General features: G+C 41.4%; 1 protein-coding gene across 1 annotated transcript; it reads left to right on the top strand.

The window, feature by feature from the left end:
- The first annotated feature begins 13,585 nt into the window (after positions 1-13,585).
- LOC147430591 (caltractin-like) lies at positions 13,586-55,962 on the top strand. The gene is made up of 6 exons (XM_086493181.1): positions 13,586-13,751; positions 14,901-14,937; positions 33,779-33,806; positions 33,938-34,081; positions 55,467-55,569; positions 55,704-55,962. The coding sequence occupies exons 1-6, from the start codon at positions 13,601-13,603 to the stop codon at positions 55,763-55,765; spliced, it is 525 nt and encodes a 174-aa protein (XP_086349307.1). The 5' UTR covers positions 13,586-13,600; the 3' UTR covers positions 55,766-55,962.
- Positions 55,963-67,925: the final 11,963 nt, after the last annotated feature.

Below are 67,925 nucleotides of genomic sequence, written 5' to 3'. Positions count from 1 at the left end.
TGTGTGTGTGTGTGTGTGTGTGGCTTTCACGCATGTAGCATCCCCCCTCTTTTTGTGGCTTGAACATTGTCACGCTCTGCCACATGGTCGGTCTTGGCAGAACAGTTGGCGAGTCTTGGGAATCGGATGGAGTATCGAACCTGAACCTTGGCCTGCATCTGCTTGCACGTAAATACGCCATTGAAGCATTTCTAGTGAAGATGCCAAAAGGAGCATCTTTGAAGGCGTGAGAACCTCACCACGATTCTTGGCGCCCATACGAGCGAAGCCTCATGATGGCCTATAGTGGGTGAAACAGCTTCTTGCCACTGGGACTACATTAGCTGTGTCTTCTTTGCTATTGTGCCTGCTCATTCTAGGAATTTAATATGAGTCTTCACTTCATCGAGCTCATAGGAAGCATTCTCCCTTAAGACACTATGCCATACAGGCTTGGATGCCTTCTCTGCAAGGCCTTCACATTAAAAAACCGATTCACTGCTCTCCCCCGCCTGCACATCTACGTCTGTCTCGGCTCTAGCCTCTCATCTCGCATCTTGTTGCCACCTGTGGGTCCCGCGTTAGCTAGCAGGTCTTTACTTTGCCCTCCCCTACTCAGCACCAACCCAAGTTGGCTGTCATCGTTCAGCTCACCACCCTCAGCCTTTCAATTTTCCTCTTGAGTTGGTAATTCCCATTTTCCTTACGTATCTTCAATGGCCTGCATCGGCTTGAAGGAAAATACGCCAGTGAAGCTTTTCTGGCAGAGATGGCGGGTTGTGCGTCTCTACTAAGCGTCTTTGGACTGCATGAGATTCATCTTCTCTGCTGCTGTGCATGCTTCGGGTCTCCATGAACTATAGCTGCGCTTTGTCTCACTTCACACAAGCAATACAACCGCTCTCTCCCTCTCTCTCTCTCTCTCTCTCTCTCTCTCTCTCTCACATGTCTTTGTCTGTGAGCTGCCTGGAGCCAAGCCCTGGACACTGCTTTTGGAATTGTAACGGGTATCCATGGAATGCAGGAATTGGCATTGATGAGCTTACCAATGACTCCAATGTGATACTTCTTGTCGAAACATCGGAGCATGATGCGCAACGAATTCTTGGATTTGACAAATACGATGTGCATTCTTTGATGTGGGCCAAAAATGCAAAGCAACGAAGAGCCAAGGAGGCGTAGCATGTAGACCAAAAAGGGTTTGAAAGATGTTTCCATTGTCAAAGAAGATAAGTATAAACGCTACTTATGGCTGAAAATCAACCCACCAAATGGTCAAGTCATGTTTTGTGGGCCGCTGCTACATTCCTCACTAGACTCCAACTTTTATGCTCGCTTGAATATGGATAAGAATCAGCCCTTTGTTGAACTAGAGGAAGACATTGCTCATTACAAGGATCAAGGTCAAGTCATTGTTTTTGGAGACATGAATGCTCACACAAATATGTTACAACACGACACACAACAAGTCGACATGCCGCATGTCTCAAGAAGAGTGGATGACTCATACATGTATAATCGAAGTTCTAATGATGCAAAAGAAGTGGATCACTATGGAAAGTCACTTCTACATATGTGCAATAGTACCCCGAATGCTCATTGCAAATGGTGTACTCTATGGCAAGGCACCAATGACTTTACATGTAGAAAGCACAATGGTGCTAGCGTGATTGACTTATTGTTGTTCTCAGAAGCCACTCTAGAATGCATACAAAGCTTTACACTTGGTGAATGGAATCCGGAATCGGATCATAGGATGTTATGTATTGACCTCCAGTGTGGTAAACGGCCCGAGCATGTAGCCTCCAATCATGATGTGAATCATTTGTACCTACGTCTAGACTTCAAACGAGCACTTATAATATGCTGATATGGTGGACCAAATGTTAAGCATGATGGAGCATCAAGGAAGCCCAACATTAGAATGCAAGTGGAAAGTTTTCAAAGAAGTAATTTTCTCTTGTGCGAAGGAATGCTTTTCGGCGAAACACATGTCTTGCAAAAGGTCTAAGAAGGGTAGCACCAAGAAGAAATGGTTTGACATGGAATGTAGTCAAGCCCGAAAACACTTGCTAAGATTGGATGCAATCAAAGACAAGGAAGTTTACTTGGAATGTTCACACACATACAAAGCACTTGTTCAAAAGAAGAGGAGAAGGTGGGAAGTCGAAAAACAACTTCTTTAGCACAAGAGAAAGCACATGCATGTGGCAAGTTTTGGCAAAATCTAAAAGGCAAGCGCGTTGAAGCTTTGGTGACTTGACTCTTGAGGATATGTATATGCATTGTAAGAACCTCTATGAGCAACCCAATGTTGATAAGATGGAGGTTTGTAGCTCCCTTCCATTTATGTCTCCCTTCTTTACCATTGAAGATGTATGCCGCGCGCTTGAGAAACTTGCTACTCGCAAGGCAGGTGACCTTCAAGGTGTCAAGGCTGAAATGATTAAATGGACAAGCAAGAAACACGATATTGGATATGTGATATGTTTAACCTTGCACTTCAGTATGGCATGCCGCATGATTGGAGTGAAAATTGGATCAAACCTTTGCACAAAGGAGGAGATGTAAACAATGTGAACAACTATCGCACTATAATGGTTGATTCTTTGATGGCAAAGTTATTTGGATGTATCATAGAGATGAAATAAGTGAATGGGCTGAAAAGAATGGCAAACGTGCGCTTGGCCAAGCAGGTTTTCGAAAGCATCATAGCACTATTGATCACCTTGTCACTCTTCGAGTTCTTATGGAAGCGTCTCGATTGAAAGGAAAAAAGTTGTATTGTTGCTTTGTGGATTTCAAGAAAGCTTTTGACATGGTACCCGCGAGGAAATCTTTGGAGACGTATGCAAAGCCTTCAAGTGCCGAGAGAATTTATGCATGCAGTCTTTCGCATCTACCAAAAAGTGATATGTCGATTACGTATGGAAGATGGAATTTCAGAATTTTTGCAAGCACTATTGTGTCAAACAAGGATGCCCACTTTCCCCAACCCTCTTTGGGCTACTCATTGATGAATTGGAATACATGGTTCTTGATTTTATGCAGCAAGAAGGCATAGAAGAGGTTAAGATTGGAAATGCGGTGATCATGCTTTTGCTTTATGCCGATGATGTAGTGCTCTTGGCACATACCTTAGAAGATGCACAAAAGCTTATGAGTGTCTTGGAACGCTTTGCCTACATAGCGGGGATCGTGAATGGATCCAAAACCAAGTTATGCTTGTAAAGACCCTCAATGACGAAAATCCATGCATTGTATACAACAATGAGAAACTTGAAGTGGTAGATCACTTCAAGTACCTTGGCCTTGAGGTCCATCCAATCATAAATGGAAGGATGTGCAATGCGTCGCTTGAAAGCCGGAAAGAGGGCTTATTATGCATTTGAGAACATGTGCAATGCAGGAGAGATCAAGTGTTGGCTCTCAAAAAGTACCTCTTTGACACATTGGTGACACCGGTGCTTCTTTATGGAGTGGAGGTGTGGGGTGGAAGCATCGGGAAGTTTACTTGGAAAGAGTTTGAGAATGTCCAAAAGCGTTTTCTCACCGACTTTCTCCAAGTCAAGACACAAACACCCTACATGCTCTTACTTCTTGAGTCCGGATCGCTTCCCATTGAGGTCTTGGGCATGGAAAGGGTTGTGGAGTACATGCGTAAGACACAACGTAGCCCTTTGCATCGACTTCCTAGAATCGCATATGAAGCAAGTCAAAAGATTCAAAAGACATGCAAGAGCAAAATACTAAGTTCGGGGTGGATGCTTGATATCAAGAAATGGTTTGGAAGATGGGATGCATGTCACTTGGTCAAGGATGCGTCGATCGACTCCCAAGTTAATGAGCCTTCTTACAACGCCAATGTATCATGGCTTGGGAGAAATCCGGAGGTTCTCGCTTCACCATTACACCACACACATTGCCCAAACTACAAATCTCTCTTCTTCTCGGAACGAGGTAACCGAACCCATTCCTACATCCTTGAGCCCATCCCGTTGTGTGCGATCCGCACCATTGCCTCCATTCGTCTTAGCTCCCATTCTCTACGCTGCGAGACAGGACGTTGGGGCACCGGCGAGGAGTGTCATCAACTTTGCACCTTATGCCCTCGTCAAGTGCGAGAGAGTGAGTACCACACACTACTTGAGTGCTCAGCTTTTGACCACATTAGGTCCTCTTTTCCCATAATATTCAGCCATGAGCTCTCCCTACATACCTTCCTCTCCCAACCACGATGTGGACTCTCTATTGCGACGCTCATTTCCAGCCATTTTTGAGCATCGAGAGTCACTTAAGAACTCCACTCGCACCACGTGACATGTTCATTTGGTCCCATAGGTCATATTTGACCTCCAGGACGATAATAGAACTATCTATCTCTATCTCTCTCTCTCTCTCTCTCTCTCTCTCTCTCTCTCTCTCTCTCTCTCTCTCTCTCTCTCTCTCTCTCTTTTCTCTCTCTCTCGCTCATATCTCTTTGTATGTGAGCCGCCTGGAGCCCTGGACCCTACATGCATAATGGACGCACGGGCATGGTGCATGAAGATGCACACACTTCGCGCACCTGAATCGTACCCCCCCCCCCCCCTCTCTCTCTCTCTCTCTCCATCCTCTCTCTTCTCTCTCTCTCTCCTCTCTCTCTCTCTCTCCTCTCTCTCTCTCTCTCTCGTTTAGAGCAGAGTCGCTAGGCTGGGGCTCAGAGCATAGTCGTTACCTCCCTCTTGGTTGGGGTTATCGGGAATAGGTCTCACACAGTCCAGAGTCCATACGCCAAACTACACAGCTGATGGTCTCTCTCTCTCTGTCTCTCTCATTCTCTCTCTCTCTCTCTCTCTCTCTCTCTCTCTCTCTCTCTCTCTCTCTCTCTCTCTCTCTCTCTCTCTCTCTCTCTCTCTCTCTCTCTCTCTCTCTGCGTAGAATTCACTATCGGAACGGGCCGAATCAAGGAGAAACTGCCATGTGGGAAGGGGGGGGGGTCGGAATCCCCTCCCCCAATTTTTACATAGTCTCATGCTTATGAAAATGGAGATCTATGTTTTAGCATCTTAGCAAAATCGTTCACCGAGATGATTTTTGCCCTCTGCTTGGCAGGTAGCACATGATCGCAACACGTAGGTAGGCCCTCCCCACTTGTCTTACCTAGCACTCAGTTACCCTGCACCATCCACCTGCCTGCTACTCCCCCCCCCCCCCCCCCCCCCCGGGACCAACACCTACTTGTATGGCATGTTTTATGTAGGGCTTTTGCGGCTTGATCTTTCTCGGTGATAATCGAGTCTTGCACCTATGAAGGTGCTATCCCACCTTTAATTTTCTAACACCCATGGGCTTTGCCTTTGGCTTACTCCCAATTGCTCTATCCACTTGCCACTGCCTTTCAAACCTGCTCATTGCGCAAGCTTGGGCTAGTGGGTAGTGTGTTGCGGCCTTAATTTGGCCTAGTGGGCAACGTGAGAGGAGTAAGAAAGTGCACACCGTACTCCAAGGCCGTTGTGTGTGTGTGTGTGTGTGTGTATATATATATCTATATATATATATTATATATATATAATATATATATATATATATATATATATATATTATATATATATAGAGAGAGAGAGAGAGAGAGAGAGAGAGGGAGGCACTTACATGAGTCTGTAGCGAAGGACTTGGAAGGTGAAAGCTACAGAGTGGGGCTATCATGAGGAAATAGTGGGCACCCCAATGAGCTAATTTGGGTGTTGGATGCACAGTACTGAAGGGAGGCAAAAACGTACTCCGTAGCCAAACTCTCCTATCAAGCTAATTTGAGTGTAGGATGCACAATACTGAAGGAAGGAGAAACTACTACAATCTTTGTGTGTGTGTGTGTGGCTTTCACGCATGTAGCATCCCCCCTCTTTTTGTGGCTTGAACATTGTCACGCTCTGCCACATGGTCGGTCTTGGCAGAACAGTTGGCGAGTCTTGGGAATCGGAGATGGAGTATCGAACCTGAACCTTGGCGTGCATCTGCTTGCACGTAAATACGCCATTGAAGCATTTATAGCGAATATGCCAAAAGGAGCATCTTTGAAGGCGTGAGAACCACACCACGATTCTTGGCGCCCATACGCGTGAAGCCTCATGATGGCCTACACTGGGTGAAACAACTTCTTGCCACTGGGACTACATTAGCTGTGTCTTCTGTGCTATTGTGCCTGCTCATTCTAGGAATTTAATATGAGTCTTCACTTCATTGAGCTCATAGGAAGCATTCTCCCTTAAGACACTATGCCATACATGCTTGGATGCCTTCTCTGCAAGGCCTTCACATTAAAAAACCGATTCATTGCTCTCCCCCGCTTGCGCATCTACGTCTGTCTCGGCTCTAGCCTCTCATCTCGCATCTTGTTGCCACCTGTGGGTCCCGCGTTAGATAGCAGGTCTTTACTTTGCCCTCCCCTACTCAGCACCAACCCAAGTTGGCTGTCATCGTTCAGCTCACCACCCTCAGTCTTTGCATTTTCCTCTTGAGTTGGTCTTTCCCATTTTCCTTACGTATCTTCAATGGCCTGCATTGGCTTGAAGGAGAATACGCCAGTGAAGCATTTCTGGCAGAGATGCCGGGTTGTGCGTCTCTACTAAGCGTCTTTGGATTGCATGAGATTCATCTTCTCTGCTGCTGTGCGTGCTTCAGGTCTCCATGAACTATAGCTGTGCTTTGTCTCACTTCACACAAACAATACAACCTCTCTCTCTCTCTCTCTCTCTCTCTCTCTCTCTCTCTCTCTCTCTCTCTCTCTCTCTCTCTCTCTCTCTCATACTCGTATCTCTTTGTATATGAGCCGCCTGGAGCCCTGGACCCTACGTGCATAATGGACGCACGGGTACGGTGCATGAAGATGCACACACTTCGCGCACTTGAATCGTACCCCCCCCCCTCTCTCTCTCTCTCTCTCTCTCTCTCTCGTTTAGAGCAGAGTCGCTAGGCTGGGGCTCAGAGCATAGTCGTCGCCTCCCTCTCGGTTGGGATTATCAGGAACAGGTCTCGCACAGTCCAGAGTCCAGACTCCAAACTATACAGTTGATGCTCTCTCTCTCTCTCTCTCTCTCTCTCTCTCTCTCTCTCTCTCTCTCTCTCTCTCTCTTTGTGTGTGTGTGTGTGTGTGTGTGTGTGTGTGTGTTTGCGTAGAATTCGCTGTCGGAAAGGGCCGGAGCAAGAAGAAACTGCCATGTGGGAGGGGGGGGTCGGAATCCCCTCCCCCAATTTTGACTTAGTCTCATGCTTATGAAAATGGAGATCTATGTTTTAGCATCTTAACAAAATCATTCACCGAGATGATTTTTTGCCCTCTGCTTGGCAAGTAGCACATGATCGCAACACATAGGCAGGTGTGAAGGAGGTGGAAACGGAGCCGGGTGGTCACGTTGGAGGCAGGTGGTCGCAGCGATCGAATGGGAGGAGCAAATTTTTGTGGTTTTGTGGTTTGATTAAATGGTATCTAGGGTTGGATACCGTGATGCGAGGGCTTTGGAAAGTGGAGAAAAAGCCAACAACACAGGTGGTGGAGACAGAGGAAGAGAGAAAGAGGCGGGATGCTCCATGAGGACTGCTCCATGAGGGCTGCAGCATGGCCGAATCGACCATGCAGACCTCGCACTCCTCTGCAATGTGGATCTCTCTCTCTCTCTCTCTCTCTCCTCTCTCTCTCTCTCTCTCTCTCTCTCTCTCTCTCTCTCCTCTCCTCTCTCTCTCTCTCTCTCTCGCCACCAATTACCATCAACCATCAAGGACGGCACCCCGGCCGTAGCTATTGCACGACTCGCCCACACACTTGCAATAAACACTCTCTTCCTCTCATGTGCATACACACTTGCGTGCACCCGTGTGTGCGCACACACACACACACACACATCATGCATAGAAGCACGAGTGCGCACTAAGTAGCTGAAAGGTGGTAGTGGCACCGTATTGCTGGAGAAGGGCATCGACCGCCATCAGTGTCAATATAGGAAGAGCTACTGAGAGCAGATGGAGGGTGCACACACCTGTGCAAGCAACTCCCTCCCTCTCTCTCTCTCTCTCTCTCTCTCTCTCTCTCACACACACACACACACACACACACACACACACACACACACACACACACACACACATCATGCGTGGAAGCAAGAGCAGGTGAGGAGTCAGTGTTGCTAGAGGAGGCATCAACGGTGGTTAGTATCACGGGCAGCATTACTGAGAGCCTGAGAGGCGCTTATTTGGTGGCACTTGGCAGGGCCTCATTATGTGATTCTCTCTCAAGGCTCCAGTCAAAGTGGGACCTTTTCGATTGGGCTACACAGCAGGCAAGCGAGCAGCAGTGGAGGCTCAGTCCGAGCAGCAATATCGAGCCTCTATGGAGATTCAACGTCACCATGGCCTGGTTCGACTCTGGTCACCGTCGAGAGAGAGAGAGAGAGAGAGAGAGAGAGAGAGAGAGAGAGAGAGAGGCTTGGACACTGGAAAGCCCTTGGTCACTGCAGATGGGCAGGGCCGCAGGGGTTTTGAAAACTCTAAAGACTAATGGCAAAAGAGCCGTTGAGTAGAAAGGCCTGGGAAGATGAGCTGAGCAGTGCAAAGCGCACAGTGACATTTTTCCTGGGATGAAAAAAGATCGCGAAGGTTAAAAAAAAGTGGTGGTACAGTACTTACACATGAGTTCTCTCTCTCTCTCTCTCTCTCTCTCTCTCTCTCTCTCTCTCTCTCTCTCTCTCTCTTCCCTCCGTTTCCGGCCTGAGGCTCAGACTGCACTGGCCGGCCTCCTCAGAGGATGACATGTGGCAGGGGGGGGAGCCGAAATTCCCTCCCCCATTATCTATTAGTATAGATCATTATTTCACTTGCCCACCCTTACTCTTTGTTTTACTTTCTGTTCCCATCCTTGTAGAACCTCAAACCTTAGCTGACATTTATCTAGTGCTGTCACTTTAGAGGAACTCGTTGTAATGGTTTGTCTTTGGTCCCATGGGTCATATCTAACCTTCATGAACAATAATATCAATCAGTCTCTGTGTGTGTGTGTGTGTGTGTGTGTGTGTGTGTAGTCCTTGATTATATCTTTTCTCATTCGTTTCTATCCACGAGATGGACCCGAAAAAGTGAGGCCAGTCTAAAACTAGCGTGTCACAAATTTGCAGGGGTTGTATATTGAGATGGACGTCAACAAAAGAAGAAAGTAAAAGCATAACTTACCATGCTAGTGAGGTTTCCTCAAGACGATGGAATGGATGGGATGGCTTGGGAAAAGATTGCATCCCCCTTCGTCGATCGAAGCACCTCCACAAATACTAGTATGTGACCCGCGCGTTGCTGCGGCTAAGAAAATCATGGGAATTGGAGATCTCTCTCTCTCACTCACTCACACACACACACACACACACACACACGAAGACATATATAGGTAGGGGTGTACTCTCTCTCTCTCTCTCTCTCTCTCTCTCTCTCTCTCTCTCTCGCACACACACACACACACACACACACACACACACATATATAGGTAGGTGTGTGTGTGTGAACCTTGCTCGCCCACGTGTGAGGAGAATGAAACTATAGTCCTTGGAATCACTCTAGCAAGATAACAATGCATAGCTATGCCTTCTGTCTCTTTCTCTCTCTCTCTCTCTCTCTCTCTCTCTGTCTCTCTCTCTCTCATATTAGATCTTAAGATCAAGATTCATCGAGTAGATCTCTGCTATCCCTTTTTCCACCTTTTCTCCCTTTCTCAATTCTTTTGGTTTGAGGACTGGATAGCTCTCTCTCTCTCTCTTAATGAGCACATGGAGATTTTTAGTCAAATGGTTGCGAGCGGCTCATTCTTCACATGACTTCTAATAAATTCAAAGTGCCCATATCTCCTTGCTAATCAACCAACAACGATGTATCATATTTCTACCAGCTTGATTTTGTTGTGCCATGCTATCAAAACCATGACTTGCCAATAAACATGCTTCTCATGATCCTCTATTGGTTGAAGCAAGATAGGTTTCGGTTGGTTCTACGCTCTGGGGTCACTTTTAAAGGGCTACCAGGTTACCAAGGAAAGTCTCTCTCTCTCTCTCTCTCCTCTCTCTCTCTCTCTCTCACACACACACACACACACACACACACACACACACACACACACACCGTACACACACATAGTCTCTCTCTCTCTCTCACACACACACACACACACACACCCTCACAAAGAAGTTTAGTGCAATAGCCTTAAAATATAGTAAATTTGCTTTTAAAGTTTTTGAAAAGAACATAGTATAGTTGAATGATTGAAAAGTCCTTGCTTTAGTGTAATCCAACCTACATATTTTGAAATTTATCTCTAAATTTTAGATTTGAAGGTGAGAAAACCTACAAAGTAAAGAAATTGAGTGTAATAGCCTTCAAATATAATAAAGTAGCCCCTAAAATTTATCATATGTAAGATTTTTGAGTTTTTGGGAGAAAGTATTGTGTCTCACCTTGATTTAGTGCAACCCTCTTTACAAATTTTTGAGATTTGCCTCAAAAAATCTAATTTGTCTTTAAGTGCTTGCAAAAACCTAGGCTTAGTGCGATCGCACCTATGACTTTTGAGATTCACCTTTGAATTCTGAGTCAACCCAAGGCAAGAGCAAGAAATCTAGCATAAAGACCTAAAAAATAGCCAAGATTTTCCAGAGTTGCCTCTTGTCCTCCGCCTTTGCTACCTGTTGAGGTCCGCTCTTGCCTTGGGCTTACACGCCTTCTGCCTTGGATTTGTCGGATCAAAATTTTTCAATTACGTTAATTCTCGATTTTATAGATGTCAATGTTGATTCATGATTCTTGATTGTGGATTCTATTGATCGTCGCTTTGTTGATTGCTGATTGTAAGACCAATGCTTATTCTCCCTCCCCCCTCTCTCTCATGCTGGTGTGATAGGCCTCTCTCTCTCTCTCTCTCTCTCTCTCTCTCTCTCTCTCTCTCTCTCGCTCTCTCTTTCTCTCTCTCTCTCACACACACACACACACACACACACACACACGATGAATCACATGGACCATTCTCTATTTCTCAGCACACACAAAATCTTGCAATCAATAACGTTGCATTCTCTCTCTCTCCTTCATACACACACACACACACACACACACACAAAATGCGTGCAGGGCACCACAAAAAATCATTGGTCTCCTATTGTTGAATCATTGAGCTCATTGCACTTCAGTATTGCAATGCAAATGTGAAAGGCCTTCTTGCAACGCTCCAACACCTCAACGAAATGGCATGTCAACTATGTCTCTCAAACACACACACAAAGGCAACGGGTCTCTCTCTCTCTCTCTCTCACACACACACACACAGACAAAACACGGATACATGCGTGCAACTATTGAGCTTTGAGCAGTAAGACTAGAGAGAGATCATTTACGACATGGAAGGTTTGTGCAATCCTACAAAGGGAGATTCATTAGGACATGGCCACACAAAGCTTAGTTGTTTATAAGCCTCGAAAATTTTAACTAAGACTGGCTCGACAGTCCAAAACGTCACAAGTAGCAGCAAGTAGTGAGGGAGAGTGAGACGCAAACAATAGAGAGAGAGAGAGAGAGAGAAAGAGGACTGATCGGCAAGAAACCGATGTAGTTTGAAAATTATGCTCTTTTAGGCATAGTAAGCCGATGAAAATCTACACGCTAATGAAAATTTTAGGCTGATGTAACGAACCACTAAGCTTTGCATGACCATAGCCTTAGATGACACATAGAGGGAAGTTCCTTCAAAATGCAAAGTAAACCCACCCGTCAAATGGCTTAAAAAGCAAAAGTAGTCACTGGGCATGAAGTGAAATTCCATGGCTTTCCCAAGAACTAAAACTATTATAAATATAGACAAAGTACTAAGTTTTCTACTTTACATTTGTAGGACTCAGAAGTCTTCATTTTTGCATTTCTTAAGATTTCCTTTGAAACGAAGCAGAGTGTGACATGTGGATGCCTTCTCCTTGCTCAAAAATTTTAAGCTCCATTATAAAGAGTATAGAAGGGCACCACCACCACAACGTCTTTCTTAGCAATTCAGACATGTGGGAGAGTTTTTCTCGATTTGACAAAGATAAATCAAGCAAGTTTTAGCATCGCAGTTGCAATATTTCTTTTATAGAAATGCTTTAGATTTTGAAAAACAAAATTTATTTAGTAAGGATATGCTAAGGGAGATTTCCATAGCACCTAGTCTATAGTTTGCATGCTCGAAACGGTGTGTGTGTGTGTGTGTGTGTGTGTGTGTGTGTGTGGCACTTAGTGGATGCTTGGTCACACCGGAAGAAGCTTGCCAAGCTCCTCATGATCATGGTAGATGGCAAGCTTGATATGGAGAGGATTGAGATAAACAAGGTGCACACGTATGGCACATAGGAAGTCTATGAGAGGCTAGAAAAAAAGCCTCGAGGAGAGGGCCAAGAGGCGACTCTCTGGTGTGTTGGAATTATGGTTGCAAGGAAACACACACAGCTTGGAAAAGATGAAGAAACCCAAGACACACAATAGAGAGTATATTGCTTGGTGCATAATGGTATTCCTAATGGCTTCAAAAAAATTAAAAGGTGCTCTTAATTCAAAGATTCTACTCAAAAACAAGAAAAACGATACGTTAATCTATAGCACGTAACGATAGACAATGACGAAGCACATATATTTGTAACAATATTGCCTAAAAAAGATGAATACAACATTGCGAGAGAGAGAGAGAGAGAGACGCTAAAAAGAACTTAGAAGAAAACGCTAAAGGAAAAATAAAAGAGTAGAGAAACACCTATTTATATGTACACAAAAGGTTTTTTGACTTTCCATGTTCATTTGTCTTTTGACTTTTCACCTTCATTTGTCTTTTCATTTTCTAAACTCACCCTTCACTTCTCCACTTAATATATTTTGAAAGAATTTTTATATTTTTGAGATTAGGGAGACACATCAAGTACATATAGTATGAAACTCAACCTTAACCACTACGCTATATGCTTGGGCTGGTCCTTGAGTTCCCTTTGAGCCATAAAAAAAAAGAATACACCCCCCCCTCCCGCCCCCCAAAAAAAAATAAAAAAATAATTAATGCGTTTTCGAAAAAGTTTTTTTGGCTACCTACTGGAAAGATAAGTTAGCACTAGAATGCACGGAGAAAAAACCTCCTTGTGAGGGAACAAATGCCCCGATGGTCTTGTGTTCACACACATCACTACCACATATATGGTAACAAGAGGGAGATGAAGGGGTTTTTTTATTTTTGATGAGGAGAGAATATTTGATCCCATGGGTCATAGTGTGTGTGTTTGTGTGTGTGGGGTCCTTGATTATATCTTTTCTCATTCGTTTCTATCCACGAGATGGACCCGAAAAAGTGAGGCCAATCTAAAACTAGCGTGTCACAAATTTGCAGGGGTTGTATATTGAGATGGACGTCAACAAAAGAAGAAAGTAAAAGCATAACTTACCATGCTAGTAAGCACTTCTTGGAAGAAAAGTAAGAATGAGGCCAATCGTAACCTTAGAAAGTTAAGAGGAATATTCAAGAGTAGCGTAGTTTTCAAGCTTACTCTTGCAAGTTATAAAGGGCATGCGCACTTGTTGCTAAAACTTTAAAAGTTGCCTCAAGACGATGGAATGGCTTTGGAGAAGATTGCATCCCCTTTTGCATCCCTCTCCGTTGATCGAAGCACCTCCACAAATAAGGGCACCACCACCACAACGTCTTCTCAGCAATTCAGACCTTTGGGAGAGTTTTTCTCGTTTCGACAAAGATAAATCAGGCAAGTTTTAGCATCGCAGTTGCAATATTTCTTTTATAGAAATGCTTTAGATTTTGAAAAACAAAATTTATTTAGTAAGGATATGCTAAGGGAGATTTCCATAGCACCTAGTCTATAGTTTGCATGCTCGAAATGGTGTGTGTGTGTGTGTGGCACTTAATGGATGCTTGGTCACACCGGAAGAAGCTTGCCAAGCTGCTCATGATCATGGTAGCTGGCAAGCTTGATATGGAGAGGATTGAGATGAACAAGGTGCACCCGTATGGCACATAGGAAGTCTATGAGAGGCTAGAAAAAGAGTCTCGAGGAGAGGGCCAAGAGGCGACTCTCTGGTGTGTTGGAATTATGGTTGCAAGGAAACATACACAGCTTGGAAAAGATGAAGAAACCCAAGACACACAATAGAGAGTATATTACTTAGTGCATAATGGTATTCCTAATGGCTTCAAAAAAAATAAAAGGTGCTCCTAATTTAAAGATTCCACTCAAAAACAAGAGAAACGATACGTTAATCTATAGCACGTAACGACAAGCAATGACGAAGCACATATATTTGCAACAATATTACCTAAGAAAGATTAATACAATATTGAGAGAGAGAGAGACAAAGAAACGCTAAAAAGAACTTAGAAGAAAATGCTAAAGGAAAAATAAAAGAGTAGAGAAACACCTATTTATATGGACACAAAAGGTTTTTTGACTTTCCATCTTCATTATCTGCCTTTTGACTTGCCACTTTCATTTGTCTTTTCATTTCCTAAACTTAGGAGTCACTTATGCAATTAATATGTTTTGAAAAGATTTTTATTTTTCTGAGATTGGGGAGACCTAATGGAAAGATAAGTTAGCACTACAATGCAAGGAGAAAAAACCTCCTCGTGAGGGACAAAATGCCCCGATGGTCTTGTGTTCACACACATCACTACCACATATATGGTAACACCGTGTAGAGGGAGATAAAGGGGTTTCTTATTTTTGGTGAGGAGGGAATCTTTCAGCTATTACTTATTTTTTCCTAACAACTTTTGTGCGGGGGCTAAACTCACCACAATCATGTACATTTTCTTGGAAATTTGTTTCTAACAACTTAAACAAGTGTCTTCAATTCTTAAATATTATTATTGAAGCATTCTTGTTTTATGCTTTCAGGCACAATCGATAGATCAGAGCTAAAAGATGCTATGAGGTTTACTACTCACCTTTTCTTGTGAATTATTCCCTAAAATGAAATTAATGGTTATTTGAAGACGAGTCCATGTGTAAAATATACCAAATAACTATATTCATTGGCTAAAATTCGTTCTAATTTATATCATTCCATGCAAGGTTTCTTTTTGCCAGGCATTTTACCTATTTTGGGATATTTTGTTCGTTTTTTAGTGTGAAAATGTGAGTGGCCTCACAAAAAATTACCCTAAAATGCTTGGAAAATCATGAAATCTTGGAAATTTGAAGGGCAAGGATGCCCATCAAAAATCAACCTTGTACTTGTGCATTGTACTTGTCATTGTTTAAACATTGTACTTGTTGCAAAGGGAAATGCTATTACATAGGTATGGAATCTTGTCATTTCTCCTTTCTACCTCTGTCTCCCTACATTCATACATTCATGTGTCCATCTCACTTGGATTGAATATGAGAAAGCAAAGTCTTTTTGTAGTAGTACAATCCTTGGTGAATCGCTCTCAAGAATTCAACGAGAATATCTTCTGGATCCAAATTATGAGCCGCATGGCATCACATTGTGCATTGTAAACTCTTTACAAGTTCTTAGCTTTTTGAGGAATTATCAAGACTACAACCTTGATTATCATATGAACATGCTATTGTGAGGCTATGGAATGCTCGGCTTAGTAACAATAGAAGGAGAGAGGTGCCAAATGTGGCAACAATGATCGGGTATTCAAACCATGGATGAGAAGACAACAAGGGTTTGGCTTTGTCTCTCTCTGTTGTCATCTCTATCTCTGGTTGTGTATGGTATATGCATGCTAGCAGCCCACTACACTTTGTACCCATCTCAAGCTATATTCACTCTATGCACTTTCCATAAAATGAATCTAGCAATCCTAATCTACACACACACACACAAAGTAGAGAGAGGAGGAGGAGAAGAAGAGTCTAAGAGGAATTTGAACATCTTAGGAATAATTTCATGAGACTATGCCTTTGTCTATAATTTCATGCAACATTATGTGGGTTTGTTAGCGACCTACATGTTTGCACCTTTGATATGTTGGTCCGCTGCTAGTTAAGTGTAAAGAGAGGGCTTATCAAACCCATCCCCAAACAGATTTGTTGTTCACAACTGAAACACTGGTACCCTATAACGATGATGTCGGTGGCCTACAAAATTATTGCTAAAGCTATAGCCCTCAGACTAGCCCCCGTACTAACCAAGATCATCTCTCCCCATCAACATGGGTTCATAAAAGGAATGTCCATTTACGATAACATCTTGGCAGCAATGGTGGGCATCGAGACGCAACTATCACGAAGCAAGAGTGTGTACTGCTACGGTTAAACCTGGATAAGGCTTATGACAGAATAACATGGACATATATAGAAGACGTCATGGAAGCTCTGGGATTTGGACTGTGCCTATGTTGTCTGGTGAGTGTACTGGGAGCTGGAATCCAGTCAGAGCTCCTGTTCAACGATAAAATTGTGGGCTCTTTTGAGGTCAAAAGGTCTATTAAGCAGGGCTGCCCTCTGGCCCCCCTGTTTGGGTCAGCAGTTACCTTGAAGTTTCTAAAGCTTAATTTGCTTGAAGAAGCACATCCATGAGGGTTCATTAATGTAGAGGCATATGATGTCACATATTTCACTCTTTTCTATGGAAGGTCCACTTTAGCTTTACCTTTGTCTGCATCTATGTCCTTGATTTTTGTGACATTTGCAACTTTGAATCCAACATTAATGGTACTTGTATCGGTTGTTGGCTACCTCTTGGAAAGTAGAGCAATAGCACTGTATCTTCTTTGTAGGCCTTGTTTTGTTCTAACCACTGATGTCCAAGGATGACATCTGCAAGCATTTCTTTTGAAGGCTTTATTTGAAACTTTACCCGCTCTTCATGCTTATAGATGCTAAGGGTAACAACCATTTCTTCTTGACTCGCACCAATACCTAGCACTACTTTGCTATATTTCTTTTGGGGAGTAATCTTGAGTATTCTTTGGATGTTATCTGCAACCATACTACACTTTGCTTCTTGATCCGATAGAGCATTGCATCTAACACTTGCTCCATTTTCACTGTTGAAGACTATATCTATTCTCATCGGTGCTTCTATTGAAGACCTTTGTTCTCCTTCTACTTCCTGTTTTTTTGTAACCTTGTTATTCTTTACTTCTGGATTTGATGGCATTTTCTGCTCAATAGCTTTTATGTTTGTTGTTTGCTCTATTTTATCTACACTTGTTATGTCTTGATCTACTTTAAGCTCTTATAAGGTTCTGTTGGTTGGAGATGAATCATATTCAATAAGCTTTGCTTTATCATCGGTCTCCATTTGAACGGTACTTGTGTTGTCTTTTGTTGGTGAAGCAGTCCTGGTCCTCATTCTTTGTTGTCTTTAAAGACTACACCTTGTTTGCACTTTGTATCTCTAGAACCTTCTGGGATAGTGGCATTCCCAATATAATGTAGTTTGGCACAATTTTTTTTTGTGATCACATGAAATTGATTTGTGAGGTTCTTTGAACTTATGTGAATGGTGGTGGAAATGACTCCACAACATTCTACTTGTTTGTTTCTAGATATGCTAATGAATTCAGGAGCATCTTCCATCTGTGGTTGGCCAAATTTTTTCCAAGTGCAAAAAAACATGAGGTTCTTGTCTAGCTAAAAATCTAGTTACTTCACTTGATAGATTTTCTTCATGTTCACAAGTAATGCTGCACTTGGATCTTCTTGGGATTTCTTTTTGTGTTGATTGATTTAGCTATGGCAGTGTCCTTAAGTTGAACTTTTTCTGTGTTTTCTTTTCCTTGATCACCTACTTCAATCAATGTTGGCTCATATGACTGTGTTGTTGCATCTTTTGCTTGCAATTGTTGTGCATTGTCTTTTTGTATTTGGGTATCCTTTGATCTTAAGAGATGCACTATACTTTCTAGTAGAATCTGTCTCTTCAAAAGAGATTTTAGTGGTGATCTTTGTGTACCTTTATGATCTTTAGATTCCAATAATTTTGAGCTATCCTTCACCTATTTTGGTAGCTTGAGGTTTTGCACCATCTTGAGATAATCTTTGACTTCATGGCCATCTGTAGGGGTTTGTGCAAAGTTATAAACTTGCTTGTATTCATTACCATCTACATCTCGATATGCATATGTGAGCTTGATCACATGCAATTGCTTGAACACTATTGGATTCATCGGCTTTTGTCTTTGGCTTGTGGAAGTCAATTGAAACATCTGTCCTTGATTATCTTCATAGAAGTATTTAATTGTAGATTCTGTAGAATTTGTGTCAACTGGAAACTTCCAACAACCATATGGTATTTCAATGGTTTCTACTTTGAAGAGGATTGGGTAGAAATTCTAGGGCTTCTAACTGCTGTTATGTTTCTAGGTACAAGAGCTGAGCTTGATGGATTTGTAGCTCCCCCCTTACTTGGGGTGATCACTAAAGATTTCTCTATGATATGGGCTCAAGACTGTTTTACTCTGGGTTGATCTCTGTTGGGGTATAAAGCCCAATGTGGTCGCCCAGGTAAGTGGGCGGGCCGCCAAGTATGTACACATATTCTTTTGTAAAAACCTAATAAGAACTCACTATGCTCTACACATTACAGTAGAGCGAGTTCACCATATTGTCGTGCTCTTCTTCTCGCACTCTCTCTCGCATCGCACTTCCGCTCGTACTCCTTCAACTGGTATCAGAGCTCAGATCGAGGCTCGGGGCAGCATTTGCAGGTAGCCAGAGTCACCTGCTCAGATTGGAGTGAGATTCGATAGGCGAGACACGGCACCAAATCCTATGGGAGAGCTCGAAGGGCTTGGTGTTCTCAGAATTTCATTCTAAGGTCATCTCGGCCACCGTTCGGTTTCGACAAAGTTCTGCGCAGGCCATTTTCGACTACGTGGTCTCGGTGGGTGCAGATCAGACTCTGCAAATTTGGGGTTTCGGCCTATGACTGCAGGTGATGAGGATATCTGCACTTCCAGAGTGATGATTTGTGGTTGTCTACACAACGAAGGGCGGCTCACAATTCTTGGAGGCGTGTCACATACGACACGGACGCACCTACACACAGACTGTAGGCGACATCCACTAGTTCATCAGGTAGCTTGTGTTTGCTGCTTGATATCCCAGATTTCATCCTGACATTGCAGGTACTTCCACATGGGATGTATTGTCAGAGATGATGTATGTCTGTTGAGGGTTTGCTTGCTGTGAGTCACGCAGCAAACAACCGCCGCAGCGGTTACAGCGTACAGTGGGAAATTTGTGGATATATGACTTTGTGGGAAGTCTATGTACTGTCAGATTTATTGCAGCCTTTGTTGAGGGTCGAGTGAGGTTTTATTGAGCTAGGGGATTCTCGAATGTTGAGATCCTTTCGGTGATACAGGTCTTGGAGCGATCCCTCGAGCACCCTTAGATAGGCAGCTAGGATGTATTGACTGTGAGTTAGACAGTTGGGATTGCATCTTTGCTTTACTGCCGTTGAGTCATTGTCACAGTCTATGCTTACAGGACAGTGATTTTTTTTGGACAGTGAGAGACAGTACAGGTTTACCCACAGCTTACAGTGTTAGAGAGACAATGGTTTTTTGAGCTGTTTTTTGGTTTGTTTTTTGAGTACACCAGAGCCATTTTACAAAGGAGACTCTGCCGAAATTTCTGCAGAATCTAAAGCTTTCTTGGTTCATTTGACAGGTTGATATTGGTTCAGAGATCAGTTTACAGGGGAAACTCTGCCGAATTTTCCCAGGAAAGTAAACTACTGTGAAGCGTAGCTATGGCTGGATCACAGGACATTGCTCTTTACGATATCAAGAAGCTGGATGGAACCAATTTCCCATTGTGGAAGAAGCAGATTTGGCACGTGTTGGTACAAAAGAAGCAGATAAAACCTATAAAGCTCAAGGGGATAAAACCAGACGATATGGACGAAGATGAATGGAGCGAAATGGATGAATTGGCACTTTCTACCATTATGCTGACTTTAACAGAAAGCGTTTACTTCAATGTAGCAGACGAGATGTCGGCTTATGAAGCATGGACAAAGTTGAGTGATCTTTATGAGAAGCAGAGTGCAGCTTCACAGGTATACTGGCTTAAGAAGCTTGTTGACTTGAAGATGAAAGAAGGGACACCTATGTCCAATCATCTGAATGAATTCAACACCATCTACAGTCAGTTGTCAAGTTTGATGAACATGTTAGAGCTGTGTTCCTGTTGATCACATTGCTAGAAAGTTGGGACACTTTTCACACAACTTTGAGTAATTATGCACCTCCAGATGGTTTGACCATAGCAGGTGTAGAAGGTCGTCTGCTTACTGAAGAAACCAACAGAAAGACAATGGACAAAGGCAAAGGAACAACCTTAGTTGTCAGGGGAAGGACCAAAGAAAAGTACAAAGGTGGAGGGATCAGTCTCGTAGCAAGTCCTGCGGTGCTAAAGGAAAGAGTGACATAGAATGCTACCATTGTGGCAAGAAGGGTCAGATGAAAAGTGTTAGGAAATAAGACGTACCTAAATAGATAATTGAGTAGATTACTGAATGGAGAGAGACAGATTTATATACACGAGATTATAGAGTAGAGAGAGAGAGAGAGAGAGTACACAGATATACGTGGTTCACCCAATGTGGGCTACGTCCACGGGAAAGCAGCCACTCAATGGCTTTAGTACTTCAAAACAAGAAGTAGTTTACAAAGGGATTATACCCTTAATGGAGCTCCCGCCTTGCTTCACTCTCACCACCTCACATTCACCTTGTTGCATCAACTTCACACTATGAAATGTGTGTAGAAATGGCCTTCTTTTATAAGCCAAAAGGGCTGCCCTCTCTTATGAGAGACAGCCATGTGTAGCCGTCCTTGTGCGAATAAGTCATAATCGGACCCTCCAATCCGCCCATGTGTGGCCGCCCTTGAGAAGACAAGTCCGCTTTTGAATTCGGCCACCGGTCACCGGCCATTGACTTTGACTTCCGACCACCGGCCATCGGCCATTGACTACCGGCCACCGGCCAACCGACCGGTTGTTTTCCGGCCGTCGTCCGGCCATAATATTCCGGCAAAAAAGAATATTCTGGCGGAAAAAAAAGTCTCGGGGGCCTCCGCCCCCGAGGCCTTTAAAGTTGCCCCTGATTCTTGTCCGTGAAAATTTTGGTTTCCAGTGAGTGATTTTCCTCACGCACGATGGCTTGCTCCTCAGAATGGGGGCCTTACAATGTGCGCTTTTACCACAGAAAATTACAAGGGTTAATCAGCTCTTACTTAACAATCTCCCACTTGAACTGATCTCCAAACCAAACCTGTGACTGCTTTCCATTCTGGCTTCTTATCCTTGAATTCCGATTGAAGATGAGCAAAAGCTCAACTTCTCCTTGTTGACCACCTTTGTAAACATGTCTGCAGGATTTTCACTTGTATGCACCTTTCCTAGCTTTAATTGTCCCTCTTCCAAAAGAGTGCGTATGAAGTGATATCTCACCTCAATGTGCATTGTCCTTGAATGAAAGGTTGAGTTCTTCGCAAATGGATAGCGCTTTGCTATCACTGTACAAGACACAATTGTCTTGTTTGAATCCAAGCTCTTCTAAGAATCTGTGAAGCCACAGAATTTCTTTGCTTGCCTCCGTCATTGCTACATACTCTGCTTCCGTGGTAGAAAGTGAAACCACCTTCTGCAGCTTTGAAGCCCAGCTTACTGCTGTGCCTCCAGCCGTGAACACACATAGCCAGTAGTGCTCCTTCGAGTATCTTTGTCACCTGCCATATCTGCACAGCATACCCTTCTAGAAAAATATCAGTTCCTCCAAAATACAAAGCATTTTGTGTGGTCCCTTTTAGATACCTAAGTATCCACATCACAGCTTGCCAATGCTCTTTACCTGGGTTGTCCATGAACCTACTCACAACTCCACTACATGTGCAATGTCTGGCCTTGTCCAGACCATAGCATACATTAGAGAACCTACCGCTGCAGCATATGGAACTTTAGACATATAGGCTATCTCCTCTTGTGTCTTTGGACACATATCCTTCGTTAGTTTAAAATGACCAGCCAAATGTAGAAACTGGTTTTGCTTTTGCATTGCAAACCTTTCTAGTACCTTCTTGATGTAATCTTTCTTGAGATAGCTTTATTGTCTTCTTCGTCCTGTCCTTGATAATTTTCATACCAAGTATCCTCTTTGCAGCACCTAAATCTTTCATTGAAAAAGATTTGAGAGCCCTCTTTTAGTCTTGGATGTCCTGCATGTTACACTTGCAATCAACATGTCATCAACATACAACATTAGGATGATGAATTTCCCATCTCCCAAATTCTCTGTGTAGACGCAGTGATCCGAGTTGCATCTTGTGAATCCATGATCCAACATCCATGGATCAGACTTCAAGTACCATTGTCCTTGATGCTTGCTTTAAACCATACAAGCTCTTCTTTAATCTGCAAACCATTTCTCTCCGAGGGAATGCCGTATTTACATCCATTTGCTCGAGATTTAGATCATGAGCACCACAAGCTTAAGACAAGCCTAATTGAGTTCATTTTTACAACAGGAGAAAATATTTCATTGAAGTCAATACCTTTCTTTTGAGAAAACCTTTACCACAAGCCGAGACTTGTACCTTTTTCTCCCACCTTCTTCTTCCTTTAGCTTGTACACCCATTTGTTTTGAAGTGCCGCTTACCTTAGGAAACTCAACCAACTCCCATGTTTGGTTGCGATGTAGTGAGTCCATCTCCACTTGCATGCTCTTTCGTCCATTCTTCTTTGGATTCATGTTGCATAGCTTCTTCGTAGATTCCGGCTCTCCAGAATCTGAGATCAAGAGATGGTTGAAGGAAGGAACAAACCTTTCTGGAGTCTACTTGATCTTGTAGATCTTCGAAATAGGTTGAGGCTCCTCATTTGGTTGACGTTGTTGCACATTGTCACCGTTTGCAGTCCTCGAGTCTTCACCTCCTCAAGCTCCATGTACTCATCACCTGTTCTTTTGTTTGTTTTCTTTCCAAGTAATCTTTTACATATTTTTTTCGTTAAAAATTACATCCCTACTCCTTAAGATTTTACCATCTTCAGGATTCCATAGGCGATACCCAAAGTCGCCTTCTCCATAGCCATGAAGAAACACTTTTTGGACTTTGCATCTAACTTGATCTTAGGCTTCTATCTATGTGCATGAAAGCCTCACACCCAAACACTTTGAGAAATGCATAATTCACCGTTTACCTGTCCATGCCTCTCTGAAACTCCCCCATCCAATGCCGTTGAGGTGACCGATTGATTAATACACAGACTACTTACAGCTTCCACCCAAAGCTCAAGTGGTAGGCCTGCATGTAGCCGCATGCTTCGTGCTCGTTCCATGATTGTCCTGTTCATCCTTTCTGAAATCCCATTTTGTTGAGGTGTCCTTGGGTTGTCCCTTTTGCCTCTGAATGCGATTGCTAGCACAAAAGCTTTCAAAACTTGGTCTCAATATTCGCCTCCATTGTCGGATCTGAGGCTTTAACCTTGGTACCTGTTTCATTCTCCACAAAGGCTTCCACCTTTGAATATGGAAAATACATCAGATTTATTCTTTCATGACATAAACCCATGTTTTTCTAGTCGCATCGTCTATGAATGTTACATAGTACAATGACCACCAAATGATGGTGTACTTGCAGGACCCCAACATCAGAATGAACCAACCAAGTTTTTTATTTTTTCTTTCATTTCCTGATTTTTGAAATTTTACCTCTTTTGTTTACATAAACACAATCTTCACAGAACTCTAAGTCCACTTCTTTCAAACCTGGTAGAAGCTTCTTTGTTTGAAGGATTTGCATTCCTTTGGCACTCATATGCCCAAGTCGGTAGTGCCACACCACACTGTCAACTTCTGTAGTTGCTGCACAACTAAGGTTGCGTGCTAACAGTACACAAGTAAAGTGTACCGACTTTTTCACCCTTGGCAACCACCAAAGATCCCTTTGAGATCTTCCACCGTTTGTTTCCAAATGCAATGTTGTGACCTTCATCGTCCAATTGTCCTGTAGAGATCAAATTTTTGCGAAGAGAAGGAACATGCCTAACATCTTTAAGCTTCCATTCATTTCCGTTAGCATTTTGACAGAAACTATACCTTTGCCAACAATCTCACAAGCTTCATCATCTCCCAATATACATACCCAAAATTACCTTTTGGTGAGTCTTGGAAATGTTGCTTGTGTGGTGTTGCATGAATGAAGCCCCAGAATCTACTATCCAGGAATTAGACACATTGTCTAATGAGAGAATTAGAGCATCTTGCTCTACTTTACCTGCCACATTGGCCTCTGATGTTGGCTTGTTGTCTTGAGACTCGTCTCCTTCTTCTTCTTGGACCAGCAATCCTTCTTGACGTGGCCCTTCTTGCCGCAGTTCCAACATTCAAGAACTGACTTTGTGCGTGACTTGCTTCGCCTTGAGCGATCACGACCCTTTTGGTTTTTGAACTTCTCCTTAGGCCTTCCTCTTGTTTCCACTGATAGTGCAGCACTTGATTATTCTCCTGTGCTTCTCCTTCGCATTTCCCCTCGCTTAGGAAACACCCACAACATCATCAAACTTAAGATATTTGTGCCAGAATAGAATTACTTACAGCCATCACAAGGCTGTCCCAACTATCCGGTAGAGATGATAGTATAAGGAGAGCTCACACTTCGTCATCGAAATTGATTTTCACGGATCGAAGTTGACTTATGTTGTGTAAAGTCATTTAGGTGTTCTGCAACTGAACCATTCTCTGCCATCTTTAGATTGAACAAGCGCTTCATAAGAAATACCTTATTGGATGCCGATGGTTTCTCGTAGAAAGTCGTCAAGTGACTTCATCAAGTCCTCCGTGGTCTTCATTTCTGAAACATTGAAGGCCACCGTTGACGCCAAGCTTACCGGATTGTTCCCAGTGCCTTTCGATCAAGGACAATCCATGCTTCATCTGCCATTGTTGCGGCTTCTTCGCAAACCGCCTAGTGGCAAATAGAGGTCCTTCTGGTAGAGATAGTCTTCAATCTGCATCTTCAAAGTTTGGTAGTTTTGCGTTGAACTTCTCAATCTTAGCTTTCCCTTCCTCCCCATAACTCCCACTCAATTCAAGGAATCCTTTCCTTGAGAATTAGTAGCTACGAGCAAACCTTGCTCTGATACCAGTTGTTAGGAAATAAGACGTAGCTAAATAGATAATTGAGTAGATTACTTAATGGAGAGAGACAGATTTATTTACACGAGATTATAGAGTAGAGAGAGAGAGAGAGAGTACACACGATATACGTGGTTCACCCAATGTGGGCTACGTCCACGGGAAAGCAGTCACTCAATGGCTTTAGTACTTCAAAACAAGAAGTAGTTTACAAAGGGATTATACCCTTGATGGAGCTCCTGCCTTGCTTCACTCTCACCACCTCACACTCACCTTGTTGCATCAACTTCACACTATGAAATGTGTGTAGAAATGGCCTCCTTTTATAGGCCAAAAGGGCTGCCCTCTCTTATGAGAGACAGCCATGTGTAGCTGCCCTTGTGTGAATAAGTCCAAATCGGACCCTCCAATCCGCCCATGTGTGGCCTCCCTTGAGAAGACAAGTCCGCTTTTGAATTCGGCCACCGACCACCGGCCATTGACTTCCGACCACCGGCCATCGGCCATTGACTACCGGCCACCGGCCAACCGACCGGTTGTTTTCCGACCACTTTCCGGCCGCCGTCCGGCCATAATATTCCGGCGAAAAAGAATATTCCGGTGAAAATTGCCTTTGATTCTTGTCCGTGAAAATTTTGGTTTCCGGTGAGTGATTTTCCTTCACGCACGATGGCTTCTCCTCATAATGGGGGCCTTACAAATGTGCGCTTTTACCACAAAAAATTACAAGGGTAAATCAGGCTCCATACTTAACAAAAAGAGACTGCAGAGAATGGAAAGCAGAAAAAGGCAAAGAGAAAGCAGAAGACCATTGTGAGAAGAACAAGTCCTCAGTGAAGATTCAAGAAATAAATGTGACAAACACTATTGCAGAGGATGACAGTCTAGTGTCAGGAGATATCTACTTCTTGAAAAATACAATGGAATCAGCTCTTCTTACAGCATCTGATGGAAATGCATTGAGTGACTGGATTATAGACTCAGGGGCATCACTTCATGTGTCTCCAAACAAGAATTGGTTTACCTCTTATGTGACCACTAAAGATCATGTTCGGCTAGGCAATGGACAGACATGTGAGATCTTACGTGTTGGAGATGTTCAATTGAAGTTTCAGAATGGATCTTCTTTCACGCTGAAGAATGTGAGACATGTTCCCGCAATTACAAAGAGCTTGATCAGCATAGGTTTACTTGATGATGCTGGCTACGACACCACTTTTGGACATAACATGTGAAAGATATCCAAGGGTTCTATGACAGTAGCACATGGAGTAAAGTCTGGAGGACTTTACATGATTTATGTATCAAATGTCTCTAAAAATGTAATCAATGTAACCGAGCAGCCGAACGTTTCTTTGTGGCATAGCCGGTTAGGACATATGTCCAAGAAGGGAATGGAAATCTTGTCTCGTTCTGGTTATTTTCCTGGCTTGTCATTTAATGATTTTGAATTCTTTGAACATTGTCTGTATGGTAAGCAAACACATCAGCCACATAAGCATAGAAGCAGTAGAAGAGATACACAGTTGGCACTTGTTCATAGTGATTTGTGTGGACCTATGCCTAACCTATCTCTAGGGGGAGCTTCTTACTTTATGACATTTATAGATGATTACTCGAGGAAAGTATGGGTTTACTTTCTCAAACACAAGGATGAAGTGTTTAGTGTTTTCAAAACGTTTGTGACACTTGTGGAGAATCAGAGTGGCAAGAAGCTTAAATGCTTACGCACTGACAATGGTGGAGAGTATGTTTCAAAGGCCTTTCAGGACTTTTGTGAGTCAAAAGGTATAAAACGTGAACTTACTCCTCCTTACAATCCTCCTCAAAATGGTGTTGCTGAGAGGATGAATAGGACCATACAAGAGAAGGTCAGAAGTATGTTGTCTAATGCACAACTACCAAATGGGTTTTGGGCTGAAGCTGTATCAACAGCTGTTCATCTTATAAATAGATCTCCTAGCAAGGTTTTGTAGAAGGATTCAGTGGCAGAGATGGTATGGTCAGGCAAAATGCCCTCATACAAGCATCTTAGAGTCTTTGGCTGTGAAGCATATACTCATGTTCCAAAGGAATTTAGGAACAAACTTGAGCCAAAGAGTAGAAAGTGCATCTTTCTAGGCTATGGTAATTCTGGTGAGATGGGGTACAGACTTTGGGATCCCGAATCCAGAAAGGTTATCCGCAGCAATGATGTTCACTTTAATGAAGCCAAATATCATTCTAAACCAGAGAGGGTTGAGGAGATTAGAAGAGTTGTCTTCCAAGAAGATGGAACTGCACGTGCAAGACAAAATGTCACGGCTCAAGAGGAGCAAGGACAAGATAGAGTGGAACCACAGGTTGTGGCTGAGCCTGAGCCACCTATTGTGCATAGATCTGGACGTATCACGCGACCTCCTGATAGGTTTGTTCCATCTATGAACTATTTCATGTTGACTGATTGCAATGAGCCTTCATGTTACAAGGAAGCAGTGCAAATGAAGGACTCCGGGAATTGGCAATTGGCCATGCAGTCAGAGATGATAACTTTGCATAAAAACCAGACATGGAAGCTAGTTAAATTACCACAGGGCAAAAAGGCTCTACCTTGTAAATGGGTTTACAGGTATAAGATCACCGCTCATGATAGTCAGCCAAAGTACAAAGCAAGGCTTGTTGCCAAGGGCTTTAAGCAAGAACAAGGCATTGACTTTGATGAAGTCTTCTCTCCGGTGGTCAAGATGACTACATTGACATGCTTTCTTGCATTGGTTTCCATATTAGATTTGGTGTTGCACCAAATGGATGTCAAGACAGCGTTATTGCATGGTGATTTAGATGTGGAAATTTACATGCAGCAACCAGAAGGGTTTGTTGAGAAAGGCAAGGAAGATTTGGTATGCCAGTTGTTAAAGAGTCTTTATGGCTTAAAACAATCACCGAGGGCATGGTACCATAAGTTCCACAAGTTTATGCTTTCTCAAGGCTACAAACGTAGTGAGTTCGATCACTGTCTATATACAAAGAAGGCTAAGGATGGCAGTTGGATGATCCTTATTTTGTATGTGGATGACATGTTGATTGCTGGCAAGCACTTGGAAGAAATTTCAGCTTTGAAGTCAAAGATGGCAAAATCGTTTGACATGAAAGACATGGGTGAGACAAGTCATATACTTGGTATGCGCATTGAGAGAGACAGATCAAAGAAGTTGATTTGGTTATCTCAAATAGAGTATATTGACAAGGTTTTGCAACGTTTCAATATGGAGAAGGGAAAGGCACTGAGTGTTCCATTGCCACCATATGTGAAACTTAGCAAACAAGATTGTCCCGTGTCTGAGGAAGAACAGGCTGAAATGGATAAGATTCCATATGCGTCTGCAGTTGGTAGTTTGATGTATGCAATGATTGCTACTCGCCTAGACATTGCGTTTGCAGTGGGAGTAGTAAGTCGATTGTAACATTTAATGGCCTAATAACTTGTGTGTAACGGAAATGAGCATGAACATAGTGGGCATTTCATTAGAATAGATTCCTAATGAGAATTACAAGAGTGCTTGGGTGAAGAGAGCAACAAAAAGCATAACACCTAGTTAGATAGCATCGACAATACTTTCAAAAGAGATAGAAATTAAGCTAATGACAAAAGTTGAGGACCGGATTTGCATGGAGCCGGTTCCCCCTCCAAAAGTCTTTGTATTATGGTTTGTCCCATCAAGAGAGACATTGCACAATACAATTCTTTGTGTTCCTTCAAGACTAGCTAGTGCAATGAAGATGAAAGCTTCATGCACTAAGCAAAACACTTAGCAAACACAACTTGAATTATCCCCGTTCTCAGACCCAAGACCTCACACACCTTTGAAGATGGTGAGAGCTAGCAGGGTATGAGAGTAGATTGAGAGGAAGAAGGAGTATCTTACGAGAAAGATGTACATCTCCTCCCATAATCACTCATATTATCATAGCTTAGCTTAGTAATTAGCTTGGTAGAGGAGATGAGCATGCATTGAAGCTTGGCTCTTGGTTGGATTTGCATCCACATGCCAAGAGTGTGTTGATGTAGGCTTCTATCTCACAATCTTGGAGTAGGTGATTATCTCTCCATTAAAGCTTGGGAAGAGATAGTCTTCTCTTTCTTCACACATGAGATTGTGTGAGTGTGTGTGTGACAATGCCTTGCAAAAATCAGCCCCCCCTCTCTCTTGGGCGAGCCCTCTTGCTATTTGCTCTTGCTCCAACCTTATTGGCCCTCCCCAAGTCAAGCCAATGACCATTAAGCAGCATAAGTGATAGCCTTGTGACATGTGTCCCCCTTTCCCCTTTTGTGAGAGCTTTAGGTAATTAAATAATTAAACTAAACTCTCATTGGACCCCTTTGCCTCCTGGCCAATAGGAATCAGGAAAGCCATTGGGCTCCTGAATGCTCATTGGACCCCTTGTGAGACTGCCCAATAGTCTTCTAGGAGACTTAATTCTCATTGGTTTCTTTTATTAAATGCTTTTTAAATTAATTAAACTAGATTTACTCTAGCTTAATTCTCATTGGTCCACTTCAAGGGTCATCCAATAGAAACTGGGCACACCTTGTGGGCATCTGGCCTAGGGAGCTGACATGTGTCCCTCATTCCCTTTGTGTAAAGGGAGCCTCTGTGTGTGTGTGTGTGTGGATTTCTCTCTCATCCCCTAGAAGAAGGGCTCGCCCCCTCCCATGTAGGGATATGTGTTGACTTTGGAGAGCACACAAAGCATCCAATTCCCCCTAAGCTTTAACCCTTTGGACACAACCTTTGAATTTTGGAACCTTAGCATTTTGGAAGTCTTAATGGGCTGAACCTTAGGGTCTTTTTATCCCATTGTTGCACAGGGCTCTTTTGCAGATGACCCCCCCTTTGGATCCCTACTGTGGCCGGTCTGCTAGCTTAACCAATATTCTAGCCTTTTCTCCCCTGGTACTTCCCCACATTAAATGATCAGTTTAATATGAGAAAATCATTTAGGAGAATTAGATATTGATTATTATGACATTGATACATGTCAAACCCAGGCAAGAAACATTGGGAGGCAGTGAAAGGAATATTGAGATACCTGAAAGCTACAAAGAGTATGTGCATATGCTATGGGAGTCAGGAGCTAAGTGTAAAGGGTTTTACAAACTGAGATTATGCAGGTGACTTAGACAACCAAAGGTCTATGTCAGGGTATGTCTTTACATTGGCTAGTGGAGCAGTATCATGGCGTTCTAGATTACAAGATTGTGTTACTCAGTCTACTACAGAGGCTGAATATGTTGCAACATCAGAGGCATGCAAAGAATCAATTTGGCTTAATCGACTAGTAACAGATTTGGGAATCAAAGAAGAGATTTCTGTGTTATATTGTGATAGTCAAAGTGCTATACAATTCGCTCGCAATCCAGTTTATAACTCAAAGACAAAGCATGTAGATGTGAAGTATCATTTCATCAGGGAAATGCTCGAGGATAAGCAACTTCAGCTTGTCAAAGTTCACACCACACAAAATCCTGCTGATCTACTTACAAAAGGACTTCCCTGAGAGAAATTTGTGCATTTTCGCAAGCAGTTAGGTGTAGGGTAGTACATCACTTCTCTACCAGGTAAGTGGGCAGGCCGCCAAGTATGTACACATATTCTTTTGTAAAAACCTAATAAGAACTCACTATGCTCTACACATTACAGTAGAGCGAGTTCACCATATCGCCGTGCTCTTCTTCTTGCACTCTCTCTCGCGTCGCACTTCCGCTCGTACTCCTTCAATCTCACATTTTGGAAATGTAAAGGCATACTGTGTGTATCACTCTTGATGTTTGGCAACTATAATCCTTCTGCATAGTTTTCTATGTACCTCCGAGAAACACAGCATATGATTACCCAAGTCAAGTTGTTGATAGCATCATTTTTGCCTTGATATTGTCTATCCAGTGGGTCTCCTATGATATGAGCTATGTGGTTTTAGGACCCAAGGCATCATAGATTTTAAACTCTTGTCTATATCTATGTTGATTTTGGTCAAAGTATATGCTGGTCTGGTCACAATGTCAAAGTTTGACTTTAGATGGATCAGAGTTTGGCTCTGGACAGATTTTTGGGTTTACTGGGAGTAATGACATTTAACTTTAGAGAGAATGGGCTATAATATATTCTTTCCTATGAAATGAACAATCCTTCTTAATCTATCATTGGGCACAATTCTATGATTTGATATGTGGGCCGTTCAAATATTGGTTGATCCTTTTTGTACAGTTTCCCTTCTTGATCTACATAGGATGTATAGGAATTATGTGTATCATACAATGCTAACAATATTCTCTTTGATGTGTCCCTTAGACTCATGAATGATTGCACACTAGTGGATGTGGATGCAGAATCACTTGCAAACCTAAGTCTCTTTTCAACCTTTGGTGATTTGACAAAATTCACACAGGAATTTGTTTTTGAACAGTTCTAATTTAAGCTTTTTTGGTGCTCGTGCATCTTCATACAAATTTTGAACTTACAACGCTTTTACTGGTGCTTCTAATGGTAATGTTGGAGCTTTTGATTGCATCAAAATTGATGAATTAGATGCTCTTACATTGCATTTTGCATTTCCAATTTTCTTTGTGTGTTGCTTTGCAGTTACTATGTCCCTGTTGTCTGGATTTCTGTGACAATCCTCTTGAAAATGTCCGCATTTGCTTCCACAATCTGAGCCATACACCATGACTGGTGGTATTTCACTTGATTCCTTCATCTCAAGCTCTTTTAGAGAAGTTTTTTCTTCTTCATTGACCAAATTGTCAACATCTTCTTTAGAACACTTAGCATCAGGCCGTAGAATGCTCTGTCTTGACCTTTATATTTCCTTTGACTTCGTTCTCCAATAAGATTGGCTTCTATTGGTTGATCTATTAGATTTTCCATCTATGGCTTTTGATTGTAGATCCAACCATTGTAGTCCATGTATAATATGATCCTGATTGCATATGCACCAATTGTATGGTCTGTTGGCTTGTGTAGATGTTGGATAACCACTTGGGCAAACTTTTTGCACTTCTGGCTGCACTTCATCTTTGAGCTTGCAATACCTGGCTCCACTAAAATTTGTGAACATTTTGGACTTCTCTAGATCTAGTTTTACCCTAATCAAAAGGATCTTGGTTCCTATGTTGCTTTTGCTGCTCATCAGGTACCTATGGCCTTTTGAATTTGCACACAAAAATTTATCTCCACTGTAGCCATAGGGCTGTAGAATTTGCTATGTTGCACTTGTGTTTATGTTGCCACTGCTACTTAATGGCTCTGGTACACTTGAACTTTTTGCTTGGATTGAATCCATGTTGTGTTTGGTCTATAAAGTTGTTTCCTAGCAGATTATATTGTTGCATGGTCAAATTCCTTCTTCTCAGGTTGAAAATATTGCTTATGCCAAAGAAATTCTGGAAGTTGAATGCTTTCCAAACTCACAAGAGTTGGGCAACTCTAGCTCGAATGCCTTAGAATTGACTGCAATCCTTTGAAATGATGAAAAACTTGTATGGAAAACTTTCATATGATATTATGTCTATGATACACATACAATATGATCAAAATTACTTATCTTGCTTAATTTATAAGGAAAATTAGAGAATTATCTTACTTTCATTTGACATTTTGCATATGATAAACATATGGTATGATCAAACTTACTTATCTTACTTATTTTACAAGGAAAATTAGAAATTATATATGTCTACCCTTGGACAATACCCAATGATGTGTTCAAGTTTTTAAAGCAATGGGGCTATCAAGTCTTTGAACTACAAAGGGGATGGGAATGCAGAGAGCTTTTTCCGGGAGCTTTTTTCAGATTTTTGCTCAACTGAGTGAAATTTAAAAAAAAAACGTCTCCCAAAAAAAGCTCCCTCATGACGTGATATTTTAGGAGGGAGATTTTTCTTATCTCTCTCTCTCTCTCTCTCTCTCTCTCTCTCTCTCTCTCTCACACACACACACACACACACACACACACACACACACATGAGAGAGAGAGAGAGAGCTAGCCCCCACTTGAACATGAGAGAGAGAGTTGCTACCAAAGAGACTTTGTTGTTTGCATCTCATTTGCCTTTTATAGCCTAGCAACCGGTTTGCATAATGGAGATAGAGAGAGATAGAGATGGAAGAGAGAGAAAAAGATCGATAGAGAGGACACACACACACACACACACACACACACAAAAGGAAAAAAGCTCCCTCCTAAAAGCTCGATCCCTAAGGGAACTTTTCTTTATTTTTGCTCAGTTGAGCAAAAATCTAGAGAAAGCTCTCTCGATACCTCAACTCAAGTACAAACACTATATAGTTGTCACATGTAGCATAGTTTTTGTTTTATCAAAATGGTATGAGATTTCTTGGGAATGTGTATCATACTTTTCATATTTCCATACTAACCATGAAAAAGAGACAACAACGTGGTAGAGCCACTAAACCAACTTTGGTAAAAATCTCCATCGAAGTTGACGATGATCAGGACCTTGAAAATGCAGAAAATGCCGACCACAAAGTAAATTAAATGTATATTATTTGTATGGCAATGATATTTGAGTTGAATACTTTCTATTGTCATGCCAATACAAATCATACTCGTCTCAAGTTGTGCTCAACTTCATGTCAAGGATAATCTAAAAATTGTTTCATTTTGCAGATTCTTTGGCTTTCATGTGGATGACAAGGTTAGTAGACAAAAAGACAAAATTCAATAAAGTAGCACGCCATGCATTTACAATTTGTTTAATCATGCAAGAAAGTCTCTCATGAGTATATGTATATTCTAGCTTAAATCTTATTTGGAAAATGTATATAGGAAATTAATAGGATGTTCAACGAGCTTGACAAAAACAACAGCAATACAATAGACTTTGAAGAGTTTGTACACGTGAGCACACTTCAAATAGGCGAACGTAGCAGTTCCAATATAATTTTCAATCGCCTCCGAAAAAGTAATGATGTAAGTTAATATCATTCTAGATTTTTAGTATGTGTGTGTGTGTGTGTGTATGAGAGAGAGAGAGAGAGAGAGAGAGAGAGAGAGAGAAAATAAATGTAATCTCTATAATTTTTTGAGTGCTATATCTAAATAGGTTTGTACGTGGTGGTAACTTTTTAACTCTAGAAACATGAGATTATGCAAATCACAAAATAAGATTGTGCTTAGCTTGAACTTGCAAAGACAAACGAGACCCCACATTCAAAAATCTTTCAATAATGTGCATGATATAAAAATCTCTAAAGCTATTGAGCCCTTAATTGGAGAACCGTCGAGGGAAAACTAATGAATCAGGTTCACGACTCCCCCATGTGTAGAGAGTCTGCAAGATGTGATAAATCCAGACAAATACTACAAATCATCCACTTATTCTGCAAGATGTGATAAATCACTACATATAATAGTGTTGAGCTATGGAAACTATGCTTATTTATACGATGTACTGGAAAGTTTTGTAAAAGCTTTTTTTTTGCCTAAAACTCTACCTCTCCTTCCAAGTCAATTAAAAAATGTGGGCATGGGCAACTAAATTGGAAAGCAATGAGACACATTTATATGATCTACAATAGCCATTTGACAATGGAAAAGGGAGCCTATTCAGGTGCCTATTATGTATGTGAATGCCATTGACAAGAGTCCCATAAGGTCAAGGCTAGCTACTAAGAGTCAATGGCTAAGAGCCACATATACAGCATGCATGGCAAGGGGTCTTAACAGTTGAGCCAAAAAGTTCTCATTCATGGTGCTAGATGGAGGGAAATCAATCTGTGGCTACCCAAGGTTGAGAAGCATCATTAATATAAGTGTCAGGACAAGGATCCTACATGTTAAGTATGGAGCTTGATTTACCCTTGTAATTTTCACTCTAGAAAAAATTATTTATAAAGCCCCCATTATTAGGAGAATCCATCATGCATGATAAAAATCAATCCCTGGTCTTGAGCTCACCAAAATATTCCCTTCATTATCGAAAATGTCTTGGCCAAAAGGTGGTTGGTGGATACATGGCTGGTGGTCAATGGCTGATGGTTGGTGGGTGGCAATCAATGGCTAGTGATCACTGGGTGATGTTCAATGAAAATTGGCTGATGGATGTGTCTACATTTAGGAGGTTGCCTCTAATGTGAGAGGGTAGACCATAGAGGCTCCTTGGAAATATATAAACGGAGGCCTCTTCCACACATGATGGACAAGCAAGAAGTGCAAGCTAGAGAAGGATTCAGGCAAGATGAGAGATACCCCTCCCCAAGGGTCTATTCACAAAATACACAATTTACACTTTTATACAGTTTTCAATATACATCAAAGTTTTGAAAGCGTTTGCATAGGGGAGGAGTTCGTAGCACCTGACCTAGCATGGATTTTAGACCATGAGTCAGACTACACCCATAGGCACCTAGCAACTAGTGATACCTCTGAATGGGTGATATAAAAGCATACTAAAAAAAAATAGCATTGTGGAGGGTGAATGTACGTGTACACCACATTGCGGGAAGAGAGAGAGAGAGAGAGAGAGAGAGAGAGAGAGAGAGAGAGAGAGAATAGTGGAGGATGAAATAGAGTGCACAAAAACACAAGAGAATGACAAAAGAGAATCTTTAAATACCCCATCTAAATGAAACAGGCAACCATGTATTTATGCAATAACAAAGTCTGGGTATACCATAACATCAAAAATATAAAATGACTAGCAGAGCACCGGACGCTGTATAGGGATTGACAGGTTTACCCATCCACTTTCTTTCTACTATGGATAGAGAGAATTTCACTTCGTCGAGAGCGAGCCAGAACACCTCCAACCTACCTGAGCCAAACATAGGCTGAGGCGGCTTTGCCTCCCTCCATGAGCCCGAGATCTGAAAGGATCCCAAAATACAACATGTGGTAGGGTATCAATACCAACCATACCAATTTACACTCCTCTTCTAGATGCCCAACATCATCGTTTAGGCAAATCCAAGGCAAGATCCCCGACACATTAGTCATGTAAGTCATTCAACCCCCGACGCACTAATCGTGTAGATGAGCCTAACAAAAAAAAGGATATAGACAACAGTCCCAATCCAACAAAGCCCCAGGTCAACGACCCTTTCATCTAAGGCTAATCGATGTAGGTGATCCTAGTCTTGTAGCGATGCTACCATGAGAAACATAACACATGAGTCCAATCACAATAACATCTTCCATATGCACAAACAATCTTTCCAAGTAGTGAGACTGTAGAGGGTTTCTACCCTTACACGTCCATTATAAACCATTAAAACCACTTCATAATCCACTCCAAAATCATAAGCCATATTCCGATCACATCACATGGGTGAGCACTCCATCCACTCAGGGTGATGCACAACAAATCTTGTAAAAACCGCTTTAGCACTAACATGGCAGCAAAAATTTTGATAGCATAACCATATCCTTTTAAAAAAATCCAAGAGCCACACTGACTTCTACAACCATAATCCATGAGGGATCGCAACCCTTGACCGTAAACCATATTCCATACTGAACCAACTCCCACTCTTGGAGTTTGACATGTCTACTGCAATCAAATGGAGCCCACATACTTGGCCCTTAAGACGTGAACCTTTTATGCATAAAATATGTCTGACGTGCAACTAAACATGATATCAAAATCCAATTTTGACAATACCCAACCATGCATCAGTAATGCACTATGATTGCACCTCACCCACCTAGCACATAGAGCTAGTTTTGAGCTAGAAGGGGTGGAAAGCAACCTACACATGCACATGAGTCATCTGTTGAAAGTAGGGTTGCAACAAAGCACACACATCTTGGAGAAGATGAAGGTAGCTCAACACACACAACAGAGAGTATATTACTTAATGTGCAATGGAAAAATTGTAGCCCTAGAATGATGGGCGTATATAAAATGCGCGGGGAAAAACCTCCCAAAGAGGGAAAAATGTCCCAACGGTCCTAAGTGTGTTCACACACATCACTGCCACATGTATATGGTAACAAATCCCCCTTGGAGTGATGCGGTGAACGAGAGCTGGCACATAGAGTAAAAGGAAGAGCCATGCCTTGTTGACATGATCAGTCCACAAAGGGGAGTAAGCCCAAAGCTTTCCGAAAAGCTTTGAACTTCTCACTAGACAATGCCTTTGTAAAAAGATCTATAAGGCTGTCCTGTGTTGGCACATAAGCCAAGTTAATCTCTCCTATTGAGATCCTCTCCCTGACATAGTAGTAATGCACCTCAATGTTCTTTGTGCAAGCATGAAAAAATGGGTTCCTCGCAATTGCCAATGCGCTCTAGTTGTTAGTGTAGATAGTGTTTGCAAGGTCTTATCCAACACCCAGATCAGCCATAAGGCGTCTAATCCATACACACTCAATCATAGCTGTGAAGAATGACATGTACTCAACCTCACACAACTGGAAGTGGCCACAATAGGTTGCTTCTTGCTCAAGCATGATATGCATGAGCTACCAAGCATGACATAAAAACAACTTGTGGACACTTGTGTGTCAAAACAACCATCTCAATTTGAGTTCAAAAAAGCATGTAAGTCTGGAGGCAATGATCCCCCCTTGGGATAAAACAAGTCAAGACGTAAAGTGCCACTCAAGTAGGAAAAAATACTCTTGAGAGCTTGCCAATGCTTAGACTCTGGGCTATGCACAAATCTGCTGACCTGTGAGACTGCAAATTGAATACATCGCCTGGTGTTGCATACATAAATGAGGCATCCAATATCAATTTGGTAAAGAGTGACATCAGCAATGTCTCTATGTAAATTTTCTGACATAAGGCAATACCACCATCACACTGCTTAAATTGAATACCCAAGTAATGATGCAACAGCCCCAAATCTTTCATCTTGAAAGTAGCATTCAAATCAGCCTTAAATTCAGCAATATGTCTCTCATTTGGTCTAGTGATCAGCAAATCATCTACATAAAGAACCACAATTAGAAGTACATTACCCTCATGCTTTGCATACATGTGGTTTTTGTTGGACTGATACAAAAGCCTCGTTTGAACAAATGAGTATCAACCTTCTGATACCAAGCATGAGGAGATTGCTTCAACCCATACAAAGCTTTGTTACATTTGCACACCTTATCCTCTTGTCCTTTCTTGACAAAACCACGAGGCTGCATTACATAAAATTCCTCAAATATGTCACCATTCAAGAAAGCAGTAACAATGTCTAATTGATGTACATCCCAACCAAAATGAGCTGCAAATGCACATAGAAAATGCACAGTAGTCATACGACAAGTGGAGCAAAAGTCTCTTCATAATCTATGCCTTTTTTATGTCCATAACCCTTTGCAACAAGTCAAGCCTTATATCAATCAATCTCATCATCCGGCTTGCATTTCAACTTGTACCAATGGCCTTTTTACTAGGAGGTAAATCACATAAAGTCCATGTGTCATTTTCTATAAGTGCATCATATTTTGATTGCATGGCTGCCATCCAATTTTTTGAATTATGTGCTTCATCAAAAGACAGAGGTTCCTCAACATTATGTAAGCTAGACACAACCAAAGCATAGAAATTTGATGCATAAGATGCATGGCGAGAACTTGAACAAGAATGACAAGACAAAGGTGCATCCAATTTCTTGTCACGCAATGTATGCACCATCCATTTTCGCATACCTCTAGCTAGTTTATTTTCAGCCCTTTCCTCATCAAGTACATCATGTACATCTACATCAGTAATAGGATGATATATAACCTTTTCAGAAAACCCCATAGGCTGTACATTTTCCTCATTGGAATTTACATTCAAACTTCCACCACTAAAAAGAGGCAATAAAGTGTCATAAATTTCATGTGAGCTGACATTATTGTCTCTAGTACATGACATCAAGGGATGAACATAATCTTCCACAAACACAACATCCCGCAAAACCAGAATATGCTTTGTTTGTGGATGATACAACCTGTAACCTTTGCTTTCAACACTATAAACAACAAAAATGCATTTGACAGCCTTATCATCCAATTTTCTACGTTGTGTTTGTGGCACCAAAGCATATGCCAAATAGCCAAAAACATGCATGTGCTCAATAGAATGCTTTCTATCATGCCATGCTTCATATGGAGTAATAGACTGCAAAGCTTTTTTAGGACACCTGTTTAGTACATAAGTGGCACACATGATGGCCTCAAGCCCAAAAGAATGCGAGAAAGATTGAATTTTGACCATACATTGTGCCATTTTTGTAAGTGACCTGTTTTTCCTCTCAGCAACACCATTTGTTGAGGCATATAAGCCAATGCACATTGGTTTTTTATTCCATGACTAGCCAAAAATGCATTAAATTCATGAGACATATACTCCCCCCCTTTATCAAAAAGGAGGGTGCCCATAGTACATTTCAAGACATTTTAAGCCATAGCCAAAAATTGTTTGAAGAGCATAAAAACTTCGGACTTTGCTTTAAGCGGAAATACCCATGCATGCCAGGAGTAATCATCAATGAAAGTCACGAAGTAAAGTTAATTGCCCAAGGACGGAGTTTGCATGGTCCTACAAACATCACTATGCACAAGCTGCAACCTACATGTGGCCCTAACTGAATCATCCTTTGGAAATTTCAAATGCTGCATCTTACTCAAAATACAGTTTTCAAGAACATGTTTGACAGGTGCTTTAAGAGGTGGCAAAGAACCAACCATATCAGATTTTTGCAAACGCAGCAAACTGGCAAAATTCAGATGACCAAAACGTGCATGCCAAAGTTTTGCATTTGAAATATATTGCCTTTGAATCCACAACTACATTTGCAAAATTCTGGCCACACTTGTCATACAAAGTGAGCTTATACAATCCATGACATAAAATGCCAGATGTAACAATTCAATCACCAAAACTGAGATCATGTACAGTACATCTGTCATCCACAACTTTGAATACAAGACCAAGCAAATACATACAAAAGATTCTTCTTGATCCCAAGTACATAAAGTGCATCAGCAAGTGTAAAAGAATTGCCATTTGCAACAGTATGCACAATCTTTCCAACTCCCTAAACCGGATAAGAGGCATTGTTGGCACAAGTAACTGAATTTCCATAAAGCACTACTATCAGAATACCACACATATGAATCTGCAGCAACTGGCATGCATGCATCATGGACATCAGGATTATAGGTACACTCTGCACTAAAAGCCCATTCTGCATCAACATTAGCATCACACTCTCCTTTCATAAAAGACTCAAAAATAGGTACATTTGTAGTGGAACCAACATTTGTAGTGGAACCACCCTCTTTCTTCTAAGCTTCTTTGGCCTTCAACTTAGGACACTGCTTGATCAAGTGATCATTAGCTTTCCAATAATGGCAACACATCTTCTTTTGCCCTTATCACCAAAATTTCCAGACGAATTGTTGTCGGCAATAACATTAAGAACAAGTGATTTTCCACTCGCTGAAGAACCATGAGAAGTGGTTGCATTACTGTTACCACCTTTTCTTTAAGTAGCCTTAAAGGTATGTTCAACTGCACGCTATCTAGTCCCATTTTTTCCGGTGGAAAGTGACTCTTGCAACACCAAAGTGCATAATGCATCAAACTTGACAACTTCAGGATTTCCTTGGGTCATAAGTCTCCAAGTACTAGCAAAAGTGTGGTAAGAATCTCGCAAGGCATCAAGAACAGTCTGCACATGGGAACTATCTGAAATGAGTTCACCTGCAAAAACAAGTTTCTCATTGTTGATATCCTTGACACCAGCAAGGAAAGTGTCCATATCATCTTCCTCATGCATAATCTTTGATTCCAGCTCTTTTCACAGCAATGCAATTTTAGCCTCATTGTGACTTGCATAAAGACCAGCCAGAATATCCCAAGCCTGTTTTGTAGATTTTGATGAACGAATGTGAGGAGTAATGGTGTGCTTCACACCCTGCGCATCCTTTACATCCCAACAAGCTTATTTTGTCGTAGGCAAAGCAACTCTAACCGCATCAATCCTTGCAGTAGCAAGACTTGCAATATCCTCAACATTGCCTACATCCTTAGAACCTCTCCCTGACATACTGGTAATGCACCTCAATCATGCAAGAAAGTCTCTCACGAGTATATTCTAGCTTAAATCTTATTTGGAAAATGTATATAGGAAATTAATAGGATGTTCAAGGAGCTTGACAAAAACAACATCAAGACAATAGACTTTGAAGAGTTTGTACACCTGAGCACACTTCAAATAGGCGCACATAGCAGTTATGATTATATTTTCAATCACCTCCAAAAAAGTAATGATGTAAGTTAATATCATTCTAGATTTTTAGTATCTACATGCACCCACGCACGCACGTGCGCACGCGTGCATGTGTGTGTGTGTGTGTGTGTGTGTGTGTGTGTGTGTGTGTGTGTGTGTGTGTGTGTGTGAGAGAGAGAGAGAGAGAGAGAGAGAGAGAATATAAATGTAATCTCTATGATTTTTTGAATGCTATATATAAATAGGTTTGTACGTGGTGGAACTTTTTTGAATGCTTAGGTTGAACTTGCAAAGACAAACGAGACCCCACATTCAAAAATATTTTAATAATGTGCATGATATAAAAATCTCTAAATCTATTGATCCCTTAATTGGAGAACCATCAAGGGAAAACTAATGAATCAAGTTCACGGCTCCCCCATGTGTAGAGAGGCTGCAAGATGTGATAAATCCACACAAATACTACACTCACCCTTGAAGCGAGTATATGTGAATGATCATCCACTTATTGTGCAAGATGAGATAAATCCACACAAATACTACACTCACCCTTCTAGCAAGTATATGTGAATGATCATCCACTTATTCTGCAAGATGTGATAAATCACTACATATAACAGTGTTGAGCTATGGAAACTATGCTTACTGGAAAGTCTTGTAGAAGCACATTTTTGCATAAAACTCTACCTCTCCTTCCAAGTCAATTAAAAAATGTGGGCATGGGCAACTAAATTGGAAAGCAAACAAAAGTGGATAGTGACTAGTAATGAGACACATATATATGATCTACAATAGCCATTTGACAATGGAAAAGGGAGCCTATTCAGGTGCCTATTATGTATGTGAATGCCATTGACAAGAGTCCCATAAGGTCAAGGCTAGCTACTAAGAGTCAATGGCTAAGAGCCACATATACGGCATGCATGGCAAGGGGTCCTGACATTTGAGCCAAAAAGTTCTCATTCATGGTGTTGGATGAAGGGAGATCAATATGTGTCTACCCAAGGTTGAGAAGCATCATTAATATAAGTGTCAAGACAAGGGTCCTACATGTTAATTATGGATCTTGATTTACCATTTTCAATCTAGAATAACATATTTATAAGGCCCCCATTATTAGGTGAATCCATCATGCATGATAAAAATCACTTACCCAAAATCCAAAAATCAATCCCTGGTCTTGAGCTCACAAAAATATTCCCTTCATTACCAAAAATGTGTTGGTCAAAAGGTGGTTGGTGGATACATGGCTGGTGGTCAATGGCTAATGGTTGGTGGGAGGCAATCAATGGCTAGTGATCAGTGAGTGATGTTCAATGGAAATTGGTTGATGGATGTGTCTACATTTGGGAGGTTGCCTCTAATGTGAGAGGGCAACCCATAGAGGCTCCTTGGAATATATAAAAGGAGGCTTCTTCCACACATGATGGACAAGCAAGAAGTGGAAGCTAGAGAAAGATTTAGGCAAGATGAGAGATACCCCTCCCCAGGGGTCTATGCACAAATTGCACAATTTACACTTTTATACAAATTTCAATATACATCAAAGTTGTGAAAGCGTTTGCATAGAGGAGGAGTTCTCAGCATCTGACCTAGCATGGAGTTTAGGCCATGAGCCAAATTGCATCTAGAGGCACCTAGCAACTAGTGATACCTCTGAATGGGTGATATGAATGAAAGCGTACTAAAAAAAATAGCACTATGGAGGGTGAATGTACGTGTACACCGCATTGTGGGAAGAGAGAGAGAGAGAGAGAGAGAGAGAGAGAGAGAGAGAGAGAGAGAGAGAATAGTGGAGGATGAAATAGAGTGCACAGAGACACAAGAGAATGAAAAAAGAGAATCTTTAAATTCTCCATCTAAAGGAAACAGGCAACCATGTATTTATGCAATAACAAAATTTCGGGTATACCATAACATCAAAAATATAAAATGACTAGCAAAGCACCGGATCTTGAGTAGGGATTGACACGTGTGACCCATCCACTTCCTTTCTACTATGGATAGAGAGAATTTCATTTCGTCGAGAGCAAGCCAGAACACCTCCAACCTAACTGAACCGGACATAGGCTGAGGCCACTTTGCCTCCCTCCATGAACCCGAGATCTGAAGGATCCCAAATACCAAAATGTGGTAGGGTATCAACACCAACCATACCAGTTTAGGATTCACTCCTCTTCTCAATGCCCAACATCACCGTTTAGACAAAGCCATGGCAAGATCCCCCACACATTAGTCATTTAGGTCATTAAACCCCTGACGCACTAATCATGTAGATGAGCCTAACAAAAAAAGGACCTAGGCAACACTCCCGATCCAGCAAAGCCTCAGGTTAATGACCCTTTCATCTAAGGCTGATCGATGTAGGTGATCCTAGTCTTGTAGGGACACTACCATGAAAAACATAACACATGAGTCCGATCACAATAGCATCTTCCATATGCACAAACAATCATTTCCAAGCAGTGTACAAGGTCTCTACCCTTACACGTCCATTATAAACCATCAAAACCACTTCATGATCCAATCCAAAACCATAAACCATATTCCAATCACATCACATGGGTGAGCACTCCACCCAAATCAAGGTGATGCACAACCAATCTTGCAAAAACCACTTTAGCACATAACATGGCTGCAAAACTTTTGATAGCATAACCATATCCAAAAAGAAAATCCAAGAGACACACCGGCTTCCACAACCATAATCCATGAGGGATTTAAACCCTTGACCATAAACCATATTCCATACTGAAAACTCCCACACTTGGAGTTTGACATGTCTACTACAATCAAATGGAGCCCACATACTTGGCCCTTAAGACATGAACCATTTATGCATGAAATATGTCCAATGAGCAACTAAACATGATGTCAAAATCCAATTTTGACAATACCCAACCATGCATAAGTGATTCACTGTGTGGCTGCACCTCACCCCCCTAGCACATAGAGCTAGTTTTGAGCTAGAAAGGGTGGAAATCAACATACACACACATCTTGGAGAAGATGAAGGTAGCTCAAGGCACACAATAGAGAGTATTTTACTTAGTGTGCAATGGAAAATTTGATAGCCATAGAATGATGGGCATGTATACAATGCATGGAGGAGAAAACCTCCTAAAGAGAGAAAAAATTACCTGGCCGTCCTAAGTGTGTTCACACACATCACTACCACATGTATATGGTAACAAATCCCCCTTGGAGTGATGTCGTGAATGAGAGCTCGCACATAGAGTAAAGGGAAGTGCCATGCCCTGAGGACATGATCAGTCCACAAAGGGGAGTAAGCCCAAAGCATTGTGGAAATATTTGAATTTCTCACTAGACATCGCCTTTGTGAACAGATCTGCAAGGTTGTCCTGTGTTGGCACATAAGCCAAGTTGATCTCTCCTACTGAGAGCCTCTCCCTGACATAGTGGTAATTCACCTCAATGCGCTTTGTGCGAGCATGAAAAATTGGGTTCCTTGCAACTGCCAATGCGCTCTGCTTGTCAGTGTAATTAGTGTTGGCAAGGTCTTGTCCAACACCCAAATTAGCCATAAGGCGTCTGAGCCATACACACTCAATCGTAGCTGTGAAGACTGCCTTGTACTCAACCTCACAACTGGAAGTGACTACAGTAGGTTACTTCTTGCTCAACCATGATATGCATGAGCTGCCAAGCATGAAACAAAAACCACTTGTGGACACTTCTGTGTCAAAACAACCAGCCCAATTTGAGTTTGATAAAGCATGTAAGTCTGGCAGTAATGATCCCCCTTGGGATAAAACAAGCCAGTATGTAAAGTGCCACTCAAGTAGCGGAAAATCCTCTTGACAGCCTGCCAATGCTTAGACCTTGGGCTATGCATAAGTCTGCTGATGTGTGAGACTCCAAACTAAATATACGGCCTCATGTTGTGTATGTAAATGAGGCATCCAATAGTAGTTTGGTAAAGAGTGATATCTGCAAGATCACTAGCTTCATGGAGACTCAATTTCAAACCTGTTTCCATGGGAGTGGCAATAGGTTTGCAATCACCAAGTCCACACTTACATAGCAATGTCTCTATGTAACTTTTCTGACACAAGGTAATACCACCATCACACTGCTTAAACTCAATACTCAAGTAATGATGCAAGAGCTCCAAATCTTTCATTTTGAAAGTAGCATTCAAATCAGCCTTATATTCAATAATATGTCTCTCATTTGGTCCAATGATCAACAAATCATCTACATAAAGAACCACAATGAGAAGTACATCACCGTCATGCTTTGCATACAATGTGCTTTTTGTTGGTCTGTTATGAAAGCCTCGTTTGACCAAATGAGTATCAGCCTTCTCATACCAAGCACAAGGAGATTGCTTCAACCCATACAAAGCTTTATTACATTGCACACCTTATCCTCTTGTCCTTTCTTGACAAAACCATGAGGTTGCATAACATAAACTTCCTCAAATATGTCACCATTCAAGAAAGCGGTAACAATGTTTGATTGATGTACATCCCAACCAAAATGAGTTGCCAATGTACATAGAAAACACACAGTAGTCATACAACAAGTGGGAGAAAAAGTCTCTTCATAATCTATGACTTTTTGTTGTGCATAACCCTTTGCAACAAGTCGAGCCTTATAGCGATCAATCTCACCATCTAGCTTGCGTTTCAACTTCTAAGCCCACTTTGTGCCAATGGCCTTTTTTCCAGGAGGCAAATCACATTAAATTCCATGTGTCGTTTTCTATAATTGCATCATATTCTGATTGCATGGCTGCCATCCAATTTTTGAATTATGTGCTTCATCGAAAGACAAAGGTTCCTCAACATCATGTAAGCTAGACATAGCCAAAGCATAACAATCTGATGCATAAGATACATGGCAAGAACTTGAACGAGTATGACTAGACAAAGGTGCATCCAATTTACTATCACGTAATGTATACACTAGCCATTTTGGCATACCTCTAGCCAGTTCATTTTCAACCCTTTCCTCATCGAGTACATCATGTACATCTACATCAGTAATAAGCTGATATGTAACATTTTCAAAATCCCCCATAGGTTGTGTACATTTTCCCCATTGGAATTTACATTCAAACTTCCACCACTGAAAAGAGGCAACAAAGTGTCATAAATGTCATGTGAGCTAACATTATTGTCTCTAGTACATGACAGCAAGGGTGAACAAGAATCTTCCACAAACACAACATCCCGTGAAACCAGATTACGCTTTGTTTATGGATGATACAACTTGTAAACTTTTCTTTCAACACTATAACCAACAAAAATACATTTGATAGCCTTATCTTCCAATTTTCTATGCTGTGTTTGTGGCACCAAAGCATATGCCAAACAGCCAAAAACATGCATGTGCTCAATAGAAGGCTTTCTATCATGCCATGCTTCATATGGACTAATAGACTACAAATCTTTTGTAGGACACCTATTTAGTACATAAGTGGCACACATGATGGCCTCAAGCCAAAAAGAATGTGGCAATCTTGACTTTTGACCATACATCGTTCCATTTTCTTAAGTGACATGTTTTCCCTCTTAGCAACACCATTTTGCTGATGCGTATAAGGCCATGTACATTGGTGTTTTATTCCACGACTAGCCAAAAATGCATTAAATTCATGAGACATATACTCCCCCCCTCGATCGGAGCGGAGGGTGCCCATAGTACATTTTGAGACATTTTCAGCGATACCCAAAAATTGTTTGAAGCACATAAAAACTTTAGACTTTATTTAAGAAAAAATACCCATGCATGCCTAGAGTAATCATCAATGAAAGTCACGAAGTAAAGGTAATTGCCCAAGGACGGAGTTTTCATGGTCCCACAAACATCACTATGCACAAGCTCCAACTTGCATGTGGCCCTAATTGAACCATCCTTTGGAAACTTCGAACGTTGCATCTTACCCAGAATACAGCTTTCAAGAACATGTTTGACAGGTGTTTCAAGAGGTGGCAAAGAAGCAACCATGTCAGATTCTTGCAAATGCAGCAAACATGCAAAATTACGATGACCAAAATGTGCATGCCAAAGCTTTGCATCTGAAATAGCCTTTGAATCCACAACTGCATTTGCAAAATTCTACTCACACTTGTCATACAAAGTGAGCTTATATAGCCCACAGGATACAATTCCAGATGCAATAATTTCATCACAAAAATTGAAATCATGTACAGTACATCTGTCATCCACAAATTTGACTACAAGACTAACTTAGTGCAGATACAGACAAAAGATTCTTCTTGATCCCAAGTACATAAAGTGCATCATCAAGTGTAAAAAAACTACCATTTGCAGTAGTAAGCACAATCTTTCCAACTCTCTAAACCGGATAAGAGGCATTGTTGGCACAAGTAACTGAATTTCCATGAGGGACAGACTCAAGAGAGGTGAAAAAATCACGATTTGAGGTAATGTGCTTTGTAGCACCACTATCAAAGTACCACATATGTGAATCTGCAGCAACTGACATGCATGCATCATGGACATAAGGATTATAGGTACACTGTGCACTAAAAGCCCATTCTGCATCAACATCAGCATCACAGTCTCTTTTCACAGAAGACTCAACAATAGCTGCATTTGTAGTGGAACCAGCATTTGCAGTGGAACCACGCTCTTTCTTCTAAGCTTCTTTGGCCTTCAACGTAGGACACTGCTTGATCAAGTGATCATTAGCTTTACAATAATGGCAACACATCTTCTTTTTGCCCTTATCACAGAATTTCCAAATGAATTGCTGCCAGCAAAAGCGTCAAGGACAAGTGATTTTCCACTCGCAAAAGAACCATGAGAAGTGGCTGCATTACTGTTACCAGCTTTTCTTTGAGCAGCAATAAAGGCATGTTCAATTGTAGGCTATCTAGTCCTGTTTTTTCTGGAAAGCGAATCTTGAAACAACAATGTGCATAACGCATCAAACTTGACAACTTCAAGATTTCATTGGGTCATATATCTCCAAGTACTAGCAAAAGTCTAGTAAGAATCTGACAAGGCATCAAGAACAGTGTGCACAAGGGAACTGTCTGAAATGACTTCATCTATAGAAATAAGTTGCTCATTGATATCCTTGACACCAGCAAGGAAAGTGTCCATATCATCTTCCTCATGCATAATCTTTGATTCCAGCTCTTTATGCAGCAATGCAATTTTAGACTCATTGTGACTTGCTTAAAGACCAACCAGAATATCCCAAGCCCGTTTTGTAGATTTTGTTGAGCGAATGTGAGGAGTAATGGTGCGCTTCATAGACAACACAATCAATGCATGAGCATGTGCATCCTTTACATCCTAATGAGCTTGTTCTGTCGTCGGCAAAATAACTCCAACAGCAGCAATCCTTGCAGCCCCAAGACCTGCAACATCCTCAACATTGCCTACATACTCAGAACTAGGACATACATCAATTCCTTGCACAATATTCTAGACACCCTTTGACACAAGAACATGTTGCATCATGTAATCCCACATAGGATAATTGTTCCCATCCAATCTCTTCTCAATAGCAAACATCTTGAACACATCTGTGTTATTGTCGGCCATGACAAATGCATGCACCTGATGTGAAAACTGCCCAAAAAGAGGAGAAACAGAGCGGGAACAACATGTGCTATATAGCACAAACCGTAGAAGACTGTAAGGGACCTGTTACGAAAAATACACCACTGACAAAAATTTTGCATAAAATTATAAAATAGCATGTGCAGTACTGCCTGTAGTGTAAACGGAGGCCAAAAGAACGCTCGTCAAAGCTCACTGAAATTGAAGAAAGTGAGCAGGCATGTGTTGGAGATGCTGGCAACTAAGCCCAAGAGGATAGAACGTGCTCTGATACCAATTGTTGGAATTAGGGTTTCAAGAAAGCACACACAGCTTGGAGAAGACAAAGGAAGCTCAAGGAACACAACAGAGATTATATTACTTAGTGTGCAATGGGAAAATTGATAGCCCTAGAAGCATGGGCATAAATACAATGCACGGGGGAAAAAACCTCCTAAAGAGGGAAAAATGCCCCGGCAGTCCTAAGTGTGTTCACACACATCACTACCACATGTATATGGTAACATCATCCAAATCCACTTGTGAGGTTCCGTACATCATATGATATCATTCCATCAACGTAAACATGATGCAAAACAACTCCAACACTATGATCAACCATAAACCTTAACTTCACATGTATGTGAAAAACAACTTTTTGTCATTTTCGGGTGCATGTATAACGCGCAAATGAAAGTGATTGACGTCAAACCAACGCATTGATCTCAGCTCCATAATATCTATACTAACACCTTATCACATCACTTTGCCTATATGATACTCATGCAACAAACGGTAACACGAAAAGAAAGCCACTTAATTCATATCTTCCCATACGGTTCGGATTGACTAACCATATATCCTTATATAATTTTATGGAAATATAACACTTTAAATCAGCTCACCAAATAGCCCATAAATCATATATAAATAGCTCGACCAACTCAGGACGTCATATGGTACCCCCACTTGGTAGTGTCCCTACACTCGTATAAGGTAAACCCGGTTATGAAATAGTTAATAACTCACACTCACGAAGTGATATCAGAGCCCTAAATACATTTATTATCAATTTTAATCAATCCTTTGGTTTGTCTAAGTGGGTTTTCTTATCCGATGAATCTATATAGTGGTTCTCCAAGGAGCCTCGGGTTCAAAATTTCACTTGTGCAGTGGGCAACAAGCTGTTTTTTGACCATAACTCTTAGCTCATGCGAATTTTTTCATGATACCCAAGAGAGAAAATTTCTAAATGATGTGTTTTATCACAAGTTTAAAGAGTTCAGCCCAATTCATAATAGTTTGTGAGTTATGACCAAAACAGTGTTCCTATCGTATATGTTACGTGAAACGAAAAGCATGACCATAAACTCATCGTGTGCATAAATCAACGTGCTAAACATGATGAATGGAGCAACTTCATATACACTCGACAAGTCCATACATGCACTCGTATACAAAAAAGCAACCACAGAGAGGTAGCTACTCAAAAAACGGCATACAGAGAGAAAGAGATGATGGCTATGGAGTTTAGAGCTTCGCACCGTGTTTTAGAATTAATTAGGGCCTGTCAAGGAGCTTTGCCACAAGCAAGAGATGATGAGAGCTATGGAGAGGCTTTCACTACGAAAGCCGTCGGAGAGCGCATACACTATGAAAAGAGAGAGGAGATAGTAAGCAAGTAGAGAGACAGTATTCTTCTTCTTCTTCCCACAAACGAGAGAGAAGAGCTTATGGAGATGGTGATAACGAGCTTGCACCACTCCATATAATAGGTATGTATCGTCGTGCGATAATAGACGCAACTATCGGCACTGAAAAATAAGCACTCCTTGACAATTTATAGGTCTTGAGCCAAAGCCAGAGTGATGTCTAAGCAAAAAGCTAGCACTACCTCTTTAGCTATGATTAGCTGCAAGCTTTTAAGACACTTCGTAAAAACATGGCTTGGCTTTTGAAAATCAACTCTCCCAATTTCCCTTCAAATTTTACAAAAAATTTGACTATCTGGCTAGTATCCTTGCAACTAATGAGATGGTGACTAGACTATGCCGCACCGTGATGTCTCAACATAATTATGACTTTCTCGTATTGCCCGGGCATATTTATGGTGTCACTTTTTATTAAAATTATTCCTGTAAAAATCTCGTTTTTTTCTCCGGTTCTAAAACCGACAATGACTAAAAATAATATTTTTATGTTTAGGTCATCTTAGAAAGCATGTTGCTTTTCAAAAACATCGAAAATCACAAAAAGCTAAAAATAGCATAAAAATTTAAAAAAACTAAACATCCTACTGGAATAATAAAGCGGACTCGCTTTTCACTAAAAAAACACTAAAAATGATGAAAAGCTAAAAATAGCATGAAAAGCGTGCAAAAAGCATAGTTTTACAAAAGTGAACCATAGCTTCTCCGAGACTCGTAGATTAAGGATCCAGTCCTACTTTTTGCAAAAAAGCACCGAAAAGCATAAAAAGCATGAAAAAGATTTTATAAAAAATGGATTTTTCCAAAACTGAACCAAACGTCTCTCTAACCTATTGGAACATGGAAACAATCTTGGTTTTCACTTTAGAACCTTATAATACTGCCAAATAAACATTATGAATCAAAATTTTATGAAACACACATTAGAATCTATTTTTCTTCTTTTTAAAAGAGACCCAAAATTTGGGGATCTTGCACGAGATGACCATTGAAGGCTTCTAAGATCTTTGTAAATTACTTCAAGGTTGAAGTATAAAGCAAGTGAGTGGTTTCTTTATGTGGACATAGCCCACACTTGGGTGAACCATGTTTATCTCGTGTATGCTCTCTCTCTCTCTCTCTCTCTCTCTCTCTCTCTCTCTCTCTCTCTCTCTCTCTCTATATATATATATATATATATATATATATATATGATTTATTTATTTATATTTATATTTATTTATTATATTTATATATATTCTCTACTCTCTCTCTCTCTCTTGTGTGTGCTATCTCTCTCTCCAATAAGTGCATCACTCTAATTCCTACTTAGTAACCCTTTATGTCACGATTCAAGATAACTAGCCACACCCATCACACTAATCATAATAACGTATCTATTCTTTTGATCATCTATATCTATATTAAAAAGGCAGACATGCTCATCCACGTGGCAGCATTTCCATTATTTTCCCCTTAGAATCTCTACTTTAATCCTTAGAATCTCTACTTTAATGTGTAGATGTAACATGCCTGCAGCCAGTGTCGCATGGCCCATAGGAGGCCAGATTGCCACGGAGACTCCATGTGGATGCGCTGGCAAGGCACCCGCAGAGAGAGAGAGAGAGAGAGAGAGAGAGAGAGATTACTCCCCAAAGATCAAGGTCCAACCCGCACTTTGAGGGCGAGGAACCCAAAGGTCGAGAGTCAGAGCGCGGGTGAGAGAGGGAGAGAAAGCAGTTATGTAGGAAGTGGTCGTGCTATTCCAACTAACACTGCGTAGACGTGCCAGCCATGGTGCATCTACGCACAGCAAACAAGGAGCCTCAGAAGCTGGGCACCATTGGTAGCACGTTGCTACAGGAGTGCTTGGAGCGTATATTTCGATGTGGTTGAAGCACAGATAGTGAAGCTAATGTCACTCATCTAGATGCTAAGCTAATGTCACTCATCTAGATGCTAAGCTATGTCCAGCGTGCTGCTGCTTAATGGTGCAACGGCCCCCACTGCCTCCAACCATCTCGACGTTTGTAGCACCCTACCCACAAAGCCTGGTGCTACTGTCTGTGGCCATCTCCAAAGAGCTCAACCCCTTCATCTCCTTCTCTACTACCTCTTAAATCTGGGCAATCACATGCTAAGAAGAAAAGCCTGTATAGCCAGTAGCACGATCAGGAAACTATCACAAAAACACGATATGGTACACCGTCTCACTCTCTCTCGCTCCCAATTTCAAAAGGTGGGGTTGTAAGTTAGTTTCCTGTGAGCCCTCATCTGTGCGGACCGGATGGCACAGGCTTCTCTCTCTCTCTCTCTCTCTCTCTCTCTCTCTCTCTCTCTCTCTCTCTCTCTCTCTCTCTCTCTCTCTCTCTCTCTCTCTCTCTCTCTCTCTCTCTCTCTCTCTCTCTCTCTCTCTCTCTCTCTCTCTCTCTCTCTGTGTGTGTGTGTGTGTGTGTGTGTGTGTGTGTGTGTGTGTGTGTGTGTGTGTGTGTGTGTGTGTGTGTGTGTGTGTGCGTGTGCAAAGTTCATCAATAAATTAAATGGAAGTGCAAGAGAGATTTAATGCAGCTACAATACAACTGCATGACCAAACCACAACTACTTTATTCTTGCTGAGCGGGAGGCTCATGACGTGGAGTTGCCCCTATCCATTTATGAGGGATGCTGCTTGCTAGCTTGATAGCCCTCTGCATGATTTGCCAATGTTTTGCATGAACAGTTAGAGGCATCTAACTACCCTGCACCTGCTCGAATGCATGCGGTGTTGTGAGAGGCGACCATGGAGGACTTCGAAGTGGAGTTCCCATCCTTACCTCACCATCATCGATGGCAGTAGACAAGGCTACATGCAATGGTGTTGGGACTGCCCACGACGCACATCCTGCTGAAGGGGGGCCCGTTTGGCACGCTAGACGTATAGGCATTCATGAAACACCATGCCTGCACTTTGGGAATCCTTGGAGAGACGTGGCTCAACATGCAGATCTCCTGCTTGCCCTCCTTGCCTCTCAACCCTCTTCCACCCCTCTCTGACAGTTCTTCCTCTACAAGCGCTTGCAGAGCTACGGTGAAACGACTTTGGGAACGATCTTCCCTGCATCTGTGGATTATAAGGAGTAGCTGCAACAAATTTTGGAAAGTTCTCAAAAGTGCCCCCCGCCTGCTCTTCGATCTTTTGGATTGTTTTTTATGCTTCTTGATCTCGACAACACGTCAACTTACCTGCAGATCCGTGATTTTGACCAAAGGGGTCTCTCTCTCTCTCTCTCTCTCTCTCTCTCTCTCTCTCTCTCTCTCTCTCTCTCTCTCTCTCTCTCTCTCTCTCTCTCTCTCTCTATTTATTTGTGCTTAGTAAATTGTTTGGTATATATCAAGATGATGAGATAAAAGGAAAAGATTACATCTCTCTCTCTCTCTCTCTCTCTCTCTCTCTCTCTCTCTCTCTCTCTCTCTCTCTCTCTCTCTCTCTCTCTCTCTCTCTCTCCCTCTCCCTTCCTGTAGTGCCTTTCGTACTTCCTCTTTCAACGTGCTTGACACCATTTTGGCCTTTTGAAGACGGTTAAGCTCCACCAAGTTTGTATCAATTTGCTCTCATCAGTCATTTTGGCCCTTTGCTTGCTCTGGCCAGCGTGCCCTATGGCCATGACGACATTGAGCACTGCACGAGAGAGAGAGAGAGAGAGAGAGAGAGAGAGAGAGAGAGAGAGAGAGAGAGAGAGAGAGAGAGAGAGTCCTCCGGAGGCGGCCGGCCATACTAGTATAGAATAATAAGCATTAGTGAGGTAATTTTTATCCTCACTGAGAACTCCATCAACACTCTGCATCTACTCTTCTTCTCCCTCGTACTCCACACACATCGCACACTCTTCATGTGGTATTAGAGCCAAAGGTTGTGGTACTACTCCTCTCGTGATGTTTCCCTCATGCCTCTTCCTAGAGAGCTTCACATCGGCAACATATCAAAGCTCAGAGCTTCCATGGCTATGGAGGCATTGTGAGCAGTGCACATAGAGCTTGTACATCAAGGTGGCGAGGGGATGAACTCCACAAGCCACAAGGGGTGAGAGATTGAGCTTTTTGTAAGCTCAAAGAAAGAGAGAAGCATGTTGGGCAGTTTAGGATAGATTGATAGCAAGCCACTATTTTTCTCATAACTTGAGCTATAGAACTTTGATTCAAAAGCAAAATTTATCAAAACAAAGATCTCTTTGAGTTCTATGACTTTGTAGAACATCTCATCAGGTAGAGCAAGATGTTTAATTCTTTTATTGAGCAATGTGTCAAATTCTTGGGCAGTAGACTCTAGGGCTTCATTCCATACAATTTCCCATCAGAAGTATTTCTAAGATTACACCAAAGGGAGTTTTGGGTATGTGTATTTGGGGGATGATGAGTGGTCGCATGGACCAATGGTAGTGCATTCATCTCAGGTAGGACATTATACAACTTCGAGGCATTAAAAATTTTCTCTTTGATAACTTTAGCTCTAAATGACTTGAATTTTCCTCGCTGGTAGAAGATAAACATGTGAATTTGAACTTTGATAGAAGATAAAATGGGGAGCCTCTTCTAGTGGACATGGATAGCTTTGGAGATTTTCAAGTGCATGGAATACATATCACAAAGGATTGGATATGGCTTTCTAACATGAGGAAAGGATGTATTCTATGTGTATGCCAAAATTATCATGAAGAACATTGTTGGTCAAGCTGATTTAACATTAAGTAGAATAAATCATAATTATCATCATCATTTGTTTGTAAGAAAGGTTGATATGAGCTCATGTCAAATTGACATTAGTCAACATTTTATTTTCAAGGATACAAATAGGTGATGCCATTCTCGATGAAGTGGTCATAGTCTCTCAAAGTTCTAAAAGAATATATGAACTCTTTTTCCTAGAGAATAATCAAACATGAAGACCTCAAGAAAGTTGCCGAACAACACAATATACAACTCTCAAACGAGGACATATCGGACATGATTAAATGTGCTTCCAAAAAAGGTGTTGAATTTATCTTTGATTCTAGTTTGATAGCATAAAACATTGTAATAGAATTTTAAATATATTTTATTGTTCAAGATCTATCTCAAAAACTCATGATCGACTAATCATTTTTGTTGTCTATTTTGTTGAAGATATTGGTGGAGTTGATGAAGACGATTTCTATGAGCTTTTGAGGGAGATAAAATTCATTTAGAGGCAAAATAGTCTGTGAAACTTCAATTTAAACATGTGAAAAATATTTGTGCTCTAACCTATGGAAGATAATTATGACTATATTTGTATATCCATGATCAAAAAAATCTTGAGATGGACTACATGAGGAATGTTTGTACTTTAATTGTACGAATGAGGATTATGGTCGATTCTGTATATCCATTGAAAATTTGCTAATGGGCTAAGATAAGAACCACGTAATCCTAGACTTAGACCGTTAACAATTTTTTAGTGGATATACATAATCTAGTCTTTGCTAAAGAATCTAGTATTAAAGTGATAAGACTATGACACCATTATTAGTCATGTATGCCACTAATTTCGTGCCTTCCTTATCAATACCATGGGCTAAAACAGTAAAGATGATTATGAGTAGTGCTTTTCTAATTGATGCCATGTTTTCTTTAGAAATAATTTTTTTGCGACATCTAATATTTGGCACTATCATATCGTTTAATTTCTAGTTCTTTTGAAGGGTAGAACCAACCAAAACCATGAAATAAAACATGCAAAAAAAAATGTTGTAAAATAAACATGCATCACATAGCTGTGAGTTTAACTTAATAAATTTATGAATTTCTCACAAATGAAAGGGCATGGTGTTATGGTGGAACATTAATGAATCGTTCATGGTGCAATTAATGTGTTAATTACAAGAGATTAGAGAGAAGAATTGACACTAATGCTAGTAGCAAATGATGAGTAGATTAATATGTAGAATCAATACAAATTGGGCTAGAGTGATAAGGTAGTGATAGGATGCAAAGTGGATATGGAAGTGGATACAAAGTATGTACCTAGAGTGGGAGAGGATACAAATTATGTAGCTAGAGTTGGAGAGGGCATCTAATGGCATAAGCAAAGATGTCAAATGTGTAGGATTCCAAAGTGGATATGGGAGTGGATACAAAGTATGTAGCTAGATCGGGAGAGGGCATCTAATGGAATAAGCAAAGATGTCAAATGTGTAGGATTCCTAAGTAGAGGGATTTCTCACTTGTGGTGGTGCAGATGTGTCACACACCCCAGCAATCCTCCTCGTGTGTGTCATAGTAGCACCCAAAAGTGCAAAGGTTTCCTCCCATAGAGAATTTGGCAGTAGGGTGTAGGACCAAAGTCAAAACATCCCCCCTAGAGATTTGTCAACTATGTATAGGATCAAAATGCCTATCCCTAGAGAATTTAAAAGAAGGGTATAGGAAAAATGTGCCTCCCCTTGAGAGAATGTATGCCAGTCAAGGTTGTCGGTCAAATACAAGCAGTGCTTTCTTCGATGGCCCAGATCAGAGATAAAATCTACAAACATTCAATACATTTTGTGTTATGTTTTGTTGTTGATGTTGGCTACAAAGTGTTGGTGTTCTTGATGCTTCTTCTCCCCTCCAAATGTGCTATCAAGATCTTTAAATTGGACATCAATGCTTGTATGGCATGTGTGCCAGATTTTGTGCAAAGATTGTTCTATAGGTGATGACAAGGAGCTCACTCACACCAAACTTGCAGGTAAAGAACCCATTTGGTGAGGAGGTTTAGTTGAGCCCAACCAAAACTTAAAGCATTGTTAACCTTTGAGGTTTGGGATTTGTCCACGATCTCTTCCAATTATCACAAAATTGACATGCCCAATTTGAGCACAGAACCTCCACCCTTACTATCCAAAGATAGCAAGCTAAACCACTCAACCCACCAGCTTTTCGCGTGGACATGAGCCAAAGATAGTATATATGACCTCAGTTCTAACAAAGAGTCAAACAAAAACACACACATTTATTTGGAAAAGGTGAATCAAGAGCTAATGAAAGAGAGCAAGGACACTTTAAAGAGGGAAAATGAAAGAGAAGAGAAACACACATGGACTGTTGGAATTAGGGTTGCAGAGAAACGCACACAGCTTGGAGAAGATGAAGGAAGCTCAATGCACACAGTAGAGAGTGTGTTACTTAGTGTGCAATGGAAAGATTGATAACCCTAGAGTGATGGACGTATATACAATGATCGGGGGGGAAAACCTCCTAAAGAGGGAAAAAATGCCCCGGCAGTCCTAGTGTGTTCACACACATCACTACCACATGTATATGGTAACAAATCCCCCCTGACGTGATGTGGTGAACGAGAGCTAGCACATGAGTAAAGGGAAGTGCCATGCCCTGAGGACATGATCAAACCACAAAGGGGAGTAAGCCCAAATATTTCCGAAAAGCTTCAAGCTTTCTCACGAGACAATGCCTTTGTGAAAAGATATGCAAGGTTGTCCTGTGTTGGCACATAAGCCAAGCTGATCTCTCTTGCTGAGAGCCTCTCCCTGACATAGTGGTAATGCACCTCAATTTGCTTTGTATGAGCATGAAAAAATGGGTTCCTCACAACTGCCAATGCACTTTGACTGTTAGTGTAGATAGTTTTGGTAGTGTCCTGTCCAACACCCAAATCAGTCAATCATAAGGCGTCTGAGCCATACACACTCAACCGTAGTTGTGAAGACTGCCCTATACTCAGCCTCACAACTTGAAGTGGCCACAGTAGGTTGCTTCTTGCTCAACCATGATATACATGAATTGCCAAGCATGAAAGAAAAACCACTTGTGGGCACTCGTGTGTCAAAACAACTAGCCCAATCTGAGTCCGAAAAAGCATGTAAGTCTGGCGGCAATGATCCCCCCTTGGGATAAAACAAGCCAAGATGTAAAGTTCCACTAGGGTAGCGAAAAATCCTCTTGACAGCCTGCCAATGCTTAGACCCGGGGCTATGCATAAATCTGCTGACATGTGAGACTACAAACTGAATATCCGTCCTCGTGTTGCATACATAAATGAGGAACCTAACAGCAGTTTGATAAAGAGTGCCAATCAGCAGGATCGCCAGCATCATGTAGACTCAACTTCAAACCTGTTTCCATGGGAGTGGCAATAGGTTTGCAATCCTCAAGTCCAAACTTACATAGCAATGTCTCTATGTAACTCTTCTGACACAAGGCAATACCACCATCACACTGCTTAAACTGTATACCCAAGTAATGATGCAACAGCCCCAAATCTTTCGTCTTGAAAGTAGCATTCAAATCAGCCTTAAATTCAGCAATATGTCTCTCATTTGGTCCAGTGATCAGCAAATCATCGACATAAAGGACCACTATGAGAAGTACATCACCCTCACCCTTTACATACGATGTTCTTTCTGTTGGACTATTACGAAAGCCTCATTTGACCAAATGATTGTCAGCTTTCTCATACCAAGCACGAGGAGATTGCTTCAACCCATACAAAGCCTTCTTACATCTGCACACTTTGTCCTCTTTGTCCTTTTATGACAAAACCACGAGGCTGCGTGACATAAACTTCCTCAAATATGTCACCATTCAAGAAAGCAGTAACAATGTCTGATTGATGTACATCCCAACCAAAATGAGCTGCTAATGCACATAGAAAATACATAGTAGTCATACGACAAGTGGGAGCAAAGGTCTCTTCATAATCTATGCCTTTTTGTTCTGCATAACCCTTTGCAACAAGTCGACCCTTATGGCGATCGATCTCACCATCCGGCTTCGGTTTCATAAGTGCATCATATTCTGATTACATGGCAGCCATCCAATTTTCTGAATTCAGTGCTTCATCAAAAGACAGAGGCTCCTCAACATCATGTAAGTTAGACACAGCCAAAGACAGAGGCTCCTCAACATCATGTAGGCTCCTCAACATCATGTAAGCTAGACACAGCCAAAGCATAACAATCTAATGCATAAGATGCATGGCGAGAGCCTGAACGAGTACGACTAGACAAAGGTGCATCCAATTTACTGTCACGCAAAGTGTGCACCAGCCATTTTGGCATACCTCTAGCCTGCTTATTTTCAACCCTTTTTTCATCAAGTACATCATGTTAGTAATAGGCTAATCTATAACATTTTCAAAAACCCCCATAGACTGTACATTTGCCTCATTGGAACTTACATTCGTATTTCCACTGAAAAGAGGCAACAAAATGTCATAAATGTCCTGTGAGCTTACAACACTGTCTCTAGTACATGATAGCAAGGGCTGAACAAAATCTTCCACAAACACTACATCCCGTGAAACCAGAATACGTTTTGTTTGTGGATGATAAAACCTGTGACCTTTGCTTTCAGCACTATAACCAATAAAAATACATTTGACAGCCTTATCATCCAATTTTTTGCGCCGTGTTTGTGGCACCAAAGCATATGCCAAACAGCCAAAAACACGCATGTGCTCAATAGAAGGCTTTCTATAATGTCGTGCTTCATATGGAGTAATAGACTGCAAACACCTGTTTAGTACATAAGTGGCACACATGATGGCCTCAAGCCAAAAAGAATGTGGCAAAGCTTGACTTTTGACCATACATCGTGCCATTTCCGTAAGTGACCTGTTTTTCCTCTCAACAACACCATTTTGTTGAGGTGTATAAGGCACTATACATTGGTGTTTTATCCCAAGACTAGCCAAAAATGCATTGAATTCATGAGACATATACTCCCCCCCCCCATAGTACATTTCGAGACATTTTCATCCATAGCCAAAAATTGTTTGAAGCACATAAAAACTTCGGACTTCACTTTAAGCGGAAATTCCCATGCATGCCTGGAGTAATCATCAATTAAGTAACGAAGTACAGGTAATTGCCCAAGGACGGAGTTTGCAAGGGCCCACAAACTTCACTATGCACAAGCTGCAACCTGCATGTGGCCCTAACTGAACCATCCTTTGGAAACTTAGAACGCTGCATTTTACCCAGAATACATCCTTCACAAACATGTTTGACAGGTGCTACAAGAGGCGGCAAAGAAGAAACCATATCAGATTTCTGCAAACGCAGCAAACTGGAAAAATTTAGATGACCAAAACGTGCATGCTAAAGTTTTGCATCGGAAATAGCCCTTGAATCTACAACAGCATTTGCAAGATTTTGTCCACACTTGTCATACAAAGTGAGCTTATACAGCCCACGGCGCAAAAGGCCAGATGCAACAATTTCATCACAAAAATTGAGACCATGAATTGTACATCTGTCATCCACAAATTTGACTACAAGTCCAAGTCTAGAAAGTGCAGATATAGACAAGATATTCTTCTTGATCCCAGGTACATAAAGTGCATCAACAAGTGTGAAGTAACTGCCATTTGCAGCAATAAGCACAATCTTTCCAACTCCCTAAACTGGATAAGAGGCATTGTTGGCACAAGTGACTGAATTCCCATGAGGGACAGATTCAAGAGACTTGAACAATTCACGATGTGAGGTAATATGCTTTGTAGCACCACTGTCGAAATACCACACATGTGAATCTACAGCAACTGACAAGCATGCATCATGGATAGCAGGATTGTAAGTGCACTCTACTCTAAAATCCCACTCTGCATTGACATCAGCATCACAGTCTCCTTTCACAAAAGACTCAACAATGGCTGCATTTGTAGTGGAACCAGCATTTGCAGTGGAACTACCCTCTTTCTTCTTAGCCTCTTTGGCCTTCAACTTAGGACACTGCTTGATCAAGTGATTATTAGCTTTACAATAATGGCAACGCATCTTCCCTTTGCCCTTATCACCAGAATTGCCAGACAAAGTGCTGCCAGCAGAAGCATTAGGAACAGAAGTTTTGCCACTCCTTGCAGCAGAACCATAAGAAGTGGTTGCATTGCTGTTACCACCCTTTCTTTGAGAAGCAATAAAAGTATGTTCAACTGCATGCTGTCTAGTCCTATTTTTTCTGGAAAGTGACTCTTGCAACAGCAATGTGCATAATGCATCAAACTTGACAACTTCTGGATTTCCTTGGGTCATAAGTCTCCAAGTACTAGCAAAAGTCTGGTAAGAATCTGGTAAGGCATCAAGAATAGTCTGCACAAGGGAACTGTCTAAAATGACTTCACCTGCAGAAATAAGTTGCTCATTGATATCCTTGACACTAGCAAGGAAAGTCTCCATATCATCTTCCTCATGCATAATCTTCGACTCTAGCTCTTTAGGCAGCAAAGCAATTTTAGCCTCGTTGCGACTTGCATAAAGACCATCCAAAATATCCCAAGCCTGTTTTGCAGATTTTGCTGAATGGATGTGAGAAACAATGGTGCACTTCACAGACAACGCAATTTAATGCATGAGCTTACGCATCCTTTACATCCCACCGAGCTTGTTCTGTCGTAGGCAAAATAACTCTAATAGCAGCAATCCTTGCAACAAGACCTGCAACATCCTCAACATCGCCTACATCCTCAGAACCAGGACGTACATCAATGCCCTGCACAATATTCCAGACACCATTTGACACAAGAACGTGTTGCATCATATAAGCCCACATAGGGTAATTGTCCCCATCCAGCCTCTCCTCAGCAACAAACATCTTGAAGACATCTATGTTGTTGTCAGCCATGGTAAATGTTGCACCTGATATGAAAACTGCTCAAAAATAGGAGAAACGGGGTGGGAACAACACATGCTATATAGCACAAACTGTAGAAGACTATAAGGCACCTGTTATGCAGAAAACGGCATTGACAGAAACTTTGCACAAAATGATGAAATAGCTTGTGCAGCACTGCCTATAGTGGAAACGGAGGCCGATATGAGCCCGAATAAAAAACTGAGTAGACGAAGCTCTACGAGCTCACCCGAAATATTTTTCGACTTGCGAACGCTCGCCAAAGCTCACTAAAATTGGAGAAAGTGAGTAGGCGTCTGCTAGAGCAACTGGTGACTAAGTCCAAGAGGACGCAACCTACTCTGATACCAATTGTTGGAATTATGGTTGCAGAGAAACGCACACATCTTGGAGAAGACGAAGGAAGCTCAAGACACACAATAGAGAGTGTGTTACTTAGTGTGCAATGGAAAGATTGATAGCCCTAGAGTGATGGGCGTATATACAATGCTCAGGGGGAAAAACCTCCTAAAGAGGGAAAAAATGCCCCGGGGGTCCTAGTGTGTTCACACACATCACTACCACATGTATATTGTAACATGGACCAATGGGAAGTAGACCACTTGTTATATGGACACAAAAGGTCTTTTGACTTTCCACCTTTGTATGTCTTTTGACTTTCCACCTTCATGTGTCTTTTAATTTTCTATACTCACCGTTCACTTACACACTTAAGATATTTCAAAACAAATTTTTATTTTTATTTTTTCAAGTTTGGGGAGACCTAATGGAGGTCAAATGTAGAGCTAAAGGTCTATGTAGTGAGCTCAAAAATAGAGGAATACTAAGCAAAAAATTGAGGATCCATAGCTTGAGATATTTCTTGTGCTTAGGGGCTCTATGAAATGGTGTTGAGAAGCACTTTGCACACACACAAATTTTAAAATCTAGTGAACACTACAAAGAGAGTTACGCTGATGCAAAAATGGGCAAAAATGAGCACAAAAAGCACACCAATTGAAAAACTACATACACACACACAATTAGTAGAATTCCCCTAATCACAAATCAATCAGTTAAGAAGGGTAGCAGCTCATCCGTATTGCCAAGAGCATGCCCAAACCTAATCAATGATATTTGTGATTAGGGAGAGAGAAAGAGAGGAATAAGTTAAGCCTAGGTGTGAACCATTGGCTTTGATACCACGTGAAAGGGAATGGCATTATGGTGCAAACTATAATGAGTCATTCATGGTTCAATTAGTGGGTTAATTACAAGATATTAGAGAGAGAAATTGACACTACTACTAGTATCAAATCATAAGTATGTTATTATGTAATATGAGTAGAAAGTGGCCTAAAGTGATGGGGTAGTGATAGGATGCAAAGTGGATATAGTGTGTAGCATAGGATTCTTTTATAGAGTTGGGAGAGGCCATCTGATGGAATAAGCAGTTATGTCAAATGTGTACGCTTCCAAACTAGAGGGGTTTCTCACTTGTGGTGGTGTAGATGTGTCACACATCCCAACAACAAAAAGGGTACTTGAATAGAGCAAGGAGAAATTGTCAAACTACCCCTGAAATTTGTGGAAAGTCCCAAAATACCCTTCTAAAAATTTTGGATGGAGTGCTCCATTTTTTGGATGGTTTAACCTTTTGGTAGATTGATATAGATTTTTCTTTATATTTGAAAAACTACTTGCCAATGAGTGCTTCAATTTCTGGGATTCCCAAAATACCCTTGTACAAATTTTGGATGGAGTGCTTCAATTTCTAGATGTCTTAATCTTTTTGAATAATTGATATAGATTTTTCTTTGTCTTTGAAAAAATTGCTTGCCAACAAGCTCACAAATAGAGCCATCTATGTCAAAAATAATGAACCATTTCATTTTTAGACTCTACAATACCATCTAAATCATAGTTCTATCATCATCTTCTATTGATGGAGAACCAACATTTCTATGAAGATCTGTGAACAAAAGTGGTCCTTGGAGATGTTTGTGAGATTTTCGATTGGGTATACTAGGTAATGTTGGCAACACATGAGGGGTATTTTAGGATCTTTAAACTTTGATAAGTACTTTGGAGATTTTCATAATTCTAGGGGTATTTTAAAGATTTCCATACTTTTAGGGTACTTTGATCATTTTCCCATAACATAAAAGGCTCTTCTGACCCTCAATATAATGCATGCATCAATCAAGAAATGCTTATTGAATGTGCATGCTCCTTGTGTCCAATGTTGTTGGGTTTCAAGCCCTTGTATCACTTTGTCTAGCACAAGTGTGAAAACCTTTTAGCAAACTAATACACACCACTCCCTTTTTGTTTGGTACATGCATATAAAAGGGATGGTTAGTATAGTTACTCCAATTCTATATCTTTGTAAGGGGTTTTAATCAACAATATAGTGTGTGGTTTTGGGTTTTCATCTACTCATCAATCTCTCTCTCTCTCTCTCTCTCTCTCTCTCTCTCTCTCTCTCTCCCCCCCCCCCCCCCCCCCCCCAATCTGTTGGTGCAACCAAAGTGTGTTGACCTTAGCAAAAGGAATAGGTAGTGATGTGTGCGTTTATAGATGCATGGCAGAGGGCTAGAGCAGATGGAAAGAGCTTGTGTAGGCAAGAGGCAGCGGAGATGTATGCTTTATGTGTTTTTTAGGCCAAAAGGGTTCCATATGGGGCCTAACAAGGTGGCTGATGAAGGATGTACAAAGTGTTTCTTTTTGTCTAATATGTGACCTTGAAGTGCTGAAGGAATAAGTCTAGATGGCTCATCAAACGAAGCCACGGTATACAACTTACGATGCTTTAAAGTTGGAAGTGGTTGCAGATCAGAGATGAATAGGCCAAGTGACACCAGGTGGCCTGAGCCAGTTTGGCGCTATAGATGTGTGGTGTTTGATTTATGGAGCATGTTGGTCTTTCTAGATCCGCAATTTGAGTGCTGGGTGCCAAGATACGGCCAGTCAAAGTTTTACCAAGGGCCAGGTTTGTGTCGGGTTGGCCGCCCCAAGAGATGTCCCATCTGAGGATTTTGGAGCCCCGCCAGGATCTCGATGTATTTACAACTGGCAACTTTTTGCATCTTTTTGGTCAACTAAGCATGTACACATGTTTATCACATCAATATAAGCCTATGAATCAATTTTCAACAATTTTGGACAAAGTTTTTCCCAGTTTACACTCAAAATTCAAAAGTCAGTACAAACTTTAGTTTTTACCCAGTTTTTTGCCTATTTGGTGATCCAAATCTTTTGGGCCTTTACAAAAGTTGTTTGTACACATGCATGAGTCAATGGTATGAACCTTAGTCAATTTGGAGCAGAAAGTTAATAATCACAATTATTAACTTCAGGCTTGAAATAAACACTTTTTTGCAAAATTTTCAAAGACAATCTTTACGTGAGCTATTTTAAGCCTATGAATCAAGCCAAAACTTAATTTGGTCTAAATGTCAAGAAAAAGTAAATAATTCAAGTTTTGGCCAACTCTTGAAAATTTTACCTCAAAGTGTCCTTGAGCTTACCAACTGGTTCAGACAACTTTTAAGCTTACTCTCTAGTCGGTTTGAGTGATTTCGAGTCTTTTCGAGCTATTTCTAGCCGTAGATCTAAAATTCTACAACTTCTAATAACAACTCACACTTGATTCTTTGAGAGAGATCAATGTTCTGAAATCCACCTCAGATCCTACTCACCACTTGTTAGCTGTCAAACAATGCTTTAAACTTCAAATTGGAGCATCAACAGGCTCCTCTGTGGGGGCACCAAAAGATGAATGGGGGGTAAGGGGAACACACCCGGCCCACAAACAACACGTTTCTCTATAGCCTAGGGAAATCACTACACAGCGATCCACTAGAGTTCATCTTCAAAACTCGCACATCGACAACAATCCACACCGATCCGGCCTATTTACGACCATACTGCAGCACACACCACTCTCTCTTTCTCTCTCACACACACACAAGGCCCAGGGAGGTACACACATCTCCAACACCGGCATCAGATTGTCAGAACATAGCAAAGAGAAGAAGGGATGAAAGGGGAAGAAATGACACCAAAAATCAATATAGTTTGCTTCAATTATGATAGAAAAAACATCATCTACACCAACTGACAATTTTGCTACAATTGGATCTCCATGGAGACCTCGAGAAACAAGGATAAAAACATTCGTTCAGCTCTCCTTGTTGAGAGCTCAGCCAAAAGAACCTTTAAGATCACCGCCGTGGGCTCCAAACTGCTCCTCCATAGCTCTCTCCAACCTCCATCTTCTCCGGCTCCAAAGAAATCTTGCCCTCTCCTGCCTTGAGAAAAAAGAGGGGACCCTTCTTCTCCTCCTCGGCTCTCCCCAAGAGCTTTGCCCCAAAAACCCCTTCCAAAATTCCCGAAAATTGGGGCCTCTACGGGCATGTGTTTGGCCTCCTCCTATTTTCAGACCCTTGCTTGCATGTAACGGTCCCTTTTGCTAATTCTGGCCCTGGCTTTCTTGGGCCCCAAGTCTTTGCAAGAACAACCCCTCCAAGTGGGGCACCAATGGCGCCATCGGTGCACCCAAACTTGCTCTCAAAAGAGTATGGACCCTATGGGAGTGTGAACACGGGCCTGCCATGTCATCAACACCGAGCGCCACAGTCTACCCTACCCCACCAGCGCGCCACCAACCCGCCGCCCATCGGCGCCAAAACTGCCACCCATCTCCTCGCTCGGCCTTGAACATTGCCACGGACCGACCACCATAGCCTCGAGCTCGTGAGCTCCCACACTCCACCGTGCGATGCTAATGTGACTGCCAAACTGCTGCTTATATACCACGGCAATTCTTGCTGCACATTTGCATATGGGTTTAGTCCTATGCCACGTGGTGGTGCCACAGAGATTCCCCTCCAAGCTCCGCCATGGTCCAAAATATCCACCACAAAAAAAATCTCAACAAGGCTCCAGTTTCCCCCCCCACTACTGACTGCAAAAAGCTCCGATGATCGAGCCATTTGAACCCATCAAAAGCTACTATCCAGGAATTCATCTTCGCTTGTATGCTTTTCACTTTGATAGTCTGACGACCTGGAACAAGGCACATCAAAACTAGCAAAAAACATCAGATACCACACTACTAACCATGGTTGGCAACTTCAAACTTCAATATTTGACTGATCTGGGCTCTGTTTGATGTGAAATCACCTCCAGTGGTCTTCTCATACTGCAGACTTGGCATCGTGATTATTTACATCTGCCCCATTTTTCAACTTTTTTGACCAAGTCAGCATACCACTAGTTTTACCATGTTGTAATAAGCCCACAAACCAAATTGTGTAAGATTTGGATCACTGGATTGAGAATTGTGACCAAATTTGTAAAGTTAGTCTGCAGACAGAAAATTGATGACCGTTTGACCAAAAATTGTCCAACTTGATGAAACTTGGCTAGTGACCTTAACTTGAGGTGCTTATAAGATCTGTGTCAAAGTTGCGACAAAAATTTGTAAAAATTTAGTTGGAGTAAATAATCGCGATTATTTACATCTGCTTCAAAACTTGAGAATTTTGCACATGTGAGTATACCACAAGGTCAAGCATATAAATTTGACCGCACAAATCAATTTTGGTGAAATTTGGATCACAAAAGTGAGACTTAAGCTAGATTCTTGAAATCAGAGTCTGCGGACACCAAACAGTTGATAAACTTGATCAGATTTTGTCCAAACTTGTTGAAACTTGTCCGGGGACTTTAACAAGTTGTATACTTTCCAAA

Source organism: Adiantum capillus-veneris, chromosome 21, assembly GCF_014529385.1.
Source record: "Adiantum capillus-veneris isolate H3 chromosome 21, ASM1452938v2, whole genome shotgun sequence".
NCBI classification, from domain to species: domain Eukaryota; kingdom Viridiplantae; phylum Streptophyta; class Polypodiopsida; order Polypodiales; family Pteridaceae; genus Adiantum; species Adiantum capillus-veneris.
Note: the sequence above shows the minus strand (reverse complement) of the source record. Positions and strands in the feature narration are given on the sequence as shown.

Bases quoted from the DNA above. Each gene is read 5' to 3' on its own strand.
- LOC147430591 (XM_086493181.1), top strand. From the start codon at position 13,601: ATGGAATGGCTTTGGAGAAGATTGCATCCCCTTTTGCATCCCTCTCCG. The intron at 14,938-33,778 runs GTTTACTACTCA...TTCATTTTGCAG, and splicing joins GAGCTAAAAGATGCTATGAG to ATTCTTTGGCTTTCATGTGG. The intron at 55,570-55,703 runs GTGTTGAATTTA...ATTTTGTTGAAG, and splicing joins TAAATGTGCTTCCAAAAAAG to ATATTGGTGGAGTTGATGAA.